This window comes from Glycine soja, chromosome 6 (genome assembly GCF_004193775.1).
Source record: "Glycine soja cultivar W05 chromosome 6, ASM419377v2, whole genome shotgun sequence".
Classification (NCBI taxonomy): Eukaryota; Viridiplantae; Streptophyta; class Magnoliopsida; order Fabales; family Fabaceae; genus Glycine; species Glycine soja.
Window position 1 is genome coordinate 8,120,584 of NC_041007.1, and position 57,335 is coordinate 8,177,918.

At 31.7% G+C, this 57,335-nt stretch overlaps 7 protein-coding genes, 1 long non-coding RNA gene and 1 other non-coding gene across 15 annotated transcripts; 3 read left to right on the forward strand and 6 right to left on the reverse strand.

Moving 5' to 3' along the window:
• Window positions 1-4,290: 4,290 nt before the first annotated feature.
• Window positions 4,291-7,221, reverse strand: LOC114415304 (F-box protein FBW2-like). Of its 3 annotated transcripts, none has more exons than XM_028379923.1 (4): window positions 7,080-7,221; window positions 6,796-6,963; window positions 5,639-5,951; window positions 4,291-5,322 (listed from the first exon to the last, which is right to left on the reverse strand). In XM_028379923.1, exons 3-4 carry the CDS (start codon window positions 5,944-5,946, stop codon window positions 4,665-4,667), a joined length of 966 nt encoding a protein of 321 aa, XP_028235724.1. In that variant the 5' UTR covers window positions 5,947-5,951; window positions 6,796-6,963; window positions 7,080-7,221; the 3' UTR covers window positions 4,291-4,664. The 3 variants fall into 3 exon arrangements, with proteins under 3 accessions (XP_028235724.1, XP_028235725.1, XP_028235726.1); XM_028379924.1 differs by having other exon boundaries at window positions 7,062-7,186; XM_028379925.1 differs by lacking the exons at window positions 6,796-6,963; window positions 7,080-7,221 and adding an exon at window positions 6,427-6,775.
• A 2,669-nt stretch (window positions 7,222-9,890) lies between these two features.
• LOC114415305 (protein EXORDIUM-like 2) lies at window positions 9,891-11,113 on the reverse strand. Its single transcript, XM_028379926.1, has one exon. It carries the CDS (start codon window positions 11,001-11,003, stop codon window positions 10,044-10,046), a length of 960 nt encoding a protein of 319 aa, XP_028235727.1. The 5' UTR covers window positions 11,004-11,113; the 3' UTR covers window positions 9,891-10,043.
• Window positions 11,114-19,456: 8,343 nt separating this feature from the next.
• On the reverse strand, window positions 19,457-20,665 carry LOC114415306 (protein EXORDIUM-like). The gene has a single exon (XM_028379927.1). It carries the CDS (start codon window positions 20,562-20,564, stop codon window positions 19,638-19,640), a length of 927 nt encoding a protein of 308 aa, XP_028235728.1. The 5' UTR covers window positions 20,565-20,665; the 3' UTR covers window positions 19,457-19,637.
• A 3,934-nt stretch (window positions 20,666-24,599) lies between these two features.
• Window positions 24,600-25,977, reverse strand: LOC114415307 (protein EXORDIUM-like). Its single transcript, XM_028379928.1, has one exon. The coding sequence runs from the start codon at window positions 25,825-25,827 to the stop codon at window positions 24,853-24,855; it is 975 nt and encodes a 324-aa protein (XP_028235729.1). The 5' UTR covers window positions 25,828-25,977; the 3' UTR covers window positions 24,600-24,852.
• A 1,457-nt stretch (window positions 25,978-27,434) lies between these two features.
• Window positions 27,435-28,171, forward strand: LOC114415309. The gene is made up of 2 exons (XR_003667347.1): window positions 27,435-27,526; window positions 27,658-28,171. It is a non-coding gene; the product is annotated as an uncharacterized LOC114415309 (long non-coding RNA).
• A 2,692-nt stretch (window positions 28,172-30,863) lies between these two features.
• Window positions 30,864-32,955, forward strand: LOC114415310 (7-deoxyloganetin glucosyltransferase-like). Of its 4 annotated transcripts, none has more exons than XM_028379929.1 (2): window positions 30,864-31,499; window positions 31,776-32,955. In XM_028379929.1, exons 1-2 carry the CDS (start codon window positions 30,953-30,955, stop codon window positions 32,720-32,722), a joined length of 1,494 nt encoding a protein of 497 aa, XP_028235730.1. In that variant the 5' UTR covers window positions 30,864-30,952; the 3' UTR covers window positions 32,723-32,955. The 4 variants fall into 4 exon arrangements, with proteins under 4 accessions (XP_028235730.1, XP_028235731.1, XP_028235732.1 ...); XM_028379930.1 differs by having other exon boundaries at window positions 30,865-31,499; window positions 31,779-32,955; XM_028379931.1 differs by having other exon boundaries at window positions 31,367-31,499; window positions 31,726-32,955.
• Window positions 32,956-35,055: 2,100 nt separating this feature from the next.
• LOC114415311 (RNA-binding protein 38-like) lies at window positions 35,056-39,840 on the reverse strand. Of its 2 annotated transcripts, none has more exons than XM_028379934.1 (6): window positions 39,122-39,835; window positions 38,897-39,020; window positions 38,608-38,713; window positions 37,015-37,051; window positions 36,618-36,876; window positions 35,056-35,356 (listed from the first exon to the last, which is right to left on the reverse strand). In XM_028379934.1, exons 1-6 carry the CDS (start codon window positions 39,368-39,370, stop codon window positions 35,268-35,270), a joined length of 864 nt encoding a protein of 287 aa, XP_028235735.1. In that variant the 5' UTR covers window positions 39,371-39,835; the 3' UTR covers window positions 35,056-35,267. The 2 variants fall into 2 exon arrangements, with proteins under 2 accessions (XP_028235735.1, XP_028235736.1); XM_028379935.1 differs by lacking the exon at window positions 35,056-35,356 and adding an exon at window positions 35,948-36,294 and having other exon boundaries at window positions 39,122-39,840.
• Window positions 39,841-44,830: 4,990 nt separating this feature from the next.
• TRNAM-CAU lies at window positions 44,831-44,915 on the forward strand. The gene is given in 2 exon segments: window positions 44,831-44,868; window positions 44,880-44,915. It is a non-coding gene; the product is annotated as a tRNA-Met (tRNA).
• Window positions 44,916-51,322: 6,407 nt separating this feature from the next.
• Window positions 51,323-52,657, reverse strand: LOC114414280. Its single transcript, XM_028378574.1, has 4 exons — window positions 52,531-52,657; window positions 51,731-52,456; window positions 51,421-51,574; window positions 51,323-51,335 (listed from the first exon to the last, which is right to left on the reverse strand). Exons 1-4 carry the CDS (start codon window positions 52,655-52,657, stop codon window positions 51,323-51,325), a joined length of 1,020 nt encoding a protein of 339 aa, XP_028234375.1.
• Window positions 52,658-57,335: the final 4,678 nt, after the last annotated feature.

The following is a 57,335-nucleotide window of genomic DNA, read 5'->3' on the forward strand; positions in this document are numbered from 1 at the left end:
AAAAAGGTAACCAAACAAACAGTCACGGCAACACTCTTTGATATACAATGGAAGTACCTTCCTGCATGTTTCCCTTACCTTCTTGGTGATCACTAATCTCTATTCTAATTTATTTGATTTTTTCATAACCCGAGAGAACGAAGGTGTATTAATGGCGTGGAGATATGTTATGAGTAATCCTCTGCAAGGATAGATATATATTAGACATAATTAATAAAAAAATTAAGTAAAATTAAACTAGTTTGACAAAAAATCAGTTATTATTTTAATATATTTTAATTTTTATTAATTGTATATGATAAATGCTGTACTCACCTCTTAATTATCTCATGCTGCTAAGGAGAAAGTTGACAACGAAATAAAAACACAGTTTAGTTTAGTTGGGCATCGTTTTTTTGTGTGGATATTTTGCGGATAGAGATGTAGGTAATAAAGGAAACACGCGTCCCATATGGAGCAGTAAATGCGAGGAGATAAACAAGACAATGTTGTGAGGCCTATGTCTATGTTAATCTTTCTAACTCGAGAAGAAAACAGTGAGAAGTGAGAAAATTGCTATAGTGACTCTTAATTATCCTTATTGAGAGGAGAATTTTAATTTTTATCTTTTTAGGGGATATCTTTTCTTTTTATTAATAAAGCGAATAAGTTCTGCATTCTAAAATTCCCGCCTATTTTGCATGTCATTATCCCGCTAATTTTGCATGTATATGTTCACGTACATTAAGTCTTTATTTAACGTGGGAAGATATTGTCAGATTTTTTTTCACATTAATTACTATACTCTTTGAATCATCCACCTACCTATTATCAAAAGAATTTTTCCCCATTAATAACGAAACTGTTTCAATTCTCCAATAATAACGGTGCACGCGCTTTGCACTTTAATGCTGGTTATGATATCAAAATTTAAAGTCTTAATAAACGTGCTAAACCAACCAAAACTGGTACATTATCCCTCTGTATGGAATACCGGGATGTCCAATTAATCTTTTAATGTCGGGAGTTTACAAATTATAATCACAGTCGTAAGACTCATTAAATCCCACCATTAATATTTTATTATTGGGAGTTTACAAATGATAAACACAAATGAAAAGCTCATTAGCTCCCACAATTATATAAAGAACCAACTTCCTTTTTATATCACATTCATCTTGCCTTTGGTTAAAAGACAAATAAATTCATACGTAGTTCCTTGCTCATTACAATGGCGAATTGAATCGGGTTACACAATAGAACAATTAATCCCAGCCAATGGATCAAATATAGTGGGTAAGCTTTTGACATTCAAATTAAAGAAGAATGGTTCTGTGTCCCGAAAAAAAACTGTAGAATTGTTCTTAAACTATTGATTTGCCTTTATAAAGATGAGTTTCGTTGTGTTGCGAAAAGATGTACTATGTAGTCTTTTTTCTTATTATTGATATAGATTCTTTTTTCTTCAATATTCTTATTCATTATCGTATTTTTACTATTTTTTTTCTTCTTCCTTTGAAACATTTGTCATCCTAACTTAATTTACACAATAAAAAATGTACTGTTGTAGGTCAATTGCAACAAAGGATAAAACAAGCAAAACAATTTTGACAGTGGAAAAGCTTCAAAGGAGAGAGTTGTTGCATCAGTTTTTTTAAGCTTCTTATTCTGGCACAAATGTACTGTTTTATGTCAAGCTTCTTATTTTATCACTCTATTTTTATGAAATTATCTGCAAGTGATGTTTCTGCATCAGTTTTGTTATGAAATACTATGTTATCTTTGTTTTTTTTTTTTTATGTGATCTTTTGAAAATACAAATATCATCTAAGCTTACTAATATATGTTTTCTGCTTTGAATGCAAACAACGTTTGCATTCCCTATTTTGTCAAATAGCTTTACCCTCAAAATTAAACAACGATGTTTCATTTTGTCGATGAGAAGGATAGAAAATGTCAAAATGGTCTTACAATTTGAAGTGGGAGAATACCACGCCACTATGCGAACTTACCAGAGGATGAGAAAAATGTTGCAAATTTCAAGAAGTTTAAGGAAAGAACTTATTTAAGAAAATGTTCCCAAATTTCAATCGAAGGTCTTTTAAAAAATTAGCCTATTATATATTTTCTGCATGTTTAGTTTATGATCATGTATCATGTATCATCTATCATTTCTATTTATTATTATCAGTATGGTTAATATACAAGATAAGCCTTGTTTTTAAATTTAATTATTAATTAAATCTAGCAACTATCGATCTGAACAATCCAATGGTCTATATCATTTTTATGCAGGTGTTCTGATAATTGCTCAGTTTTACCAACTACAAACAAAACATGAAGCTTGGTTACATTATATAGTAGACAACAAGTTTGAAATGAGCAGTAAGCTCAATTTGATGAAACTATTATGCTTCTGTTTTTACTGCACTTTGGATTTAAAGCACTTTTGTTTATCCAAATTAAATACTCTACGCTATCGAGTATGAACCTTAAATTTTACCCGAACAAGTTGTTGAACTTATTTTTCCTTTTTCTTTTCTAACATAACGTTTCTGCACAAAGGTATACTGCAACTTCAATTCTAAATATGTTTATCATATCCTTCTTCTTTTCTCAAAAAATTGGGCAAAAGTTTCTGCACCTTGGTCAATTATATGTTCCTACCAAAGTCCGGTTTGAAGATCTTGAGGGTACTCAATTAGGATTCAGGAGGCTAGAAAAATATGACAACAATGTGGAATGTATTAATGAAATCAGAAATGTCAAAGAAATTTTCTGCCTTACAAAGGAGAAGGAATTTTCAAGATGAATGTGAATTTTAGGTCTTCTATTTGTCTAAAAATTGCTACAAAATATGATTTCGTTATCTTATAAATGTAACACAGAAATGATCCTAGAGTCCTCTATGTTAGAGTAAGTATCATCGGTGGTCACTGGTCAGTAGTTAAAAACAATTTACAGGACATGTGTTTCTCCTTACATTTATATATTGGGTTTTTTTTTTTACTGAATTGTCGTTGAGCAAAAACCCCACAATAAAAGATATATTAAGACCCTGCTGAGTTAAACATAGAGGTTACATCATGCAATAAAGAAGCATGAGTAAGACACAAATCATATCATCCTTTAAAATGTTGAAAATATATATACCTATAAATAAAATCATCAAACCAACTATGTTGTAGAAAATAATATTTCTAATTGTCTTTCTATTGGATTTCACTTAATAGACTCATTATGTTAAATAATTAGTTATTACAAAACAAATGTTAAAAAGAATAACCTGTGCTTCGCACGGGAAAACCGACTAATATAATTTAATACTGTACTATTCAACCAGAGAAGTGAGAACTAAACATTTGTTAATCGTAGTGTGTTTGCAAACATGATTTTTCACGTTTAATTAAAAGCGAAATTAGTTTCAACTTTTATGTTGGATGACCCTGAATATAATGATTTCCATTTAGTGTGTATTTGATTTGATTTTAAAGAATTGATTCTTGAGTTTATAATTGATTTTAAATATATTTTTATATATTTGATTTTATCTTATAAAAGATTTTAAAATTAATTATAAATTTAAAATTGATTTTAAAATAGCTGAGTTAGATAAAAAAATTAAAATTAAAATTTATTCCTAACTTGATTTTATAAAATAAATATTTCAACATAAATCTCATCACTTTCAAATCAATTTAAACCAAAATTAATTCGCAAAATCAATTTCATTTAAAATTGATTACCTCGTCTAAACACATCCAAACTCGCACGCACTTAGTGTAACCCATAATCGATTTTGGGACAAAAAACTACGGTGACCGTGAATTTTGATAAACAACTATAGTGTGACCACGATTTTTTTCTACCATGTCTCCACCTTAAACACGCACTTAATGAACACGTGAATACATGAATTTGATTGGTACCTGAGACAGGTGTTGACTCATACAGAGGCAACAAGAAAGTCCACGGGAAAGAATGCTGCTTTATTAGCTCCATGAAGTGAAGTCATCAAAATCGCGGATCACAAAAAAAAAAAAAAAAAGTGTTCACGGGTCCTCTTTGAAGATTGTTGGCAAACAGATAATTAAGATGATCTCAGAAATTATCAAGTGCTCTCAAATCCAAAAAGTTGTATACTTTAGGTTATCATAAAAAACATTTTTTACCTGAATTATAAGATTAAGAAAATTACAGCCCACATAAAGTGTTACCTGTTTTTATATGGAATAAGGGTAAGATTTCTCATGGAGAGCCTAAGAATCTCTCGTGGATGACGGACCCTATATGGAATAATGCTTGCTTACATTTTCAACAGTTAATTTATTACAACAATAAAAATCCGAATCCAATTTGACAACCTCATCAAACAGATATTTTTTCAAGAAGGTACAACATCGTAATAAGCCAGATGTTCCAATTACAACATGTAGACCTCTAACATGTGAGAAACAAGGGAGCTTTCTCTTTCCCTTCCTTTTCCTACTTAAGTAAGAAATCTAAGGTAGGTCAATAACAATCTCACTCGATTATGCATATGCTAGGCAGAGCAAGCCAAACATTACTTGAAGGAAAAAAAAAAACACATCATTCAAAGAGCACATAAAAGAAAAGTAGAAGCATTAGTTACAAGAGTAGAAAAGCATACAATTGATCACAAGTAATGCAGCAGCTATAGCTTCTTACGGAGATGGAGGCCAATACATTCCTGCATCTTCTATCCCTTCATAAAACCCGAACTGAAGCTCATCTAGCCTCGCTTCATCATCCCACATTCCATCGTAACTATCACTATCATCAACATAGTATTCTCCCATGCCACCAGCCACAAAGTCCCAGGCCAAGTACTCTGATGAATCAGACACATCTGAGAAATCATCCCAGCCATCACTCTCATAAGTGTCAAGAACCAAAGGCCCCAAAACCTTCAGTTTTGGAAATTTCTGCTTTAAAAACATGTGGTCAAGTGTCACACCCCAACACCCCCTTTGATCCAAAAATTCAAGCTTAGGGCAGTTTGCAAGTATTTGAAGGACACCCGAAGTGCTGATAAGATGATAAGCCATTTCAAGATGCTTGAGCTTAGGCATTGTGGAGGCAATTGCATATGCTTCATCGTCTTGATGCGGCTTCTCCGCAGTATCCAATGGGTGCATGTTTCGACACAACCCTTCTAGAAGCTTGCAGTTCTTGCCAATCATCTCAAGCGCATAGGGACCAATTTTAATACAGTAGCTCACATCCAAGAAAGAAATCATAGAAAGCCTCCCAGCAATCTGTTCCACAATGGAATCATTCATACTGCTCCTTGGCAGTCGCAATGTATGGAGGGAACAGGCACTTGCAAAAGAGTAGAAGGATTTTGTATAAGAAAAGATGGCTAATAGGATCCAGCTAACAAGTAACACCACCTTCATTAATTTAATTTTCTTCCAGCCCAAGAGATATACAATGTCCTAGGATATCAACTTAACTAAATGAGTACTATTTAATGTGAAATAACAGCATTAAAACTATACTAAAATGAGTCAAATTTACAGCCTAATGCTACACTTGTCAGCACTTAGCACAATAATCAGAAAACTACTTATCCACAAGATTTACCCTAAAGTCTTAAACTGCATGTTATTAATTAAAATTGTGCACTTCGGCTTACTTTTCAGCAATGAAAGTGAAGATGCTCTCAGTTTGGAGGCCAGAAACACTGAGTTTGCGGAGGGTTCCACAACTTCTTGTGATAAGCATCTCAAGTAGCCGATCGAGTTGGTCGGGCTGGCATCGGTTGCTCCAATCCTTGATGTCTATCTCTTGCCAGCAGTAAGGTCCAGTTACTGCATTAGCCCATGATTTGCACACCCTGGGGATCACTGTTACCCTCTCCTGAAGAGAAAGATTGGTGAAGATTACCCCGAGCGCATCAGGAATCAATTCAGCCCAACTTCGAAATTCACATGCTTCCTCCATCCAATCTATAAAATAACAATTTTGAACAGAGATGCATATAATAATTAAAAGCATTAAATGCAGAGATGCATATAATAATTAAAAGCATTAACAAAAAAAAATGGAACTCTTCACAGAAAAAACAAAGATGAAAAAGCATATTCCAGACTCAGTGATTCACACCCACATACACCAAAATATCTGTCACAAGCATGTGAATGAATAGTTCAAATTGAAATATTCTCTGAATAACCAGTAAAAAAAGGAAGCATCTTTCGGAAAGGGTTGGAGAGATCGAAAACTGGAAGATAAGGGGAATTTTGAGGGCACAAAATTAAACTTGCTAAATTGAAGATAATTGAAAAAATCTCAACTTTACATGTTCATCTCACAGACATCCCCAACAACATGAAGCAGAGAAAATATAAAGGCAAGAAAATTCCCTCCCGACAAAAAATAAAAATGTGAATTTTTTGCCTAACAGAACAGAAATTGAAGTACATTTTTTTTTTTTTTGCTTTTCCAAAGCAAAGCCACCGCAAGCTTGGGAGAATGCTAAGAATCACACATAGTCCAAGCAATCAACAGAGAGTCAAATATCCTTGCTGAGAAAACTCCAAGGAAAAAGAGGGAAAACAAAAAGGAAAAAAAAAGAGAAGAAATTTAGTTTTGAAGATGCCAAATCTTGATTAAATAAAAAATCCACAAATTGATTTCTTTTTCTTTTTCTTTTTTTTTTGGAAAGTGTAGGGAGGATTCTGATTTCTTAGTTTCTTGAGTAAATAAACAAAAGGGTAGGTGGGTAAGAGAGAGAAACAGAAAATGAAAAAAAGAGTGGCATGCAACAAAAAGGTATGAGATTTAGAGTACCCAGAGGGAAATCTTGTGTTGGTTGGTTGGAGGAGGTGAATTATGGAAGCAGTTGGCGTCTAATCCGGCACATGCGCCGGGAAAGAGAGAGAGAGCGAAGGGGAAAGCTACAAAACAAGACACGTCTTCCCACCTACCTACCCTCTCCGATTCAATGCAACCACCAAGCTGCAACAAGAACAAGAGTAAAGACACGGTGTAGAATAGCAAGCAAAGAAAAAGAAAGGTACAAAGTGTAGTGTGTAGCGTTTAGAGTAGAGAGAGACTGAAAAGGGCCAAAGTACTTCTGTTTCTGGATGGATGGGATGAAGTTGCAAACCGATGGATGGATGGATGGAGTCCTTTCAAGCAAAAAGAAAGGACCAGTGTTTGCGTATGGATACGAAAAAGAGAGCACAAGCAAATATAAAATATCAATGTTTTCTTACTGCAATACTCAAACTGTCAATTTTGTCTTCGCCTAGAAGAAAGATTTTTAAACAGCAAGTAAAGAAACACATTAAATTGTCATTAAAAGGTCAATTTTGGCAAGAAAACATGACACACATTTAATGCCTTGTCATCGCCACGGTACTACCACCCACTAATTGAATTCACTTCTTCCCTTCTTAATCTTGTGTTTGTATGAGTGTTAAGTAAAAATTAATTTTGATGATAATTTATGTTTGAATAATTTTGGTTAAAATTAGTTTTCGATCAAATTTTAGTATAATTTTTTTTATTCAATGCATAAATCATTTAAAATTATTTTAATTTAAAATTAATTATGAATTTTTTGTAACTAAAACCAAACACGTACTTATACTATTAAAAATTGTATTTTTAATACTATAATAAATGTTAAAATATATTTTTTATTATATTCATAATGTGCAATGACTAACACCCTAAATATAGGGAGGAAAAGAGAGAGGAAATACAAGTGGGTTTGGGGAAAGGGATTGACCGACACGAGTCGGTAACGACTAAAGAGGTTGACTGGAAGTGGTGTTGTGTGTGAGTGAAAGAAACTCTAATCTAAAAAAAGACTATACTGTGAGCTAGGGGTGAAGAAGATTCAAGTTGACTAGAGGACCAATTGTTGAATTTAAAAACAACAATTTTCGATGGGACTCCTTGTGGGTTCTCAATTCTGAGTAAGCTACATTACAGGTGTACGATCTTAAATGCCTGAGTTAAACCATTTCAGGGTTTTCAGATACTATTCATTATTAAACTAAAATATTTGACTGCTCTAAAAAATTTGGTGGTCAAATGTTTTTTCACACCATATTTATTTCTAGAATAAATCTTATTTTATTTTATTTTATATTTATCACACAAAATATATTTTCTTAAAAGAAATAGCTTCTTTATATTTTATAAATATACTTAAAATTAAATTTTAAGTTGAATTTTTTTTAAAGTTCAAAATATAAAATGTTGTGTGTATTTATGAAAAGTATTGTTTCATTTAAATTGAAAAGACATCTAGAAAAAAAAAGTGATTCTCTGTAGAAAACCATAACAGTGTTTTTTTCCATTGAAATAAAAAAACAATATCAAAAAATTTATAAAACTCACCCATCATGTTTAATTAACTCAACTAAATCCCCTTAATCAATGGGATTGGTTTTAGAGGAATGAAACTGAAAAAGGGTTGAAAGTTGTACGTATATGCAAGATGGCTGAAAGTTTAGAATTTTATGTGGAACCCACTGTGCCTAACTTCCATTTATTTTTTGAGATAAACATGAGTGAAAGTCGCATGTGAATGGAGACAGGGGCGAACGTATGTTATCGGGGAAGGGAACCTTGGCCCCTTCCGATTTTATTTTATTTTTCATTTTAAAAAATAGATTATTATTTACTTATTATAAAAATTTAATTTTTATTAAAAAAAAAGTCCATTTATAGCAATCAAAGAAAGACAGTATTAAAATATTTATAATATTCATATAGCATGCTCAAACTAAATAACTTAATTTTCTTTGATGATAAAAAAAATCTAATTTAAAACTGAATATTGTATTATTATTAAATTTTTCTTGAACACTTAATTTTTATCTCTTAACTTATTTTTAGATTATAAAATTAATAATAATATTATTTTTTAAAGAAATTTTAACTCAATATTATATTTTATCAAATTTCAAGTTATTATATAATCAGTTTTTATCTTATAACTTTTTAAATTATAAAATTACTAGAAATTTTACCATTTCATGCGTAAAAGTGTCCACTTAAGATGACATCGTTAAAATGGTTAATGTACTTAGGAGAACAAATAAAAATACCTGGTATATTGCTTAAAAAATTAGCTAGTAAATAGCTTAAAAAGGAAAGAAGGGTTAGAATAAGAAGTAACATAATAGCTTTCACTAATTTAGACGTGTCTTTACTCTTAAAACTGTTATTTTAGTAAAAAAAAATTGCCATTGTCCTTATAAAAACATTATTAAAAAAGTTATCCAAAAATTCCATGTTTCAGTTTATATTCTCACTAGACCATATACGTGTGTTTTAACTTTGACGTTTTTAAAGGTTATTGACTTCTTTTTTTTTGGTTAATTTTTAGGTCATTGCTTCAAAACACGAATAAAGCCCCACGGATGACCCGGAGGTTTATACAACAGGCCCAAAATAAAACGATACAGGAGGGTTTGAAGAAGCAGTGAGCTGGACACAAAAAATAAAACTAGAAATAAGTTGTTGACGAAACAAATGATGACCTGTTGAAAAAATAAAGGGCAGGTAATCAAAATGTTTAAACAACCTTAATTATTTTACAGTCCAATTACCATACCTCATTTTATCCCTGTTTTCAGTTTCATTTTTATCCATTGCTATATTTTTCTTTCTTTCTATTTTTCCCCCATGGATGTGAAATAAACATTTCCCTTTGAAGAAGGCTTCCTAAATAATATTTTCCCCCTCTTTCAGAATATGGCAAGATTTACATGCATTGCATGAATGCAAGAAAAAGACACAAAATTGCTATCAAAATTGAATTAGTATTACAGAATACAGACATCTCACCAAACAAAAAGCACCTCAAGCATCTTGATTATGCAACAAGACATTGCCTTATCAAAGAGAGAGAAACACAACTAATGTGGATCCTAAATCAATTGTAATTTTTATTTATCTTGTAAACATGATAATAACAATACTAAATATTAAATATGTAGAATAAATCAATATCCTCTTCAAAAAGCCAAGAAACATTTCTTTTTGGTCACGCTCAGAGAGAGATAAATATCAAACTATCAAACGAGCGTTTTGCATGTAGATGTGACGGGGTCCCACATCGCCGGTAAGAGAAACTTGCGACCGTGCACATCCAACGCGTTGTAGCTAGCTCCCGTTACGTTATCCACCAAAACGTTACCCGTGTAGCCCGGATACGCACCTTTTCCGAATATCCCGGCACACGCCGACACCGCCTCCAACGGCGCCGTCGCCGACCCTTGGTAGTACCCGTTCCCGAACGGGTTCGTTACCGCGCCGGCGAGAACGGTGGCCAAACTTATCACCATTCCGTCCACGCCGACATCGCCGTTCGGCGGAACGAGCGGCGGAGTCTGAGGGCCGTACACCTGCTGGTGGAACGGCCACGCGCACTCCCCGGGGCACTGCGTGGCCGGGTTACCCACCCACGCAAACGCAAACCTCTTCTTTTGAACCCTACCCGACCCGTGGGTCCCACATCGACTCATGCAGAATCCATCCACAGCCACGTCAGCAGAGGTTAGCAGAACGTGCATAGATTCATTGTGAGTCGATATGGGAATTGTTGTTGTTGTTAGTGAATTTTTGGAAGCGAGTGCGAGGAGGTCGCTTGTTTTAAGTGATTTACCGAGTGAGTAGGTGTTGTCGAGGGTTTGATTCCCTACGGTGAGGGTGCAGGGGCCTCCTCTGTACCTGGCGGTGATTCGCCACCACAAAAAAGGTGATGGGTGGTGACGAGAATGAGGAATGGAACCGAGGGATTGGATGAAATCAACGATGATGGAACGGTGAGTGGGGGTGAAGTTACCGTACCAGTGGATGTGAACGGTGACGTTTCCCTTAAGGAGTGGACCTTTGTGGTAGTTTAGGACAACCGGGTCTGGCTGAACCAAAGACAACATCTGATGGAAGGGCTTGGCTTCCCAAATGTTTGGAACATGGGATTGGACCAGTACTACAAGGGAGGCCACAACAAGTGCCAACCTTAAAATAATCATTGTTAGTCTGAGGAGTGGGAGGGTTAGATCAAGTTGAGCTTCCAACTTGAATGGGGTATTTATATGACATCATGGACTGGTTTGAGAATTGAAAGGAGGAACCTACCAGCTTGCACGCCAGAATCTTATCCACTAATGGATACAGATATAACCATCCTTAATAAGCTTCCATATTTATTTTTCTGAATTCGTGAAAATAAAAATTATCAAAACGCCAAACAATTTACTTTCTTTCAAATTAAACTTATAATCTTTTACCAACACTTATAATCACATAGTTAAAAATAAAAACATAAATTTACTGTTTAATCATAAATTGAATTTCATTCATGCTGTACAGTTCGATGACATTTGAGATTTTAATGAAAAAGTAATAAATTTATTAAGATGAAAAAGTAACTTAGAAATCCCTAAGTATACTTGTCACTTATTAACTTAGAAATGCCTAGGTTTACTATTCACTTATTTAACTTAGAAATGCCTAATTATACGTGTGTGTTTTCTAGCTAGATATTAAGATTGCTTTTCGGTGGTTGGAATACTTACAGATCAATTCAAAATGGAAGAGGTGTCAATAAACTGACAGAAGTCTAGGTTCTAACATCTATGGCTTGTGCTTGTGCACACTGTATGACTCGAACCTTGACATTGATATTCATATATCTTTAAAATAAGTATAAGTTTTTTTTTTATTTTCTTTCATCATAGTATTACTAATATCTCTTCTAGCTTTTTTTGCCCTCTTTCTTTCATTCTCTTCCTTTGACCACCTAGTCTAAAAATGGGATATCCACTGCACCTTAATGAAAAAGTGTATTATTAAAAATATCTTAATTGATATGAAATTGTTTAAATTCATCCTATATATTAAACAAACAACTATAGTTTCATAGTATTATTATTTTAATCTAAAATATATTGTTAACTTTAGAATATTTTGATCTAAGGAAAAAAGATATTTTAGAATCTTGTATTAGTGTTACCGCGTGAAGTACCCAACTATTCGGTCTCAGGAAGTACATTTGCATCAATTAAGCGGAAACCAGGTAAACCAAATAAAATTTGGTGACAGAAAAGAATAGCCCCACGCTGAAACTGGCAACGCGGATCAATAAAAATCAGCACTAAATAGCCTTAATCGCTACTTTTAAAATTGTTAGCATTTCAACTTCATGAAAAGTTACTTTTGATGAGAGTCATACACAAGCTTGTTAGAATTAATATTGAGAGACATGTAATTTATTTAGAGATTAATAAATAAATAAATAAACAATAATTAATGATTAAATTATAATTGGATTAAACAAGAGAAGTTAATAAAAATAATTATTACTTAATGAGAGTACTGATTATAAAAGGGTGAATATCCACTAATATGAAATAAGGTCTTTTTCTTGAAAAAAAAAGGTATTTTTTTTAACTCAGATGATCACAAATACAAAGAGATAAAAAAATAGTCAAAGAAATAAAATTTTATTTCTCTCATCTTTTAAAAAATCAAAATATACCATAAAAAAATCTTAATATAAAAAAAGATATGCATTATTTATTTATTATTTATATGAATCATATATTTAAAAATCCTAAAATTGTTAATCTAAGAAACTCTTAAGACTTACATGTGATACTAGATCTTTTGATTATTAAATTATGATTTTTTAAAAATGATTTATTTTTTTTTCAATTATACATGAATCTTAATTATAAAATTTAAGGATTTTAATTTTCTATGCATTTACTTTCAATTATATGTTTCCATAATATAATTTTCACATTAATTATGTTTTCCACCGCAAAATATGAAATTTTCCACCGCAAAATATGAAATTTTGTATCAAAGGAATATTATACCAAACTTTAATGGCATTGGCCTCGACAAAAGATTTGAACCTTTGTAAAGGTTTCAACGTGTGACGTGTTCAATGTATTCAATTGCTCAACATACGTATGTAAAGATCGGTCTAATTCATAGTTTCCAAAATTTTCTTATTCATGAAAAGCAAAGTCCTCCCGGCATGTACGTTAATTGAAAGGAATTTTTTGGAATTGGTATTCCAAGTTAGTTTTTCCTATTTCCGATCCCACTTCCTCAATTTTCTTTAATATTATTATTAAACATGATTAAAGAAGTGAAAGTTTATATCCTACAATTAAATTAACATAAATATTTTAAAATTGTCAGTAGCGATAAATATGTATATGTTATATATTTGCTTGAATGTGAATAGATTTTTATTATTTTATTAGTTATAATGTGAATGTATGATATTTATTTGGCCTCGAATGAAATTAATAAAATGGTTATAAATTGTTAATAACAATAAGTATGTTCAAGCCAAATATTTGGTTGAAATTAAGTGTATGATGGATTTGTTAGTCACCAAAGTGGCCAAATCTATAAGCAAGTCCAATTTTATCTCGATGTTTTAGATCTTGATCTTGGTATATTGTAAGAGGAAGTCTTCTACTATTATTGATGTTAGTAGCAATGAAGAGAAAACTCATTATAAAACTTGGGAAAGATCTAACAGACTTAACTTAATGTTCATGAAAATGACTATTGCAGACAGTATTAAGACAACTCTTCCTGAGACCGATAATGCTAAAGAGTTTATGAGGTTAGTGAGAGAACGCTGTCAAACAGCTGATAAGTCTCTTGCTGGGACATCAATGAGTACACTGATCACCATGGAATTTAATGGTTCATGAACATATCATTGAGATTACAAACATTACAACAAGACTTGAGACCTTGGAAATGACTGTAAATGAGAACTTCCTTGTTTAGTTTATTCTGAACTCATTACCATTTGAGTATGACCCGTTCCAAATAAGTTATAATACTATGAAAGATAAATGGAATGTGCATGAGTTGCACAATATGTTAGTTCAGGAAGAAATGAGGCTTAAAAATCAAGGAAGTCACTCAATCCATTAGGTAAGTCATCAAGGGAATCAAGGAGTTGGAAAGAAATTTGTGAAGTAGCATGATAAACGTAAAGGGCCATTAAGGATCAATGACGACTCTTTGCAAATCCAGAAGAAGGTATTAAAGGGCAATAATTGTCAATTTTGAGGGAAATCTAGACACTTTAAGAAGGATTGTCCAAAGTGTAAGTCTTGGTTTGAAAAGAAAGGTGAGCTTAATGCTCACGTATGTTTTGAATCAAACATAACTGAAGTGTCCCATAATACATGGTGGATTGATTTTGAATGTACAACTTAAGTTTTTAATACTATGCGGGGATTCCTTACAATTCAAACCATAAAGCTCAAATGAGAAGTTTGTCTTCATGAGGAATAGAGTGAAAGCTTCAGTGGAAGCAGTCGAGACTTATTGTTTAAAACTCAACACTGGACATCATTTAGATTTAATGGAAACTTTTTATATACCTAGTTTATCTAGTAATTTAGTTTCATTATCTAAACTTGATGTTACCGGATACTTTTTTAATTTTGGTAATGGATGTTTCAGTTTATTTAAACATAATAATCTCATTGGTATTGGTGTTCTTTGTGATGGTTTATATAAATTGAAATCAGATGGTTTGTATGTTGAAATTGATTTAACTCTCCATCATAATGTTGACACTAAACGTAGTTTAGTGAATGAACGACATGTTTTTTGGTGGCATAAACATTTAGGTCACATTTCTAGAGAAAAGATGAAAATGTTAGTAAAGACTAAAATTCTTTCTGATGTAGATTTTACGAATCTAAATATTTGTGTGGATTGTATTAAGGAAAAACAAACAAGACATACAAAGAAAGAAGTTACAAGAACAACTCAGCTTCTTGAAATTGTGCATACTGATATTTGTGGACCTTTTGATGTTAATTCTTTCGGAAAGGGAAGATACTTTATCACATTTATTGATGATTATTCATGTAACGACTATGTCTACTTAATGCATGAGAAATCTTAGACAATGAATGTCTTAGAAATTTACTTGAATGAAGTAGAAAAATAATTAGATAGAAAGGTGAAAGTTGTTAGGTCTAATAGAGGTGATGAGTATTACGGAAGATACAATGAAACTGGGCACACCCATGTTCATTTGTTAAACTCCTTCAGAAATGTGACATTTGTGTGCAATACACAATGCCTGATACACCACACCAAAGTGGTGTATCAAAAAGGCATAATAGAACTTTAATGAATATGGTTATGAATATGTTAAGCAATTCAACTTTACTTGTATCTTTGTGGATGTATGGCTTGAAAATTGTCATGTATTTGTTGAATAGGGTTCCTAGTAAGGCAGTTCCAAATACACCTTTTGAATTGTGCATGAATAAGATACTTAGTATAAGACACCTGCATGTTTGGAGTTCCCAAACAGAAATAAGGGTTTATAATGCACAAGAAAGAAAATTGGATGCAAGAACAATCAGTGAATATTTCATTGATTGTCCAGAAAAGTCAAAGGGGTATATGTTTTATTGTCCTAATCATAATATGAGAATTGTCAAAACTAAAAATGCAAGATTCATTGAAAATGATGAAATCAATGGGAGTACAGTTCCACGAGATGTGGAAATTAAAAAAGTTAGAGTGCAAGTTCCTTTAGCTTGTACCTCTAGCAATAAGGTGATTGCTCATTTAGTTGTTGTTCAAAACAATAATGAAGAAAAGCAACACAATAATGAGCCCATGATACATAATGAATCTATCATGGAAGAACCACGAGAAGTAGAATTAAAACGAGAAAAGGAGACCAACTATTTCGAATGATTATGTAGTATACTTACATGAAACACAAAATGACTTGAGCATTAATGATAATGATCCAGTTTCATTTTCACAAACTGTAAGTTGTGATAATTCTAAGAGGTGGTTAAATACCATGAAGAAAGATATAAATTTCATGAAATAATGATATTTAGGACCTTGTAGAGTTGTCAAATGATTGTAAAAGAGTTGGTTGTAAGTGGGTCTTTAAGATTAAACGTGATTCTCGTGGCAACGTTGAACGTTACAGGGCTAGACTTGTTGCTTAAGGATTTACTCAAAAAGATGACATTGATTATAAAGAGATGTTTTCATTAGTCTAACGAAAGGATTCTTTCAGGATTATCATGACATTAGTAACCCATTATGACTTTGAGCTATATCAGATGGATTTGAACACTATCTTTCTTAATGGAGATTTAAAGGAGAATGTTTATATGGACCAACCAATGAGGTACTCAATTGAAGAAAATGAACACATGCTATGCAAATTAAAGAAATTAATATATGGTCTTAAGAAAGCTTCTTGCCAATGATATTTGAAGTTTAATAATATCGTTGTTTCCTTTGAATTTAAAGAAAATATTGTTGATCAATGTGTATATCTGAACATCAGTGGGAGTAAAATTATTTTTCTAATTCTGTATGTTGATGATATATTGCTTGCAATTAATGATCTTGGTCTTCTTCATGAGACTAAGAAGTTTCTCTCTAAACCTTTGAAATGAAATATACGACTGAGGCAAGCTATGTGATAGGGATATAAATGTTCCAAAATAGATCACTAATAACTGTTAAATATAAGTTATTTTTTATACTAAAAATATAATGGAAATATCCTTAAAAGTGATTATTTAGCCATTATTTATGCTTAATTGTTAAGAATTGATGTTTTTCTTATTCATGGCTTGCAGATATGAAAAGGAGGGATTAAAAGCCTAAAAGATGAAGAAAATAGAAAAAATTTGAAAAAAAGGCCCAATCCAAGATGCGTTCAGCGCGAATACTTGCACCCTTGCTAAGCGCAAAAACACGCACTGATGCTAAGTGAGAGGATGCATGCAAAGCTAGAGGATGCGCGCTAAGCATAAATACAGACACCCGCACTAAGCACGAGTACACAGACCTAAGTTCACTCCAACAATTATAAAAAGAGAGTCAAGCCAAAGAGAAAAAACACACCAAGTCTTAGAGCACTCTCATACACACCCAAATTCCAAAGTCTGAGAACTCTCACTTAGGGAATTCTTTCCTCTCTTCCATTATTTTCTGTTCCATTTTTCCATCCATTCTCTTTCCATCAATTTATAAACTCATTTTCAAGTGTAAGGCTCTTTATGGCTATGAAATGCTAAACTCTTCGTTAGGGTCTGACAGACCTAAAAAGTCAAAAGTGATATTATATTTCATATCTATCAATGCAAACAAGTGTTTTCTTTCCTATTATTTTTTCTTATTTTTATTTCATGTATCATTTATCCTTGCATCATCTTTAGGGGTTAGGTGTTCGACAGAGGACAATCCTTAATAGAGGTACAAGGAAGGTTTTACTTGCATCAATTTTAGGAATTAGTCATTCGGCGGAAAATAATTTCTAATAAAACTAAAAGAAATGATATCTTAATAGAAGTACATCAGAGAAAAATCTCGTTATGGAGAAAAAGAAAAATACACACGTTTATCTATTATTTATGATAATCATATATTCCAATATCATATTAATTTTTAATAATTGTTAATATAAAAAACACTTAAGACTTAAAATGTTATTTATAACCTTTTTTTTTAAAAAAAAAAAAAAAACTCTTGTTTTATCCGTATCTCTCGATTATCACGGAACAACAACTTGTGGATTAACATACATTATTTGCTTTTCCAGATGGTTGGTATTTTGGTGCGCCTATAATAAAAGGGCAGATTAACATGCATTAAAATCTAACTCAGTAGATATTTTATTATTATTATTATGGTGATTATATATAATTTGTTCTCTATTTATATGTATAAAAATGTTCTGTCAAGATAGATTTTTCGGGTGATTTTTTTGTTGTTAAGATAGATAAAAACTTATTTTATAGATCGTTGAAAGTATTTTAGTGGGAAAAAAAACTACTCTACGCACTTTATTATAATAAAGTTTTAATAAGTTCATCTTATAATTAATAATGAAAAATTATTAGGTAATCTTCTATCTTTTGTTTCAATCAATATTTGCATGCATAATGCATATTAAAATTTTATAATGTATATAAAAAACTAATAACACTTAATTAAGTCATGTTAAAGATTAGTAGAGATTATATGATATTTCAAGAACATCTAATAATTTCTCATATCATAAGACATTAAAATTTTGTCTCATTATGAATTAATCAATCATATTTTTTATATTTAATATATCATTTTATATAAATTAAAACCATGGTTATCATAATGTTAAATTATGAAATATCAGTTTCCATTTTGCCTTCTACCAAAAAAATTGCATTTGAATAAATATATTATTATTTCATGAAATAATATGAGTAAATATTGATTATGTTATTAAATTAAATTTGCCATTCTATTTAATTAATTGACTCTTTGAGAGGTGGAACGTAACAGGGCGAATTAACACTAAACTTGCACTAACACTTGCCCCACCCACTTATATTATTGGGAATCATGCTTATTTAATTCATAAATTTTGTTGAGTAAATGAATCATTTTCAATATTGATTAATCCTGTTTTTTTGTCGTACAAGAAAGTGCTACTTTTAAGTTTTAAGTCATTTTTTTTCTTTTGGAAATTGTGGGACATTTTTCTGATTGATTTTGGCTCATTTGAATTCCTTTATGAGACTAGTTCCTGTTGGACTGTCGCATTACGAGGATTATGTATGGATCTGAATTCCCTACGTTCTTCATGTGGGTAGGATTAATTTGCTGCATTTACGTATTCAGCCAATGAACTGTTAAATAAAGATCAGATGACTCGTTTTTATCGATGTGGCAAATATCTAACTTAAAAATACACATGCATTCAAAATGTGATTTATTGGATATTCATTCATCAAAGTTTCGATTCATGCATGAACGTGTGTGAATATAGGAAATCCATTTCCGATTTTGCTTGTGATTCAAACCCACACTTTCATCCTAAGCAATCGAAACTGTTTGTCATCTCAACTCAGTTTATTATAAGTGATAAATCGTTACTTGACTGTATTTTTATTTTATTTTGTTTGTAGAACTTATGAGTATGCTTTAAGTGTGATGAATAGTTGAGGAAGGAAGCCAATAAAGAGACAAGAGCACCAAAGGAGATAAAAAGAAAATTTTTTTTAGCAATTTTTATTCAGCACGACCCATGCTGATCTACAGCTTGTGCTGAACTTGCAAGTCATGTTAATTTAGTATGATCCATGTTGAATCAACGCCCGAGATACTCGTAAAAGGTCCTATTGTCCTTTAAGTTGCAGCTTATTTTAAACATTATAAATAAAAGTATAAAAGGCCTTTTATGTCATGTTTTATTTTATTTAAAAACAACAAAAACTTTCTTATAAATATTATATGATGTTAAATTATTATCTGATCATGATTGATTAAACTCTTTATAATTCGGATTGTGATATAGTTGTATCCTATCCCGGAAACATAACTAGTTTTTAGGGTGTGTTATCAGAACTTTTGATATAAGGAGTTATACAGCATGTGTGTGTTGTTGAGGACTAGAGAATGGAAATACCAATAATTGAATTCACATATACTATATGTTTTGCTTTGGTACATTGAACTTCATATATTTATTCATCCGGATAACAATGAATCTATAAACAAATAAAGAATCTCTTGTGTCATAGTGTATCCCTAACATGGAACAACAATAATATTAAGCTAGCTAAAACCGTGCGTTTGTGTTACGCCAGAGTAGAACAAGCTGAAGTGGTAGGGTCAAAGAGTGCCGGCAACAAATATTTGCGGTCACTGACGCCGTTAGCATTGTAGCTAGCGCCGGTAGTGGGGTCCACCAAGAGTTCCCCAGCGTAGCCAGGGTAAGCGCCCTTTCCGTACACACCGGTGCAAGCGGAAGCGGCTTCTAGCGGAGCCTCTTTGGGTCCTTGGAAGTAGCCATTTCCGAAAGGGTTGGTAACGGTCCCAGCCAATAGGGTAGCCACGTTGATGACCATTCCGTCAAGGCCCACGTCGTTGTTGGGCGCGACCAAGGGCGGGCTCTGTGGGCCGTAAATGGGCTGCTGGAAGGGCCACGCGCATTGGCCCGGGCACTGCGTCTCCGAGTTCCCCACCCACACGTAAGCGAACTTGCGAGGACCCACCGAGGAGCCATGGGTCCCGCACCTACTGGAACAGAATCCTTCAACGGTTACGTCCGAGGATGTGAGAACAACGTTGATGGCGTCTTTCGAGGCACCCTTGGATGCTAAACTAACAATGTTGTCGTTGGTGAGTGATTTTCCTAGGGAGTAGTTCTCGTCGAGGATTTGGGTACCGAGAGTGAGGGTGAGTTTTGGTGAAGACTTTATGAGTTGGTAGTATTTTTGGGTACCTTTCCACCACGTGGCGACGGATGGTTGGGCTGTGGATTTGTGAGATGAAAGGGAGGTGATGAAATCGGAGATGATGGCTCGCTGGGAAGGCTTGAAGTTACCGTACCAGATGAGATTGACGGAGATTTTGCCACTGAGAAGAGGGCCTTTGTGGTATTGGAACTGCAATTGTTGTTGTTGGTCCTTTTCACTCAGAATTCTTGCTGCTGCGCCCAAATGGAGCGCGGAAATTATGAGAAAGAGGTGTAAAAGAACACTTGAGGATACAAGAGAGGCCATTGATGATTTGTGTAAATGAAATGTGGTGAATGATCAAGTAGGGTAGGTTGTGGAGAAGATGGGTGTGGGAACGAGTATTTATAGGTAGGGAAGGGAATTGGAAAATTGAGAAGGAAAGTGTAAGGAAAGAGCCCTATATAGTAGGAAGTCAAATGAAGGTAGAGAGTCAAGCGTGGAGTGAAAGATGCCAGCTTGAAAACGCGTTGCTCTTCTAGATTCTAAATTCTAATGTTCATTCATTTGAAGTTTGTGCGGCGCGCTTTCATGTTTCCACCGTATTCTTTATTAGCTGTATAATATAGTATAGTTGTTATACTCGAACATAATTTAAAAATATGAATAATGATCGTCTTACAAATACTACTATGAGAGATACAGTATAAAAGCAATTGTAAATACATGTCGCATTCGGAGAGGACATGGCCAGCTAAGGCGAACACAGACAGACAACACCGGAATGCGACAAGACAAACCAGACTCACTGGTCATGAAGGGGCAAGCATTTTGTTTTCACGGATTTTGTGCTTGATCTGCTTCATAATTTAACAGATTCCAAATTTCAAAAACTTCAGGAACACTTCATGTTTTCGATACAACTTGTTTATATACCAGAGTTTTCTATTACTACTGGCTAGTAGTATTTGTTACTTCCTGTGGGTAATTTGGTAAGACTTGTATAATATATGCTAACAAAGTAACAATATAATATATCGGCTAATTAATATAATTAGTATAAAATATAGACTATCAATACAATGTTAGTATATATGGGTTATGTTTTTCAAGATATCTTTAATTATTTTTTAGTTTTTTTATTAATTACAAAATTTATTTGATTTTTTGATAAATACATTTTTTTTACTGATTTTTCAAGTAATTTTTAGATTTTTTTCAAATGATAACTTTTAATTTGTATATTTTCTTGTTATTTTTTTAAAAAAATATAATTTTATTATTTTTATATCATTTTATATTTTATCGTTATTTTTACAATTATTTTTATCAAATATTTTTAATTTAATAAGTTAATTTTTTAAATTTTTATTACTAATTAACTTTTCAGCTAATTTTCTTAAACATATTCATAATACATCATATTATTTGTATAAATTTACAATGTTTATTCTAACAATTTACTAATGGTATCAGTTATTTAATACAAACATTATATCGTATAAGCTTATCTGTCAAATTTCTTTTATACATTAAAATGATGGAAAAACTAAGCCTTGGATATATTTTGGTATGCAAACTTATAGGAAAAAATTAATTACAGTCCTACAAGGCTGCAAATATTAATTTATTTAAGAACAAATATTTTTTCATTCTTTTAATATAAATTAAATTAAAAGAATAATGAAATGTTTTACCAAAAAGGAAAGGAGTCGCTGAGTGGTGCTAAATTAATCCAATGGTCGAAATGTAAAAATCTAGGGTGGTAAAAGGACCCTCTCCCTCTCAAAAAGGACAAAAATGTATGTGATGCGGCTAACAAGGGCAGGACCAACTTGAGCAAAGAAGGCAAATTTCAGAACATTCTTTCTTGGTTAGATGAGATATTTTTGCACTCCATGAAAGATATTTGCTCTCTTGCAGAGTTCACTAGCTGTTGCTTTGAAATGGTTTGCTTTGCTGGAAGCTATGCAAATGCCATTTTTCTATACCGTGTCCACATAAATTATTTCTAGAATTGAACAAATACTTCTCAATCATAGTGTTCGATTATTTTCACCATCATATTTTTATAGCTACAGTGTAGGATTTTTTTTTTATTTTTCTAAAAAAATTCGCTTCACTCTATTACAGAGTGTCAGAGACAGATATGTATGTGAACTCGATGATTACTGGCTAGTCTTCGGATTAATAGTTAAAATATAATTTTGAAAATAATATAAAAATATTATAAATAATATAATGGTTAAAAGGAAAATGAAATATTAAAATACCCAAAAAATAATAACAAATAAATTTAAACAATCTTATTATCTATCATTATTGTTATCTTATGTAATAGAAAATCCTATCTTACCTAAAGAAAAAGGTAAAAATAATAAAACCTTATCTTATGAGTGGAAGAAGATAAATAAAATAAAATAAAGCCGGCCTTATATATATATAAAAGAAGTTAAGAAAATAAAGGCAAAGGAGAATAAAAATAAAAAACTAAAAGTTAGAAGTTAATATGTTAAAAAAAATTACTAAAATAGTGTCTCAAAAAATACTACTAGCTATTTAAAAAAATTGTGTGCCAAACACTATTAATAAGTTCAATAAACCTTTGCTTTAAAAAAAAAAAGTTAATAAAACTTTTTGGTTAGTAAAAAAAGTTGGATAATGGCTTATCAAACATGAAACATAATCAGAAGTATCATAAGTATATTCTTATATTTAATTAAGGGTTGTCTACCTGTCCCAAATAAAAATGAAGATAAATAATTTCATATTAGATGATCGAAAAAAATTAGATGAAAAATTTTGTGCATAAAAAAATCTAAACAAATGAATGTAATTTTATTGTACCACATAAAATAAAGTTATACAATCATATTTTTAGTTAAAGTTAGTTAGACAAACTCATTTAACTATATACATTTTATTTGAGATAATAAAAAAATATTTTTTTTTATGTGGAGACTAAATAATAGATAAATACTAATCAGGTATCCTAAATTATACACTAAAAAATGATGATAAAATAGAAGTTAGTTTGTTTTTACACACTAAAGTTACGATGATCAAAGTCTTAAGTAAGACTATAAATTTCAACCCTATGGATGAAAAGAATATGCTTACAAGAAGAGATTAATTATTGGCGGCTGGAAAAACTTTGCATCTATTAAGGATATAGATTTATTTGTAAGTCAACCAAAATGAAGACACAACACACTTTGTAAGCAAAATATTCAATACTCAATTAAGTCTCTTTATTTTAACAAGAAGATCCGTTTAGAAGACCAACTTAATATTATTATTAACAAATTATCATTATATAAGTGTTACTTCCTCTTATAACAAAAAAAAAGTATTTTACAATTAATAAAAAAATTAATTAACTTCATCAAAATGTCAATTTTTATTAAAAAAACAAATATATTTTAAAATTATTTTTTATTGAAACTTAATACAAACATATTAAAAAATTAGTCTTATTAAATGAATAATATTTTTAAAATAATCTTAGATAAATAAAATTTATTTATATTTAAAACATAAATAAGAGATTTCTGTTACTAAAAATAACGAAGATGTAAGAGAATATAAACTTATAAAATTTAATAAGATATTTGAATTTGAATATAAATGTTGATAACCATGTGCACAATTTTTTGTGTTTGTGTGCATTGCTAGGTAAATACTTACAAGACATTGTCTCATTTTAAAAATGAGATTTTATTATTATTATTTAACATGTAAACGTAACTAAATAATTAATATATTAACATTATACATGTCACAAAAATCTTAAAAAATAAAAATCACTCATCACCATTTACCTATTTTTAATGTTTAGAAATCAAAATATTAAGTTAAAACAGTAATTAACAGTGTTTTTGAATGCGAATTGAATCCTACAAAATTTAATGTTAATTCAGTTTATATAATTGAACCTTACATGGGCTTACCAACAATTTTGGTGTTTGGATTGAAATTTAATACGTTCAAAAGTACTTTTATTCTAAAAAAGAAAATCTTATTCATTCAATACATTAAAAGAAGATTTTACATTAGTAGTCACAAAATATTACCTCAGTCGAACTTCTAACGAGTCAAACTCCAATAAATAACAGTAACACAGGTTGTACTTGGTTCAAGCTGGTTCCAAATTTCAATTAACTATAGTAACCAGATGGTTCAGACCCTAGAGGATGGGCTAAATAGTAAGTGTCAGATTTTGACATTAACTCGCACGACAAGCGTTTCTAATCGCCAGAACCATCTAGTAACCCGTATATAATAATAATAATAATAAATCACTTTTGTGTGGGAGGTGAGAAGAGACCTGAAATAAAATACTAGAAAATGCAAGAAAGGAAGTTTTAGCGAAGAGTAATATTTCAATATTATTTAAAAGCAAACGGAAGAACATTTGCTTCTACTTACATAAGATCCTTAATCCGCGTACATATCCAGATGATATAAACAAACAAATCAATGAAATAATCCTACAAAATGGGTTATTAGAAGTTTTGTACACTCCCTAATCCGTGGTTTCTAACATCATCGTAGTAGCAGGCTAGCAGCAGCAGTGAGAACTGAACGATCGGCATCACCATAATAATCCTCCTTCTCAGACGGGCGTTGAGCAAGACGATGTAGAAGGATCATACAGAGCAGGAACAAGGTACTTCCTCCCATTATCCCCCTCCACATTGTAGCTAGCACCAGTGGCAGAGTCAACCAGCAAGTTCCCAGCATAACCAGGGTACGCCCCTTTCCCATAAACCCCAGGGCAAGCCGACGCAGCTTCGAGCGGAGCCTCCGCGGGACCCTGGAAGTAACCGTTTCCGAATGGGTTGGTGGCGGTTCCGGCAAGGAGGCTAGCGAGGTTTATGACCATTCCGTCAAGTCCCACATCGTTGTTGGGAGCAACCAAGGGTGGGCTCTGGGGCCCATAAATGGGTTGGTGGAATGGCCAAGCGCATTGCCCCGGGCATTGGGTTTCGGAGTTTCCGACCCAGATGTAAGCGAACTTGTAGTTCTTGCCGTTGTTGTTCTTCTTCACGTGAGATGCAGAAGAGGAGGAGCCGTGGGTCCCACATCGGCTCATACAGAAACCTTCGACTGCCACGTCAGCGGATGTCAGAACAACGTTGATGGCGTTCCTTTGTCCCCCTTTGGATGCCAGCTCGACGAGGTTCTTGCTGGTTAGTGACTTCCCCAGCGAGAAACCCTCGTCGAGAATCTGATCGCCCAGTGATAGAGAAAGAGAAGAAGCAGCCTTCTTGTTCTTGGGACTCAGGTGGTAGTACTTCTCCGTGGTTTTCCACCACGTGGCAACAGATGGCTGGCTGCTCTGAGACGATGGGGATGACAGTGAGGTAACGAAATCGGTGATGATGGCCTTTTGGGATGGTTTGAAGTGACCATACCAGATTAGGTTCACGGCGATTTTGCCGTATAGAAGAGGACCGTTGTGGTAATGGAGTAACTGAGACTGGACCTGAACCAGCTGGTTGAGTCTCCTAGCAGCAAAGGAAAGCTGAAAGACTGAAATTAGGAGCAAGAGTTTGAGAAAGAATTGGGAAAGAACAAGAGTGGCCATTTTACGAATAGTAACACTAACGGCCTTTTTTTGAAATGGGTGAGATTGGTGTTGTAATTTTTGTGATGTGGATGAAGGAAAAGGGAAGAGAGGGAGTATATATAGGTCCCAGGGAAGGGATGAAGGAAAGGAAGAGAGTGAAAGACACGCGCGGGAGGCGTGAGAGGGATGGGATTGAAAAAGAGAGAAGGGATTTGTGGAAATAAGTGAGGAAGGCTTTGGGGTGTGGGGGGAGGCTAGGTAGGTGACAGCTTGGGGCCAGTTAGATTATTTGAGGTCGAAATTGACCCTGGCAATGGATAAGGACTGAGGGTAGAATGGGGAGTAGAGTGGTGGAAATATGTGTAACCAGTCTGGATTTATGGGGAAGAGGGGATGGATCCAACTGGCACTCACCCAATCGCAGCTTATGAATGCCTCTGGCGGCATCCGAGGAACCACGTCACACACACCTCCCCCAATTTCATTATATCCACGCGCCAGTCACAATATCTAAATACTATCAAATACTACTTCTCACTTTTCACCCACCGATTCTTTCTTAATACTCTTCAGTTAGTATATGTTATTTACCCATGTACACTAAATTTTATTTATTGCGAGTTGGGATTAGGGCAATGTCGCTCTCTAGTTATTTTTTTCCCCAGTTTTATTGATAATGACTTAATTATACCTTTCGTAAATAGCTGTGGAAAATTAAAATATTTGTTAGTGTTTACATTCATGCACAACAACAAAAAGAATGTGAGAATCTTGCCCTTTTCACTGATAATTGAGCTCCTACACTCTGTGATCCATTTTCTTTAGAGAATGCATTTTAGTTTTGGATCTTAAAAATAATTTTACTCCCTCTAAATATGATTATTTATAATTCAATTAATAATTAACCAATGAGTCTTTCAAATAAACAAAAAATCTCACCTACTCTTAACTACATGTTAAATTTTGGTTAAAAACGTTATCTATAACGTTAAAGGCAAACACTTGGGTCTATTTGGATCAATTTTTTATTTAAAAACATTTTTAGAAAAAAAATAAAATGAATTTTCTCATAAATTAAAATTATTTAATGCATATTAATTTATACAAACGTTATCATATAAGTTTTTTAAAAGATCATTTTTAGTTAATAGATAAGCTAATTTTAGTTTATGAAAAAGTTTATTTAATTTTTTCTTCCTGTTTTTTTTTTAAAAAAAATGTTTGCAAATGAGCTTATCCAACATGTCATGTATTAAAAAGATCAGCACTGTCAAACTGTGTGCGTATTTTGGTAAATAACATCAATTTTCAACGGAGAAGACGAGAAGTAACAGATAAGCCATAATAAAATATCACAACCTAGAATAATTATATTTAAAGGAATTTGGGTAAAAATAAGTATGAATGTTTCGCTGTATCCCAAGGATATTCATTCTTGTTTGGCAAGTAGCACTAAAATAATAAATAACATAATAAAATATGTACTGAAATTATTTTAATTTCTGAGTTTTTTATTTATTATTTATACATATAAACATTTTATCCATACAAAAACTATTACTGAGAATTTTGATTACTTAATTATTTAGGTGCAGACAAATTGGTGGATTTCTTCAATTCAGGTAGCGTGTATTGCTTATAAAAGAAAATGTAGTATACTAGTATTGATTTTAGTTTCATTAGTACTAAGACCGAGTTTATCGTGCCTAAGGAAAATGTAAGTTTTTTTATTTTATTTTTTTCTTCTCCTTTCTTATTATATCATTTTCTTCTCCTTTCTTTTTTTGTTTTCTTTATTTTTTTTCTCCATCGAAAATCATCGTTTTCCCTCATCAACACACCATGAAGATCTCAAATCAACATACTCTGCCGCAGACCACCATCACAAACCACTGTCTCCACTCACCAACACTCTTCTTCTTCCCTTCGTTCGTTACTCACATCGCCTCAAAGCTCTGCCATCTTCACCATCGCTGACGATGAATACTTCATCATACCTGACGACTGCAACACGACCTTCAAGGTTGCTCCGCCACGAGCCCTGACTGTGGTCCCTCGCAAAGTGGCGCACTCACTCTCTTGCGTCGGCGAGGTCAAGACCGCGCTCCGCTAAGTACCAGAACGGGATACTCTCCAATTCCGTCATTGTAAACATGGATGACAAGTCACTCTGACAGAAAGGATAATTTTGGAAAAATAAGAAGAAAAAAATTGAGTCATTGATTTAAAATCAACTAAATCTAACGGTTGTAAAATAATTATAAATAACTTTGGTACATGCGAAAGTAGATTTACTTTCTCTCTTTAGACTCCATCTAGTACTACTACTATTTAACAACAGTAGCCTTGTCCTTTCATTCTACATGGCAGGTCACATACATTCAGCCTAAGAAATACATAATCTAAAATCACGAGAACAAAGCTATAGTAGAATATGATCTTAAACATTTGCCATAAAGCTTGATTCACGAGGCAAAACTCTATGCTTATTTTAAGAGAGCTTAACATATAATATACGTAATAAATATTTGCTTGATGTCCGCTTACAATGGCCTAAACTCCCGATAGTCGCGAAGACAATCTCAATGCTTGTGGTGATGCATTCACCTTTTGAAAGAGCTTGGTCTGATCCAAGTTTTGCAGACAGAGACATGACTATTAACGTATATAATAAGGTCCCACGAATCCAGTCCTACATTTTTTTTCAAATTAATAATTCACCATACAAGCATGCACGATCTATAATATTTATTTAGGAACTTCAGACTTTGACTAAATTACATGTATATTGGATTCTGTCTGTTCGTGATATCCAGAGGACTAATAGCTACGAACTGGTAGCTGTACAGTGAAGTCAATTGATCTAGAATGCTCGTGTTCTCCCTTTGAATGTTTGGTGGAATTTATGAGTTTTTATTTGGGGGAGCTGTTACCTTGACCAATCAAGTTCGGTGTACCACTGTACCCATAAGTTAGCTCCCCATAAAGACAACATCTACCTTAGCTAGTGAGTCCACTCCGATACAATTGTAAGCAATTTCGTAGGAATTAAAAATGAAGGTCGTAAAGGGAAATCATCAAGAGTAGGGTTGAAACTTGAAAGTGACCTATAATCGGCCCACTAACATGATCAATCCAACTCACTTCAATTATATTTCAGCCACTTAAATTGATTTGAGTTCATTTTGACCGACTCAATTATAATTAAGTTGGATGTCAAATAAATATGATTTTAACGGAAGGAAACAAGACAAAAATGAGAATCATTTCATTTGATAGTCATTGTTTGAGTTTTAAATAATTCATCTTTATTGTATAATTCAAGTGATTGTGAGTGTTCTTTGGGACATGTATCATGCCATTTAGGACATATATTTTTCTAGTAATAGTGTTGGATTTGGATAATTGAACAATTGAAGTGGTTTATTTGAGATTTCAAACTTTTTGCATAATGTACATTGTCATTTTGATTATGGTTTCATTGTTAATGTTTGGCTAATTTTTTCATATTTGAGTGTCTTGATTTTCAGTCAATTGAATTAATTAAATATTTTATTTTTTAAATTATTTTAATTAGTTGATTTGACTACTCGATTTGACTACTCAATTTGAACTAACTTAGTTAATATTGGGTTGGTTTAGGTTGAATTGCTTAACAAAAAAAAATGAATTCAACACAACTCACACATAATTATATATATTTCATACAATAAAGTCTTAAATTAGATCAGATTTAATCCTATTTGAATCACTTATACCCTTAATCCAAAGTATATTTATACCATGATAATTATCTAAATAGTTTAATCATAAAAAAAGAATATAATTTTGCTTAATTTAGCAAAATTGATTTTGCCAAGCATAAGAATCTAGGTGATCATTTCACAGCATCCTAGACCTTATGGTAGTTTTGGGTTGCCCCTAACTCACAATTAAACATGCAAGTCTTACTTGTCTAACTTCATAGCAAAATATTATTCTTCGCCACCTGATTTCGCTTTGATTCAACAAAATCTCCTACACAATAAAATCGCAAAGCTTAAAAAATTATTTTTCTCTCTAATTTTCTTTTTCAAAGCATATTTAATTTTCTTCTCTAGTAACTTGATTCCTATTTCTGAACTTTCCTAATTTCTTTTATATTTTTCCTAATTTCACACGTCATTTTTGCATAATATACATTTTTCTAGTAGGTTTGAATATACATTGAAATCCCGTTCAACGTAAAAGTTTTATTTTTTTACAGTCACGTTCGGTGTTTGAGAATATGTGAAATCCCATTCAAGGAAGGTCAAAACGCCTCACTTACTGTTATTACAGATCATTATTTACTATTTTACTCTAGTTTTCCTTTCACATATACGTGTCACGTGTGCCATCATATTTCAAGACTTCCTTTGGCAACTCACAGGGCATTGTATTTGTACGGTTTGGGCCTAGAAAAAATTTAAGGTTTTTTTTAGTGGGTCTCGTTATGGACCCAAGATGATTACAAACACATTTTTCTCAGGACATATCCGCAGCACCAATAAAGCCTAAACTGCAAGTCCACTGCACCATTAAGCATCTTCCTCCCCACTGAAAATTTAAGTACAAAAGAACAGCTACTTGAAAAATGTTCATGCATATATATCTTACAAAAGAACCACCCAGATTGAAGTTGAAAAAACAGTGTGAAAGGAAGGAGTGTTAATAGATGTTATTAGAAGTTGAAAAAGAACCACCGTAGAAAAGTGTGAAAGGAAGGGGTGTTAATAGTAGAAGCTGTAAAAGAGGTGGGGCCGGGCCCTGCCCAGCAGCACACGTCACTGTTTGCAAGATTTGCATATTGCATGCAATGAATTGCAGCTCTTACTTTGCTAAAATAATTTAGTTTGTATGACTTAGACCGCTTTTATTCAACTTCTTCTCAGCAAAATATTTTTATTATAAAAGGAAACTTTCCTACGGCATATAATAGAGTAATCAAGTTCAGTTTTCCTCCAATTTCAATTTTTTAATTCAATGTTTTGAATAATGTGGGATATTAATTGGTAAGCAGCATCCACGAGGCCAGCTCTCCATACGTGAGAGAACAGAAAGCACACGCAATTCACAATCACTTTCTCGTGCACAGTTATTATAAATTTGAGCCAAGAGAAGCATGCATGCATATCAATATCCACAAAAGAAAATGAATTCTTTGGATATTACTACAGTTGAGAAGCCTCATGCAGTTTGTATTCCTTACCCAGCTCAAGGCCACATAACTCCAATGCTCAAACTAGCAAAGGTTCTCCATTTCAAGGGTTTTCACATCACTTTCGTCAACACAGAGTTTAACCACAAACGTCTTCTCAAATCCCGGGGTGCAGATTCCCTCAACGGTTTCCCTTCCTTTCGCTTCGAAACCATCCCTGACGGTCTACCAGAGTCTGATGTAGACGCCACACAGGATACACCTACCCTGTGTGAGTCCCTTAGAAAAACTTGCTTGGTTCCATTTAGGAACCTCCTTGCCAAACTCAACCACTCCAGACATGTCCCTCCTGTTAGTTGCATAGTTTCTGACGGTGTCATGAGCTTCACCTTAATTGCTTCAGAAGAACTAGGCATTCCTGAGGTCTTCTTTTGGACCATAAGCGCTTGTGGGCTCTTGTGTTACCTTCACAATGGTCAACTCGTCAAAAAGGGCCTCGTACCCCTCAAAGGTACTACTATACTATATTTTAATTTATGTTCTTTCAGTATTTTGATATGAATTTAGTGTATGTATGGATGAGGATTAACATAATTGATTCTTAAAATTAATTTTGGAGTAAAGTATTTTATTTTTGGATTTTTTTAAACTGAAAATTGATTTTCTATTCAGAATCAATTTCTTAATATGAAATTAAACATGTGAATATTTATATAATATTAACAACGTGATTTTAGATATAACATGAATTCAAACGTGCACTCAATTTATTACGTGCCTAAGCTAGCAGACTCGAGTTATATGACAAATGGATATTTGGAGACTGCCATCGATTGGTTACCTGGCATCAAAGAAATTTTGTTGAGAGATTTCCCAAGCTTCTTCAGAACCATAGACCCACATGATATTATGCTGCAAGTTTTGCAGGAAGAGTGTGGGAGAGCTAAGCATGCTTCTGCAATCATTTTGAACACATTTGAGGCTTTAGAGCATGATGTTTTGGAGGCACTATCGTCCATGTTGCCTCCTGTGTACCCCATTGGTCCCTTAACTTTACTCTTGAATCATGTCACGGATGAGGACTTGAAAACAATTGGGTCGAACCTTTGGAAGGAAGATAGAGAGTGTCTAAAATGGCTTGACACCAATGAACCCAAGTCAGTAATTTATGTGAACTTTGGGAGCATCACAGTCATGACTAATCATCAATTGATTGAGTTTGCTTGGGGACTTGCTAACAGTGGCAAAACCTTTCTGTGGGTCATTAGGCCTGATCTTGTGGACGAAAACACGATTCTTCCTTACGAGTTTGTGTTGGAGACTAAAGATAGAGGTCAATTGTCAGGTTGGTGTCCCCAAGAGGAAGTGCTAGCACACCCTGCAATTGGAGGGTTCTTGACACACAGTGGTTGGAATTCAACAATTGAGAGTTTGTGCAATGGAGTGCCAATGATATGTTGGCCTTTCTTTGCGGAGCAACCGACTAATTGTCGATTCTGTTGCAAGGAATGGGGTGTTGGGATGCAGATAGAAGGTGATGTTACGAGGGATAGAGTTGAGAGGCTTGTGAGGGAGTTGATGGAGGGGCAGAAGGGGAAAGAGTTGACCATGAAAGCCTTGGAATGGAAGAAACTGGCAGAAGATGCCACCATTCTCAAAGAGGGCTCTTCATTTCTTAATTATGATAATATGGTTCGTCAAGTTCTTTTGAGTGACAACTTGAAATCAACTTAAACAAGTTCAGTATGGACTTTGGATTTCATGTGTAGTGTCATATCTCTCAGCTCCTTTGAAAGATGCAAAGCGAGCTAATACAAGTCTAGTCTAATATTTGTGACCACATATATGAGTAGTCTGTGTGTCTGTCTTGTTTGTGATTATCAAGTTTACATGTCAATACTATTTCATAAACATATCATCTGATTGTTTTCCACTCTAGATAATATATAAAATCTTGTTGACGATTTTCCTGGTGATCTCATACATAGACAAAAACATATTAAATAAATAGAAAATGGCACTCATAATTTATATTTTATTCCCACTTGTTTAGTAAAACATTACAAGAAATTATATTTTAACTAATGAAACCGGCTTGAGCATCAGTTGGACGGAATCTTGGCATGGCTAAACCTTGTACGTCTTTAACTAATGAACTCGTCAATTTTTCAATAGTGGACAGTTTGGATTATGTGTAATTTCAATTGTGTGAACTTTGACTTTGTCTTCCAGTTTCGCTCCAAAATAAAACTTTATAATCGATCAATTTTGATTTTGAAATGTGGCTCACCTCCCCACATTGGTGCCTATATCTGCACCAAGTTGGCCACAATTTTATTAATAAAACTGCAACATTTTCATGGCTCACAGAATGTTAAAAATTATGAAGTTTGATACAGAATTACAGTTTTTCATTTTAATGCCATGCCAATGTCTGACTCCAAGATACTTAAGAGAATGACGGCAATTCAAGACGTGTGGCGCAACACCACAATAATTGAATTTAAAAAGGTAGATATATACACTTGCTAGGTTTACGTTTGGTGAAATATGAGGAAAAGAGAGGAGTAAAAAAGATGTGATAGATGATATATTATCCATAGAAAAAACAGAGAATAAAATAAAATATATAGATACATGAAAATGGTCATTGGTAAATATTAGATCTTGAGATATAAGAAAAGGGAGGAATGAAAGAATAGGAAGTGAAAAGTGACAGGAGCTTGCAGTGGAATGAAAAGAACTTTCATGGATTGGTTCAGTATCATCTGCAGTATATTCTCTTCATCTGCTTTAGGCTTCCATCAGATGCATATACTTTACGATTTGACACGTTATAAGATAATATAAATTCTATTAGAATAAACCCCTATTAGTTAGGAAGTCATCTGTTGACACTTTCATTGAAGAAGTAAACTTGTCACTCTTTGAATGAATTGATCGAATAGATATGTTTGAGATAATATTTAAATGGAAAAATAAATAGCAAAACCATCACAATGTGGTCTACAAGTTAGAAAGTAAGCAAACAAGTTTGAACAATTTTTCGTGAAACTATAATTCACATTTAATTATTACATTGACATTTCCTTTAATTATATATACTGTAAAAAAAATTAGTCGAGAAATCAACATCCCAAGGAACAAATAAAATGCGTGTTTGGTTTCTCATCCAATATCACCTAACATGCATCTTTTGAACATGGAAATTCATATGAACGTGACGTTATCAAAGAGGAACTAAACACACTAAAAGTGGAAGTGTGAGTGTATCTATATCTGCACGAAATACGTCATAAAATAGAAAAAGGAATATTGAAAGTACTTCATTCATTAGTTTTTGTTGTTTTTTTTTTTACAAAAACTCCATTCATTAGTTAAAAACATCTCAACAAGAAAAATATTACATCTCTATTAAATAATAATGTTTTTCCATATTAACTATTAAAACTCCTTTTGTTGGCGAGATTTTTCAAACCAATTAAAGATGAGATAGACTCAATGTTTCACACCAATGTTAGGATGACAAAAAAATAATTAATAATTTGATTTCCTAACATGTAACTCTAATGCTGACCATTGTATGATGGGTTAAGAAAAAGAAACATGTCTATTTATCACTTGTATATTAACTTTGCGATTTATAAATATGACCATATCATAAATAAAATTTGATTCAACTGTAATATGAAATATAGTTATTTTTAGTATTTGTGATTAATATAAAACGAGTCACTGAATAAATAGTCAAGAAAGAATAAGAGTATGACTCTATTTTTCTCTTCTTTTTCCAGTGTTCCTCCCCTACGTGGTGAGTTAAGGATTCTCGTCCGTTTCATTTTATACTCTAGAACAGACCTAGTATGAACATAGTTTGATTTTATATGCGCGTGTTAGGCAAGAGTGTTGTACCGTGATAATAAGTTAATCTTAATAATGGATTTATAGATGGCAGAGATTCATTCATTTCACTTGTCGCACTTGTACTAATTAAATACGTCCTACATGTGTGAGTGGGTATAATCTCATATATAAAGTGAAAATCCCTAAAGAAAACGAGAAGAGAATGAAGATAATGTGAATGGAGAAGTTGATTAATTAGTCCATCTTTGAAAATGCCATAGCTGTGGAGAACATCGGTAATCAGCTAACTGAACCATTATTTCCTTAAGCAAAAAGCTTGTGGAATAAAAAAATTATGATATAATGTGGAAAAAAGATGAAGAATTAATGTGACTTGAAGATTAAACAGTTGAAACTTAGCAGGTATATATATTTATTAGTTCTTCCCTTGGCTATTTGATCTTTCTGAAGTTATAGCTACCCTGGCTGTTGTTTCAGAGGAGGTACGCGGCTGACTCTGTGAATCTGATCAACACCAACCATATAATAAATAATATTTAAAATTATGCTAAAACTTAGAGATCATAAGGACAACATATATAAATGATGATTAGCAATGTCAGTTTAGCAACTACGTAGTACTTTATTATTATTATTTATTACTATATATTTTGGGTACAGAAGCAAAAACATCAAGCAAAAAAAGACCACGAATAGTCTCTAACGAAGCCACTCATCGCATGCATATGATATTCCACTAAGCGAATAATTGACTGATATGTTCTAAACATGAATATGTTCAACACACATTTAATTTGACAGGATGTTCCACACATATATAGCTACTAATGAACTTAAAGTATTTTGTTAACTTGTTTTATTTAAAATTAATAGTAAATGCAACTTTACTTCATTTTACATATTTTCTCGTGTATGTCAGACAAGTTTCAATCATCACTCGCATACCATCAGAATGATCCAAATCTGTAAAACGAAATGCATAGCCCATCTCATTTTTATGTTTCAATAGTATGATTTTTTTTTTCACATTCTATCAAGTACTGAAGTTAGAAGTTGATCCAGCATAAGTCACAAAAGGGATAGAAAAAAAAAACGTTCTGTTAGCTTTGAACTGTAATGGCCGTATTTATTTAAAATAAAAAAATTACAGCACTGGTATATACAGTACAATATATATATAGTATCTAACATGCAATGTTGGCCAGCCCATGCATGAATGACAGAACATTTGACTGCTTTAAAGAATTAACCACCACAATTATTTATTTTTCCTACTGAAAAAAACCACATGTATCCACTATCGGACTATCCACTGTTACTTTACACGATGACCCTCTCTCCCTCTGTCATGACTTCCCACGTTGACCCATTATACATCATACGATTCATGGCACAACCGAGACAGCTCATTCACATGGCTCTGTGGTTGCCCATGTGGACCCCTATAATGGCCATACATATATATTGCAGCCAAATCATAATATATATTGTGTCAGTCATAATTCATAAATCTCTATGTGTGTGCATCTCTGTCTCTCATCTCACTCGCGCAACATCTGTGTTTTTTTTTATATCGGTAGTATTAATTATAGTGTTAATTATTAGTTTTTTTTTGGTTAATAAGAGAATTGAATGATGATTTTTTTTATAACTAGCTAACTAATCTTGGGCGCGTCTGAAATATATGTAGTCGGAAGAAATAAGAATAATTAAATGATCAAAAGTAGTAATTAAATTAAAGAGAACATAAGAGAATTAAAGGTACCTTTAGGGGAAGGAAAGGTTTGCCTCATTGGTGATTGTTGGGGAGGACGATATCCAGAGAATGAGACTTCTATTGGTATAGGGTAGTATAGATAGGACGGTCCAGGTGATAGACGATTTGCTTGGGGAGAAGAAAATGTGTTTCTTGGTGCTTGCACAGAATAACCATAGTAATATGGGGTGCCCATGGTAGAAGATGATGCTTCATAAAGTTGTTGATAGTATTGTGGTTGCTGAATCTGTGGGTTGTACATCGTGGCCTGTATTAATTCAATCATTAAGTTAGCATTATGCAAGTGTTCTCCACTATTACTATAGCTAAATTGAGATATGATCATTAGTGTGATATAATCTACATGTTGCCGACTAGTGATCATCAAATTGATAAACAGACTTACTTGGTGGTACCCATAATCAGGAGTGTAGGTTGTATAGCTGCGATAGAGTAAAGTTGAAAGGAATTTAATTAGTAGAAAAATATATGAAAGGAAATATGTAAATTGCATTAGTGGATTTCTTTCTTTGAGAACAAGTAATGGCTCAAAATGGCATGAACTTGTGAACTTAATGTGTAATCTTTTTCAGGTAACTTCAGTGTATAAAGTGAGGAAGAAAGAGATATAGATTAATGCTTGTGTGCCCAACATGGAGGTCTAATACGTGCTGTCCCTAAGTTTGAATTTACTATGACTTCAGTGATTGTTTTCTTTTAATAATAATAAAAAAAAAAGATTGTGCAAACTATGAAAAACTTGTTGCCCAATAAACAGAAAAGGAAGAATTCATAAAGAATAAAATAGAAGGATTAGCTTGGATGTTAGGTTCTCAGATGATAATATCATGTTACAAGAGGGAAACACATAAAAACAATTATATAAAGACCAATTATTATTCACGGACGTTTCATTAATTTTATTTTTGTATCTTTCTGTTAATGTGACTTCGTTATATTACTAACATGATAAGATAAAAAATAAGAAAGAATGCCATAGCTGGTATACTAAATTAATGTATTTGCATATATGCGGGCACACCTACATAAACGGTGATGACTGTGTAAACTCACAAACTGAGGTTAAACTGGCGAGTTACTCGCTTTTTAAGTAATCAAACTTTAATCAGTGTTACTTTAATCACCACATTTCATGATAATATCTTTTGCTTTAGTGCAAAGAATGCAACTAATGTTAACATTAACATTTTCTAGTCAAACGTACCAACTTGAAAAGTCTGCATCTCTACACTTTTTCATACAATTTTCCACGCCTAGTCTTGTACTTGAAGTTAAATTTTAAATATATAGTACTTTAGAGCCCTGGCATGAAGAGTACATGCTGGTGTGAAAATGACTCAGTGGTTCAGAACATGCAAAAGTACCGAGTGCTGTGGGATTTTATCTTTTACAAGATCACATTTCAAATTAATTGATGCAGGACCACTGAGACAAATATACACGTATATGCACTATCAGGGACCACACATATCCACTCATCTGTTGCTGTTATCACTAGCATTTTTACTATTACCATAGTTGTATAATTATCTATATCATTGATACTATAAATATAATAAATTTAAAAATACTAAAAACGGAGAAATATATATAGATTTATAGAAAGACTCAAGCGAAAAATGTTAAAAGCAATTGATTAAGGAGCTAAAAAAATGCAATTGATTTAGCATTACAAGAGTGAGTTGAGATTATGGAAAATAGAAAGAGCAATAATGCACGTTATGTGGATGTGGATGGCAGAGCAACCTTTTTCCAAATGTACTTTTATTACGATATGATTCTTAGGCTGACACTGATGCCTACTATAACTGGTGAGTAGCAGTGAGAAACATCATATGCAGACACCAGACAGTAAGATGTAGCGCGTCCACATGCACTTCCCCATTAACATCATGGACCAGTTTCTTTGACTAGGAGTGATACCAAATTATGATTTTATTAATGGCTCCAGTAAATGAACAAAGCTAACTCAACTCACCCATATGGTGGATACAGAACAGGTGGTGGCGGCGGTAGTGACGGCGCCGGTCCCGCTCCTGGAACACCCTGTGCTGTTCCTACTCCACCTTGAACTGTATTCCTCCCTGTGTTACCAAAAATAACCGTGTAATATCAAATTACACACACATATTATATATATATATATATATTGATAAAGAGTATTTATAAATAAAAAAGAAAGTTAAGGAATATGAGTTATTATAAACTTTGTGATTCTATCTATTCCTATGAGAAAAAAAACTATATAGTAAAGGATGAAAATTAACCACTAGGTGGTGATGGTCTAGTCCTTCCAAGAGAAGCAATATTACAATTAGCTCTTCTTCCATCTATTATTGGATTTGGATCAGCACATGCCCTTCTAGCTGATTCTTGTCCACAGAATGTTACCTGCATATATAGTGTTACTCATACTCTACAACAAGGATGAAATAAATAAATAAATAAATATTAAGTTGGCGTATTGAAGGTAAGTAGTAATGTGAACATACGAATCCATAGCCTTTGGATTTTCCGGTGTTCTTGTCAGTGATGATGACAGCTTCAAGAATGTCTCCGAACTGCTCGAAATATTTGCGCATTTCTTCGGTAGGAGTCTCCCAGGCTAGTCCTCCAACGAACAACTTAGTGAACGTTGTGTCTCCGAAGGGTGACCGATAATGCGGGTGGTGATGAGCCATTGCATCCAAAGAAGAAATGGGTGTCCTAGTTGGTGCATGAAGACTCGCTGTCTCATTCATTTAAGCTCTTTCTTCTTCTTTTTTCCTAGGCCAAAATTCCATAAAATGTCTCTGCTTTGTACTATATATGTGTGATTGGCAGCAGAGGAATCATTGCATTTGAAGAGGGTGAAAGAAGGAGGTAAGGTGGGTATGGTTTATGATGGTGTATTATGGTTATTATTTGATGGCTGTTTGGAACAGAGGTGTTGGTTGATTATGATTGCAACAAAAATATATAAGGAAAGGAAACAAATTTATTATTTTTATTAAAAGATGTGAGTGAGAGAGAGGGAGAGAGAGAGAGAGAGATTGACAGCTGCAAACTCTAATTTGCTGGCCAAAAAAAGAGAAGGAAGAAAGACAAGGGATTTGTGAAGTGTCAAGTGTGTGTGTGTGGCCTCCCTGTCTCTTCTTCTCTGCATTAATATACTCTTACCATCTTATCACTTTTCCGTTTTCGCTAGCTTAACTACTCTTAATATGCTTGTCCTTCTGTTCTTCTCCATTGGTATATTTTTGGCTTCGCTTTTTCTGTAACACAACCACATATACCCAACTTCCTTTGTTTTTTTTTTCTTTCTCTTTATTATTTTTGACAAGGATTCCTTCTGAAGCATCGTCATTTAATTTACCCTTTAGCCAAATATATATATAAATAAAAAAAAGGAGATATGGACCCTCTGATCATAATTCGATTGGTCATTTTACATTTTAAAGATAGATATTGTGCAAATAATGGATGGGGAAGAATAAAGGTGTCTGTTTTGCTGATAAGATTATTTCGAATGTTAAAAACAAAAAATTAGAAACGTGTGAAATCTTATAAGTAATTGTTTTTATTTTTTATTTTTTATTTTTTTATGCATGCATCTCAAAAAATTCTTCCTAAGCTATTTCAGCCTCGACAGAACCTTTTCCTTCACCAAATGAAATGAATTTTTTTCCAAATTTTTATTCCATCCACATCTTTCCGTGTGTGGTTTGTTACTGCAGGAGCCAAAAGTAAAAATTGTTCTAATTTTAAATTTAACCTCTACAACTTCTTCGTCCTTACCAGTTGTTTTGTCGATTGTATTTGACTGTGGTAATTAATAAGCATGTACTACCGTTACACAACCTTTTCCTCTTATGTTGGGACCAAAATATATGCCTCATGATCCCATGTTCCTATGCCTCAATCCGCAAGTAAAAAACTATTGGCAAATCAACCAAAATGAATAGGAACGGTCACAATTAAGGTTTGATTGGGAAAGCAAAAAATATAAAAAGGATACATTTCATTTCAGTTCTTGATTAAGACTAATAGGAAATCATGTGAAAGCAAGGCACGCATTTAGCGGCTGCGATGAGAACAAAATTAAATTCTGTTATGAGTTATGTATCCATCACCATCGTATCATTCCCTTGTCAATCGTGATCCGTGACAGTAACAATCTCTAATGCCAACCATATCAAAATCATATTCTCCAACAAAGATAATCTTATTTGAGTCAAACAAGAGATGATAATTTTTTTCTATTTAAATGTTTAACACAATCTTATACTCAAAAATCTCAAATCTCTTATTAAACTAGAACAAGTTAATACAATATTTGATTGTAAGCCTAACATAACATAACATGCCATATAGTATATATATTTTTATTAATAATGGTAGACCATTATCTTGTCCAGATGCCCCACATGAAATGAGAGCCTCAAAACCTTACTTGCTCCCGGCACATAATTAATAATACTTTTCGAGGATGATTCTCCCAGTTATAGTTGGATCATACATGTTTGGCACTCCCATGTAGAGCTAGCTTGGCCTTAATGATTATGCATTGCATGAGTATGAGCACACGCGCACACACACACATATTCATATTATAGAGAGATGAGAAAAGAAAAGAAGAGAGGCCTAGCTAGCTCAGAAGAAGTCATTATCTAACATTGTTGGCAGCGTTAGGGACGAGGAGACAGCTATAAGGGCCCTCTTTTTTTATTTTTTCTTTAGAAGTCTGCAGTGCAGCAATACAATAAGTTATTAGTCCGTGAACTGGCAGTTCTCTCCTCTCCACATGGGGTCATATCAGTGCTCAAGAACTATGAGCTGGATTTCCATCTACTCAAGGGATTTTAGGAAGCACACACACATTATATGTGACCCCCCTAACCTGGCTTGCTTTGCTTTCATCAACCAACACCCACCAATCAATAATCTCCATTTAATTAACACTTACAAATTTCTACTTCTTTCTACATTTCACCATATAAACCATCCTTTTCTTCCTCATAGACTTCCTCTTTCATTTCTTCTAACCACAAAAGATGCTAATTCCTATATATGTAAATCCATCAATCCCTGTTTCATGAAAGTCAATTCTTCTCTTCTAACTCCCAACAATGTCTGCAATTTACGTCATTTTTTCCCTTGGCAAATGGGATTCGAACAAATTCATTATCTATTATTTTGTCACAAACTAAGATAAAGAACTTTCACAATCTAACTAGCTAACAGAATAATGTTTAACAATTTATTGCCTACTTGAATAATTATATATATATATATATATATATATATATATATATATATATCCTTTCAACAAATTATTCTGACATTCTAATTATTGCAACATTAGAAAACCTATACATTTTGGGCAATAAAACATTTAACTTTTTTCATTTTCATTTAATAGTGTAGGTTTTTGTAATTAGGGAGATATCAGTAAGATTTGTCAGGGGTACTTCATAAACTCAGCTATAGATAGATGTAGCTTTTGAGGTGGAAAATAAATTCTACTTGCAGTGAGCAATTGAAGGTATCTTTCAATGATTTCGAGTGCAACTGAAGAAATTAGAGAGGGCGCGCGGCATACTAATGCAAATAATCTAATCAACATTACATTACTGTCGTAAGCTAGTTCATTGATATTTTGATTTCTATTGTTCTGCAATATCTACAACAACACCAATCACTTGAAGAGAGAAGCATACTAAACATCATATATATGATGTGGTATGGTTGACAAATAATCATGTCCCTCAAGCATGTCATAAAAAAAATTTCATTCACCTCAATGCATAAGATTAAGATCACAATTAAGAACATCTATGAAAAAAGGTTAGTCAGTAAATACTAAATAGATCTTCGTACTTCGAGAATTACCCTCGAGCTCCCAGAGGAATATCTTAGACACCCAATAAAAAGAAAATCTAATCCACTATTGTGTATCCCGAACTCATTTTTAATCATCTAGTTTTTTCAAACAGTTAATTATTATTTTTTTTATTTTTCTTTTTCTATTACATGGTACCACATATTATATTTATATTTTATATATTTTATTGTTTAACAACATATTAAGTCATGATTAACAAAAAATAAAATAACATATTAAGTGTCCAAATATAATTTTTTTTAATACACTTCAATCCCAAGAATGATCTGATAGGAACCTCTTTCTTGAAGAAGAACTTTTGTTACGAAAGAAAGGCATAAATTGTATTATTCGGGATTACATCATTACTTTCATTAGGGTCTAGCAATTTTTTCATATAGTAGTATTTTAAATCTTTCTCAATTTGCCATAACAAATCTTCTACTCCTAGAGGGGGCAAAAGAGCGGGAGAGAAAATAGGGATCCGTAAAAAACTTATTATTTTCGATGGGTAATTATTATGATACCTTTTATCTCCTTTGACGTATCGTTTATTTATTTTTTTACTTTTTTTTTCTCATGGTAACATTTGTCAAATCTTTCACTTTTTTATCTTTCTTTTTTTCTTCTTCTCTCGTTCTATTATCCATTCCAAAAAATGTTTGGAATGGAGTATTATATGTTGTCCATAGTGTCTAATAATTATAAAACATGGTTAATTGCAAACACTTGAATGATCTCAAACTATTTAGCTTGAGATGTATGAATTCACATTGTGCACGAGAAGTTATCCACATGATATGATATGTAAGTCTCTCCAAATATAACAAGCTCATCCTAAGAATAAATTAGAATAATAGAACTAATAAACTTTTTATCGAGAATAACCAGGAGCTTACAAAGAGAAAAAAAAAAAAAAGCTATCAAGATGTGAGAGAGAGCTCTCTTTATGTTTAAATAAGGGTCACGTTATTAAATAATGCGTAAAAAAACCAATTAAAGTATGATAACAACACTCATTATTGTGATGTATGAGCAACCAGCAGTTGATCTGAAGTAATTGCTTTTAAAAGATAGTTTAGAATGTGTTTGATTTGTATTTTTATTTTCTAAAAATTATTTTTATTTTTAAAAGATTAAAATTTTAAAAACGTCTTTGTTGAATTAATTGCTTTTAACAGATAGTTTAAAGTGTGTTTGATTTGCATTTTCATTTTCTAAAAATTATTTTTATTTTCAAAAGATTAAAATTCTAAAAACATGTTTGGTTTAACTTCTTGTTTTCTACTTTCAAGAAATAAAAACACTGAAAATATGTTTTCAAAAGAAAATGTATTTTTAGATTTGCTTAAAATTCATTCCTTGTCAGTACGTTTTCATTTTACCTAAAATGAGATTCCTGATTTAAACTCAAAACACTGAAAATGAGATTTTATTTTTTTTAGTTTTTGGTTCGTTTGGAAAAATATTTCACTGAAAATGAAAACAGAAATCCAACCAAACACATTTTCATCACCATTTTCTATTTTCAGTGAAAATAAAAATAAAAAACAACAAAATCAAACACCCCCTTAGGGATCTTTAGGGATCTCTACCCCTCTTTCGCTTATGTTGTACTTCTTTCCTTTTGGGCCTTTGGCCCGATGAAATTAAAAAATATAGAGAGAGAGATGAAATTGATTAAATTAGGATAGTAATGTCATTAAAATGGAAATAATTTCAAGATAAAAAGGTGACTTGGAAATTTCTCATTTCAAGATATAAGTGTGTGTGATACGTGCATACCTCACTGTGTGGTATAGGATCCTATTGTTATTGAGCTATCACACAATGCAAATAAACGGAAGGTCTCACTATATGTCAGTATTGTTCCCGCACACCTACAAACACATAAAAAAAAATACATTTTTTTTGTGCATTTGTATCAATGGAAACATGTTTCCATCAGGGATATTTTGTAAAAAAAAAAAAAATACAACAATCATAGGGTGTGAACTTAGCAAATCAGTAGGTGAAATAATAGTATACTTATGAGTTTCGAATTCGATTTAAAAGGCTTGGACCAAAGAAAAAGGCCTCTGTAGAAATAGAATCTCACATATTAAAGTCGAACCCTATAAATTGAATTTTAATGGACTTATTATGTCTATTTTAGCTTGAAACACCCAGAGAAAACCTGAATATTTTTTATTTTACGATGAAAACCAGAATTCAAAAATATTTCCAACTTAAAAAAAAAAAAAAAAAGCGAAAATGACCAAATACAACTCTTGAGTCTCGACCATTGAAATCATGTGTGTGTAAAAATATAATTTATTACCGAACATATTCAGCTTGTGGGGTGGTGGCGCAGTTGGCTAGCGCGTAGGTCTCATAGCTACTGAGTAATCCTGAGGTCGAGAGTTCGAGCCTCTCTCACCCCAATTATCTTTACTTTATTAAAACTGGGTTTAAATGCTTCGCGTTTTGGGCCAATTGATAACCAAAGCAGTTAACAATTTCTTCATATTAAATATATTACCGAAGGTCCATTAACATTGTCCTGAGCCTCCTTTAAGTAGCATATCAATGGGGGGTTTCCTCATGTGTTAAAGTTGGGAGTAATGCCCAAGAATTTCACCGGTTAACAATGGGACAAAATAAGTAGAAAATTGTTTATTTTATTAAAATAATTTTTTAATAAATAAGTTTAAATAAACTGACTCAATATTGATATCTAAATTATGCTTACCTGATTGAGGGAGTCATAGGACATTTATATTATGTTTGACTATGAGGAAAGAAAGAGAGATGAAAGAAAGTGAAAAATAGAGTTGTTAGTTAGAGATGAAATGAGATGAAAAAAAGTAATATGATAGATAATAAAATTATAAATTAAGCATTTGTCAAATTACGTTTGTGCTCATATTTTTTTTTCTGCTTTAATATTTTTTTTAAACGATTTTACTCTTTTGAAACAAACTAATTTTGAATATGTTGGGTCTTCTCTTAGTCTGCTATATTCAAATATGTTGGGGGGTGCATATTTGAATTTGGAGAGCTCTCAGCGCATTTCGCTTTTCTCACATAAGGCCAATTTTGTAAATATATCCCTTTCGGTCATCTTTCTTCACAAATCTGCTTATATTTGAGTGAAAACTTATTTGAGTGAATCCTACATGTTTTGTATTAAAAAAAAACTGAAACATTATACTCAAACGAAAAACAGAAATAAAAACTTAATTTCTTTATTTTTCATTTTAATCCACACTTTCTTCGCTTTTGTTTCAACCGAAACGAACAAGATCTTACAGGAAACAAAAATAACATGTTAGGTACTTCTTCGTTACAAGTTTGTCACATCTTTCGTCACAATACAATGAATATCTTTCATATGTAGGGTTTGTGATTGTTGGAGCTTCGTAATTAACAATGATGGTTGCATGATTTTGAATATTAGTGGCTAATTGATGGTTGCATGATTTTGAATATTGGTGGCTAATTGATGGTTGTTTTTAAGGAGTGATGCCCATGAAAATAAGACAAATATGATTGATGTAAGGGGCTAAATTGGTCAAGTGGTCAGTGACGGAATAAATTTTTTATCCGTTGATTTCACATCCTTAATAATTGTTATTCTTACAACTTAAACAAAATTTTAAAATACAAATATATTTTTTGAAGGTAACCAAACATTTACAAAATTGATTTTAAAGCATTGCAAACGAAAAATCAAACACACACATAATGAAATATACCAATTTTTCTATACAAAAATAATTAGTAATTATTTTTAAAATTGATAATAATTTAAAGTAAACTAAATCTTGAAAATGATAATTATCTTTTTAAGAACTAAAAAGGTGTTTATTAGAAAAGAAAAATGCTGCAGGCAAGCAAGTGCGAAAAAGAGATAGAGAATGAGACTATAGATGAAGCGATGTTTGTGGTAGACGCACTCTTAAATAAAGGATACAATAATACGACCAACAGCTTTTTAGGCGAGCTCTTGCCTTTAGTTTTATGTTCGGGTCCTGCTTGTACCAACCAGATTCAATTCAATACACGAGAATACTACTTCTCAAGTTAATTAAACGGTACTTATCCATAATGAGATCGAATTGAAGCCCTCATTTATTGATACCTTTTTCTCCATCTTGATACATTGATATGGCTGAGACTAGTCCCATTCCTAATCCATTTCTGTACAATGATTTAACATGCATTTAGTTACGTGATAATGACATACATCAACGTTGTTACACACATGCCGGCAATCACTATCTCGGGTCACATTCTTCTGAAATTCAAGCTTATCATTGTAAATGCCTTGTGACATAATCTGATCATGCTAATTGGTTGATAACAATATATATTTAGAGGTTGGAGCTTGCACTTAATAAGAGACCACTGTTGTACATGGCTGCTGTTAAAAAAAAATGTACTTGTATTTGGGGATTAAGATTTTCACTAAAGCATCGATCAAATCGAGTGAAAATGGGCGTGATACTATCACATTCACATGCAATGCGGGGTCCTGAATGCTCCTTGGTACCAAATTAAGGTGACATGCCTTGGTTGCTTCTCGTGCAATGATTAAGTCTAGCTAGTGACATTTGCAAAGCAGCACTATACAGTGATGGATGAGACCTTGGAAGAAATGGGTGCCGAGACATATGTGGGAGTCACAGAGTAGATTAAGGAAATGTTTGGATAAAGTTTTCATAAATACTTATATATAGAAGAAGAAATTAAATAGGAAGGAACAACTAAAGTAAGTTTTTTCCATAAATCAAATTAGTTTATTCATGACTTAAAAATAAGTTTTTGAAGAGGTTAATATGAAAGAGATTATACAAATATTTAGCTTAAATTAACTTATGAAAGAACTTATTTCTTTTTCTTTCTTTTTCTTTCTTTTTTTAAGTACTGAGAAGTTTATTCAAACAGTTTTTAAGGATATACTTGAATATATTTTATATAAGTATTTATAGAAAAAGAAAATAAAAAAATTATAAGTTAAACTTAATTTATGTAATCCTCTTTATTAATTACTATCTATTTTTCATATCTTTTGGTGTTTATGGTTATTATAAATAAATTAAGAAATATTTAATAAAACTAAAAATTATTATATTTAATACTTGATCTTTGATACTTACATCACTAGTAATAGGTATTAAATAATTTTCACAAAAAAGTAGATATTAAATGATAATATGTTTGAGAAAAATGCATTAATTAGACTTTAAAATTCTAAAATATCAAATGTTTTTTGGAAAAATTTTAGAAAGATAAAATATTAAAAGTTACGAGAAAGAAATACTAATTTATTCAAAAGCTCATGAGAAAAAAAGAAAATTATTATACACTATAAAAAATTTTATATTATCGTCCAATTTCAATTTATCATATATGATAAAATTATTAACTTTTGTAATAATTATCTTTAAAATTATATTAACAGTATAAAATTATTTTACATTATCAATACATGACTATTAAATTTATTTTTATTTATGTATAAATTAATTTTAGTTTATAAAAAATTATTGAATTTTTTTCTATAAATGCTTATACAAGAATGTATCCAAACATATCCTAAATCTTGATAGCCTCGTATTTAGGGTAAACAATTAAAAGGGATTTTAATTGATCCCCGTGTGCCTAGGTAAATTAAGCAAGCATGAGTACTTTCAACAGAGGGGACCATACGGTACATGTATCACAATATGTGTAGCTTTTTAAAGGAGCATTTAATTACCGGGTCCAAAGGGCAAACATTACTTGGGCCCGATTTTGATACCAAAATTTTGTCATTGCCATAGATTTCGAACTTTTTTTATAAAAAAAACGTTCTTAGCTTACTGCCGTACATTCAATCTCATCCACATACAGTATGTTTCAACTTTCGAGGTTTTAAATCGAATTCATATTAATAATTAGGAGACGTTTATTTTAAGTTATAATATTATATTATAGGGAATTATATTTCTGCGAATGTTATGCTTGAAAATAGCATTTTAATAAACATATTTAGTTATCATTAGGAATTATAGAAAATAAAATAAAATATTTTAATTAAATAGATTTTAAAAATAAAATTGAAATAAGAAATGTGAAAAAAAAATGGAAATAGATAATAATTGTAGAAAATAATTATCATTCCCATGGAAATCAAAGATATTTATCTCTTGGCATCAGAATAAAAAGAAACAAAAACGTGTATATTTTATATTTATGAAAATCAATCGAAAATATTTTTACAAAACTTAAAACAAACTTGAAAATATGATATTTTTAAGTCTACATTCTTGGGAATTTTGCTTTATAACTTAAAATAAATTCCTCCTAAGGTTTTTTAAAAAAATATATATGCCTTTGGAAAGGTTAAATTCCGCTATCGCCATTCATATTGAATTATTATATTAATCAATGATGGCTTTTTGAGTGATATAATTTCCTACTTCAGATGGATGATATCAATATTAATAGCAGGATATCCTATCCTTTAATAATTGCATTTCGTTGGAGATTAAATGTCCTCTTAATGATACAACAAGTCCTTGCATGAATGCATGATACCAAAAAGATAAAGATTAAACAACAACCACCTTCCTAACGGAAAAAGGAATTTAATGAAGAGAACAAAATTTCACAGCAGCGTGTTGGGCAAGTTCAACACACACACATACATCTAAAGAGTTATGTTTCACACATTTGAAATATTTTCAACGGTATGGAAAATTCCACACACATACATATAAGTGATATAACTAATGTTGTTTCGCTCATTTTAAATCTTGAACGGAATGTCAAATTATTATGTTTATTGACGTTCATTTCAGTTAATATTTATAATCGTGTTTTTATTTTTATTTGTTGTATTGAGCAGAGGTGTTCGCATTATGGGTATTAGACCATTTTGGATGATTTTAAAAAACATTTCATTGAATTGGGTTGTTGTTTAAATTAATTTTATTTGTCATAGTTAATTTTTATATTAGAACTGAGTGACATCACCCGTACCTTCTTGTTTATCATGTAGTGGGTGGTGTCACTCTTTTTGAAATAATTTGTATTTTTTTATGTAATTGATGACCACATTATATTTTATATCATCCTTTAAGGTGAAATCAAAATAGGTAGTATCATCATATTTCATGCATCAGTTTATATTTTGTCATATAGTGAGTGGTGTCCTAGTGTCATCTTATTTCATGTGACCCTTTTGATGGGATGAGAAATAAGTGACATCATCTTATTGCATTTGCATGTCATCGGTTTGTATTTAATAATTATAATTAAATAGTTTTAATAATTAAATGATTTAAGTGATTTTAGATTGTAATAAATTTAATTTAAGTGACTTCAATTTTAACTTTAATTAAAATATAAAAAACATAAAACATAAAAAAGAGCTAGCAAATAAAATTTGAAAATAAAACAAAATATAAAAAATGAACACTACAAAATTAATTGCCCATCTTAAAAAGATAACAACACTGAAGAATATAAAAAAAAATTCCTAGAGTTAGCCCGTCTACTAGAAGCTTTTAATTCGACCTAACTTACTTATTATAAAGATTAGATCCAGATTTTTTGAAAAGTCTATTTAAATAAATAAATAAATAAAATCAAGCTTAAGCTTAAGAAAAAACCTATTAAACATGTTAGGTTGGCCTATTTAATATATATATATATATATATATATAAAACTTAAAAGACAAATCAATCTTTTAAAAAATAAATAAAATGAGACAAAATCTAAAAAAAATTCTTCTTTGTATTTAACTTGCCTTGATTCTTATTTCTTATTTATTTCACTATTTGACATTAAGACTAGATCATTGAATGAAACTAATGATATTTTACTTAGTTTGCTTATTTTATTTACAATTGTTGAATACTTTGTTGAATACTTAAAGTGCTTTGATTATAATTCTTACTTGAGTCATTGTGATTAGTGAATTTTAATCTCACATTAGAGTGTTTTAATTAATTTTAAATTGTTTTTTCACACACAAATAAAAAGAAAATTATGTGTCTTTCTTTATATTAAATTTAAAAAGTACTATACAAATTCTTAAATTTTTACTATATAATCATTATATTTCCTTCATATATAATATTCATGGTAAAATGGGCTTTTTAATAGATTTTTACACTAAGTTAGACTTTTAAATAGTCAAGTCAAACATTAAAAAAAGTTTATAATAGTAGTTCATGTCAAGCTTTATATTTTTAATTCAAGTTAAGGTTACTAGCCTAACGTGTTTTCACTCCTATTATAAAGCATAAAAAATTTAAAAATTATTAAAAACATAAAAAAAAATTAATTTCCTAATAAATAAATAAAAATTAAGCAATAAAAAACAAATAATATTTTTCTACTACATTTTCCTGATAAAACATCAAAAAATAAAACTAAAAAAAGATATAAAAAAATAAAAAGAGCTACCGAAATATAAATAAACTAAAATATATAATCAACTAAATTAGTAATACTGCATTTTAATCAAATTTAACAAATAAAACACAATAGCAATATAAAAACTAAACAGTAAAGGTAAAAAAAAATCGTGCATCATTCAATTTTTTCTTATTTCTAAAACTTACTTAACAACTAAAAAAATAATAAAATGTTAAAAAAATTGTCATAATAAATTTAAAAAAATTAAGAAATAACAAAACAAAGATATATTTTCCTACTGTATTTTCATAATAAAATATTAAAAAACATAAAAAAGGAGCTAGCAAAAAAATTAAAAAATAAAACAAATAACAATATAAAAAATAAACACTACAAAACCAGCAGGTGGCCTAATAAGTTAAAACAAATAAAAATTTTCTACCACATTTTCCTAATACAATATCAACAAAAAAAGAAAAAACCAAATTAGAGAAAACAACTATATAATAAAAAAACAGAAAAATAAAAGGACTTACCTTGCAAAACTTTCCAGCACCAGCGTCCAAAAATTTGAAAAACAACCTTTCTCCATCCCTTTCCCCCATTTATACACGAAAACGTCTGATGCCAACGTGCAGCTTGGAAAACCCATCCCACTACTAAGTGGCGGAGCCAGAAAAATTATAAAGCCTGGGCAAAAATTTAAAGATAGCAAATTCACATTGTATATAATATGTAAATAGTAATCAATCAAAATAAAAGAGACTCGTCATTTTGTCAACAAAAATATAGTTTAAAATAAAAGAGATAAACATAATCTTACAATAGCGGGTTAAATAAAATTACGAGGCAAGTGTCCTTTCCGAGACTTCTTTGCGGTAAATGTTCGAATAATATCAATATCATCAAGTGACTTGAATATCTCCCGCTCGGTGTAACATACCATCAAGTCATTGAACCACACATCGTTGATCTTATTGCGCAATTTAGACTTGATAATCTTCATTGCTGAAAAAGCTCTTTCAACGGATGCTGTCGACACCGGCAATATCAAAGCTAGCTCAATAAGTTTATAAACCAATGGAAATACCAAAGTTTGAACCATCTTCATAGCCAAACTTTGAACATCTTCACAAGTGGAAAAAGAAGCATTTCTTCTCACTTGAAGCACATAAGTTTCAAGTTGATCCCTAATTGTTCCTCGGTCATCATCAGAAAAGTCTGCATGATAAATATCAGCAAGACGAGCAAGCTTATCAACATCAAACTTGGAGAAAGAGTTCTTGGGGTCAAGACATGAGAAGCAATCAAGTATAATGTTACTTCCTTCACTAAAGCGGTGATCCATCTCCACACATATTTTATCAATAGCAACATAAAAAATCTCTGCACGGTAATGATGAAGATTAGTGATAGTCCTCCCTTCTGCTCTTGAACGACCCCGAACTGGTATTTCGTCATCCATATTTGGTACCAGAATACTTTTAACAACACAAAATCCTTGGACATCAGCAAAAAAATTATTCCAGCCACTCTCTCTCATTGTGCCCAACCGAGCTTTGACAACATCAACTAATTCCATGGCATTCACAATATTAAAATCTTTTCTTTGCAATATATTTGAAAGCTCGTTTGTTTCCTATGACCTGGATCACGCACAATCTCATTTGGGTTAAACTCATTAACCACATTAGGTGGCGGTTCTAATTCGGCTTCTTGTTGTACAACATTCACATTCTCAATACTTGCTCTATCAACCAAAAATCTCCTCATCTCTGAAATTAAATGATCTTAAGTTAATACTCAATTAACAATTAAAATCATAAGAATCAAAATTTAAATAAGAATAATTTTTCAAAATAAAAGTAATCTCTTATGATTTATAAAGAGTAGGAACAAGCATTATATTATATTCAATTAAACACCATTATAGAAACTAATAAAATTAGATAACCAAAAGAAACCTTTATTGTAGATAATTTATCTATCAATAAACAAATTTACAAGTGGTATGATTCCACTGTAAAAGATCTTTTTACTGCTATTATAAATAATACTATATGCTTATAATATTACTAGATACACACTTTAGTTTGACTTATCAATAAAACTTTTATAACCAATGAATCTTGCTGTATAGTAGCTTAATCTGACACTTAGCAGCACACAAAATGACAAAATATATTATAAAGTAAATATTTTTTATAATGAAATTTATTGAAGTTATCAGTATGATACAATATTATAATTTCACCATATGAGATTTTAGATAAACTTGAAAAATATGGGACCCATTTTCACAATGTTAGTACTTCTAGTATTTCAAAGACAAACCCAAATTTTTCTTCTTCTCTGTGTCTGCTACTACTAGGCGGTGCAAATAAACCCAAATTTTTCTTCTTCTTCTCCTCTGCTACCTTTGTGTTAATTGTTTCAATTTAAAACCACAATCAGTTGAAATTAAACAATTACTAACCGAAAAAAAAGGGGAAGGCGGTAGTCGGAAAAGAACCAGTAGGTGTCGATGGCGGAAGCTTTAAGGTTTCTACAGTGTTGCTGCGGTGACGAAGCTTTACTTCTTTTGTTTCTGTTACCTATATTTTTGCCCTTTTAATTTTTAACTCTTACAATTGTTTTGCCCTTTCAATTTCTTGCCCTTTCTTTAATATTTTTCTTTTAATTTTCTCCATTTTTATGTTTGTGTAAAATTATTTCATAATTTATATATAAGTATTTATTTATTATAAATTATAAATTTTAGTTATATAAAATAAACATTCACTAAAATACTAGTAATTGATAAATGTACAACTTAGATTTATAGAACAACATCACATGATATTTGCTTTAAGCTCATAGTAAATTTGTGAAAAAGCTGACCAATAATAATGAATTCATGTGATTGGTGTTTCTATAGTTGTTATTACCCTATTGCATGAATTATCGTAATTATTGTTTACAAAGGGTAAATAAATGAGAAGGAAAATTCTACCAAGAAAAAAAAAAAAGAGTGAAGGATAAGAATACACAGTCCACAAAAAGGGTTATGCCAGCTAGTTCAACTAACTATTTAACATCAAGATACTTTTTGTTGAATCTGCGTGCTAAACATGATAGTTGCCCGTTTAATTCATTAATAAAGAAAAATAATAGTACAGCACCAAAAAAAAAAAATATTAGTAACATAAAATTAAAAGGGTTATGCCAAAGCCTGGGCAATTGCCCAGGGTAGCCGGGCCTTGAAACCGCCTATGCCACTACTTCAAAAACAAACAAAATGAAGGAGTCATGGAAGAGGGTAGCACCTCCCATGTAACTCCTGCTACCTGAAAAGCTCATATAGAATAAGGTGAGGTTACCCACTACATGACCAACAACGTGCTCAACTTGCTGGTCGTCTCATTTTTACTAACATCACCTCATTTTTGTGTATTAAGAATCACCTGTAACAAATAAATAATTTAAACAATCACCCAATTCAATAAAATGTTTTTAAAAATCACCTAAAATGCTCAAATTCCCTTGCATTACTATCATAAATCCAAACATCGCAAGAACAACCATTGCCAAAGCTGGCCCTCGATGTAACAATGAACTTTAATTTAAGCAAGGCTAAAACATAAAAAAATTGGTTACCATCCATAAAATAAACTCGAATGCTCAAGTTAATAAATATTTTACTAATGATATATGCACATTCACATATTATAAATACCTATTTAAAAAAATCATGTTATAAACATTTATTTCACATATTTTTTTAATTCTTTTTTCTTATCAAATCATATAATCTATTGTACATATATTTCTTTTCTATCTATTTCTCTCTCAATTTGTCTAATCAAATAGAGTTTTCATACATCTTTATCCTAAATGTTTCACCAAAGTAACATTGTGAAATAAATACATACAATGATGTTGGTTATATTTATAAGAGTCTAAGATGGTCAAAATTCCTTAATTAATACGAAACTCAAAAGCTTCTCAAGAATATTATAATATTATTATGATTTTATCTTGAAATTTTTACTTTTAAGTATTAATCTAGATTTATTATGTGTTTGAGTCGAGATGAATCCATCTACGTCAGTTGAACCTTAAGTTCAATATAATAGATATTATATATATATATATATATATATATCGAATGGGGACCTTAATTTGAAAAGCTTAAACATTTAATATGACATGAGTATAAATTAAGAATATAAAAAATTCTTATTTATAAAAATTATCAATAAAATATTATAAAATTTAAGGTTATTACATGAACAGTAAACAATATGCATAGATATTGTTTTATTAATTTTGTCATTTAATCACATATTAACGTGGAAGTATAATAAGTTTATTTGTTTTATAATTATCTTAATTGTCAATATACTAATAGTTATTTCTTATTATTTAATAGTGAAAATTATTTTATACAAATAATGTATAGAATTTAAACTCTTAATTAAATAAAAAATATTTTAATAAAAAATTAATCATAATGTTTTTTGCTTTAAGATTTAAAAAGCATTCCTGAAAATGTGCACCGGTAGAGTGTTCTCATATTTATTTTAAGAAAATTATTCGAAAATATAGTCATATATATATATATGGAAAGGTAGAATACCTCATTCCACTTTTTTTCTATTCTTGTGATAAAGGTCCGAAAGCTGAGAAATTATTACCCAGTACTGCACTACCATCTTAGCGGTAGTTCAGACCAATAATTCGTTGACACATGTCCAATTCAATCCATGTCACTAAAAGCAAATTGACGGTAACTCACAACAGTGTTAAATGAAAACGGTAACTTTTAATTATCCATCTTTAGTAACTATACCAAATCACGGGTTGATATCAAATATAATATGTTTAGATGGAACAATTAAGTATGAAAATTTATTTTTTTAAGAAATTTAAAAGGATTTGTGATAAAATAATTTATTTGGATAAAATATTTGAAAGCAGATTTAATTTTTGATATTTTTATGAATTATTTTGATTGATTAAAATAGTGAGATTTTAAACTCTCTAAAAAAAAATATAGAATTTGAATTTTTTTTTTTGGATGTTCACTTTAACTCAAGTTCTTATCCGTGACTCTTTCTCGTTCAACATTCACAACTATGGGTGACCAAAGTTTTTACAGCTGATATCGACATAAATTATTTTTCACTGACGTTATTCGAGGTTTTTTTTGTCAGAATTTTTTCGTATGATGTCAACCAAAACTATTTTTTGCCGATATTGGCTAAGATTTTTTTTAGATAATGTTGGTTATTATTTTCTCACTAACGTCAGTCATGGGAATTTTTTGCTGACGTCGGCCAAGGATTTTTTTGGCCGTTCTCATTCAGATTTTTTAAGTTGATGTTAACCAATGATTTTTTTGGCTGATGTTGACTAGATTTTTTCTACTAACGTCAACATGACTAATTTTTGAGTAGATGTCTGTCAAGGTTTTTCAGTTGACGTCAGCTAGGATTTTCCAGTCAACATTAGCTAAAGATTTTTTTAGCCAATATCGGCTAGGGTTATACTTTTAGCCGATGTTAACTAGGGTGTTTTGGTTGATGTCAACTAAATTTTCTTAGCCAATGTCAGTTAAGATATTTTTACTGACATCGACTAGGGTTTTCTGGTTGACATCAACCAAAGTTATTTCTTAACCACATTAGCTAAGTTTTTGGGTTGACGTTGGTTAGGGTTTTTTCTGCTAACACCAACTAGGTATTTTTGATCGACATCGGACATGACTATTTTTAGTCGACATCGACTAGGTTTTTACAGTCGATATCACTAGAGTTTTTTCGGTCGACATTGGTTAGAGCTATTTTTTAGCCAACATCAACCAAGACTATTTTATAGCCGATGTTGGGTAGGGTTTTTTGTCCGATATTGGTCAAGGCTATTTTGTAGCCAACTTCGACTAGGAATTTTTCGATCAACATTGATCAATGATATTTTTCGGCCGACATTGGGTAGGTTTTATTGGTCAGCATTGACCAAGCTATTTTTTAGTTGATATTGAGTATTTTTTTTTTGTCAATACCTGCTAAGATATTTTAGGCCGACATTGGCTAAAAATAACCTTGGTCAATGTCGTTCGAAAAGATCCTAGCCGGTGTCGGCCAAACATATCCTAGTCGACTTGGTAAAAAAACCTAATCAACATCGGCTGAAAAATAAACTCAACCAACATTAACCAAAAAATAATCCCGACTGACGTCAGCTGACAAATATTCCCGACATACTTTAACAAAAAATTCCTATTTGATGTCGACCGAAAAATAACCTTAGTTGATTTCGGTTTAAAAGTATCATTGTTTGTTATCACAAATATTCCTGACATAATAGGTCCTTGGATCAAAAATTTAAAAATTTTAGAAAATTTAAAATACCTATAATTTGAATTGTTTTGATTTTAAGTTTCTTTATTTTTAAAATATTTTATTTAGAT

Excerpts from the sequence above, each read along its gene's own strand:
- LOC114415304 (XM_028379923.1), bottom strand. The coding sequence starts at position 5,946 with ATGGAGGAAGCATGTGAATTTCGAAGTTGGGCTGAATTGATTCCTGAT. Across the intron at positions 5,323-5,638 it reads TTCACTTTCATTGCTGAAAA|TGCCTGTTCCCTCCATACAT; the intron begins GTAAGCCGAAGT and ends CTCTTTTGCAAG.
- LOC114415305 (XM_028379926.1), bottom strand. The coding sequence starts at position 11,003 with ATGATTATTTTAAGGTTGGCACTTGTTGTGGCCTCCCTTGTAGTACTG.
- LOC114415306 (XM_028379927.1), bottom strand. The coding sequence starts at position 20,564 with ATGGCCTCTCTTGTATCCTCAAGTGTTCTTTTACACCTCTTTCTCATA.
- LOC114415307 (XM_028379928.1), bottom strand. The coding sequence starts at position 25,827 with ATGGCCACTCTTGTTCTTTCCCAATTCTTTCTCAAACTCTTGCTCCTA.
- LOC114415310 (XM_028379929.1), top strand. The coding sequence starts at position 30,953 with ATGCATGCATATCAATATCCACAAAAGAAAATGAATTCTTTGGATATT. Across the intron at positions 31,500-31,775 it reads GGGCCTCGTACCCCTCAAAG|CAGACTCGAGTTATATGACA; the intron begins GTACTACTATAC and ends TGCCTAAGCTAG.
- LOC114415311 (XM_028379934.1), bottom strand. The coding sequence starts at position 39,370 with ATGAATGAGACAGCGAGTCTTCATGCACCAACTAGGACACCCATTTCT. Across the intron at positions 38,714-38,896 it reads TAGACCATCACCACCTAGTG|GGAGGAATACAGTTCAAGGT; the intron begins GTTAATTTTCAT and ends TTGGTAACACAG. Across the intron at positions 35,357-36,617 it reads AACCTTTCCTTCCCCTAAAG|ATTCACAGAGTCAGCCGCGT; the intron begins GTACCTTTAATT and ends GGTGTTGATCAG.
- LOC114414280 (XM_028378574.1), bottom strand. The coding sequence starts at position 52,657 with ATGAGGAGATTTTTGGTTGATAGAGCAAGTATTGAGAATGTGAATGTT. Across the intron at positions 52,457-52,530 it reads TGAGATTGTGCGTGATCCAG|TTGATGTTGTCAAAGCTCGG; the intron begins GTCATAGGAAAC and ends CCATGGAATTAG. Across the intron at positions 51,575-51,730 it reads TCGGAAAGGACACTTGCCTC|GCTTTATAATTTTTCTGGCT; the intron begins GTAATTTTATTT and ends ATTTTTGCCCAG.